General features: G+C 45.3%; 1 protein-coding gene across 2 annotated transcripts; it reads left to right on the top strand.

Annotated features, from left to right (window-relative positions):
- Positions 1 to 39,448: 39,448 nt before the first annotated feature.
- SHOX (short stature homeobox) lies at positions 39,449 to 66,170 on the top strand. 2 transcript variants are annotated; one of them, XM_048494619.1, is made up of 5 exons: positions 39,449 to 40,153; positions 43,850 to 44,058; positions 51,418 to 51,475; positions 51,569 to 51,657; positions 57,653 to 66,170. In XM_048494619.1, the coding sequence occupies exons 1-5, from the start codon at positions 39,844 to 39,846 to the stop codon at positions 57,896 to 57,898; spliced, it is 912 nt and encodes a 303-aa protein (XP_048350576.1). In that variant the 5' UTR covers positions 39,449 to 39,843; the 3' UTR covers positions 57,899 to 66,170. The 2 variants fall into 2 exon arrangements, with proteins under 2 accessions (XP_048350576.1, XP_048350575.1); XM_048494618.1 differs by having other exon boundaries at positions 51,569 to 51,660.
- Positions 66,171 to 71,925: the final 5,755 nt, after the last annotated feature.

Below are 71,925 nucleotides of genomic sequence, written 5' to 3'. Positions count from 1 at the left end.
TACTTACTTACTTACTTACTTACTTACTTACTTACTTACTTACTTACTTACTTACTTACTTACTTACTTACTTACTTACTTATTTATTTCCTGCACACTTATTTCCCACCCTTCACCAAAGTCCCTGGGCAGGGTACAGTCATAAAACACCTTAAAATACAATCATAAAAACAACTTTAAAGCTCCCTTATAAACCATTCCCATCCTCCCCCATAACCCATCCTCCTTAAAATGTATAATCATCCCCTCCATATAAAGCCTACCCAGAAAATTTCAAAGACTAGACTGGGGCTGAAACCAAAAGAGAGCCAGTACAGGTGAAAGCAGGTATCAAAACAGGGAGTATGGTGGGGAGGAGGGGAGGAGGCCCCACCCAGAAGGGATCACCCATATGCCTGGGTACAGAAGGTGGTTTGGGCCAGGCACCTAAGCTCCTACAGAGTTGGTAACTGGCATACCTCCCGGGGGAAGAATGTTCAAGAGTGCCACAGCCACCTCAGAGAAGGCCCTCCAGGTGCTGCCCCAAATCTTGCGATAATATCCTTCTCATTCAGGAAGGTCTATTTTTTGCATGAAACTAGAACATGTGGGCCAGTAATGTTAAACCCTACCCCATACCACATATTACTCTGATGCCTTCAGATTTTTCTCATCCTGGCTGAATTATGATACCAAAGACAAAATGGAAGGAAAAGTGCTGGAAACTCTTGAACACAGCAAGATGTTACTCTCCAGTCCTCACTAATACAATCATTTTTTGTTTAAAACCAAGCTCCCTCTTACTTGTGGGTCCTGGAAAAGGAGAGAAAAGCTCACTCAGTGTTAGTTTCTACCTGCTGATACCTGCTTTTCAGGGTGTATGTTTTTTTGTATCCATCTGAAATTGGTAAGGGAGTCTGTTGAAGTACAACTGTGTAGAACTTTAGCGAAGGAGGAGAAAATTACAGACAGAGGTGGATTCCGCATGGGCCAAAAACAGCGCCCCAGGTAAAAACGCCATCCCTAGGGCACTGTTCGCATGGCTGCTGCCTCCACAACAAGGCAGAGCCATGCTTCCCCCCACGCACACACACTGGGGTGAAAACACTGTTTTCCTTTTGGGAAACAACATTTTCCTGTCGGCACCATGCAAACGGCACTCGGTTGGAGGCGCTGTTTTTCAGCACCTCCATTTTTTCTCACAGTTACCTTCTCTCCCTGTGGAGCTCCGCAGGGATGGAGAGGCACTCCGACCCCGCCCTTAGACCTCTGGGGGCAGTGGTGGGATTCAAATAATTTAACAACTGGTTCCGGTGGTGGAATTCAAATAATTTAACAACTGGTTGTTTACAAGCACCATTTTAACAACCGGTTCTGTCAAAGTGGTGTGAACCTGCTGAATCCCACCACTGCCTGGGGGTTGGAAGCATGCCTCCCTGTCTCTGCAGAGTTCCGCAGGGAGAGAAGGTAAGTGTGGGGAAACAAAATGGAGGTGCCTCCGTGGGCTGCGGCCGCTCTTGAGCCGCTCGCACATCAGTGTTCAAACAGCCCTGGGACTCCACCGGCATCATATATGCCCACAGGAAGCCACTGTAATGGCCCATGCGGAATCCACCAGAGATGTACTTCCATTGAAACCTGTTGACTACCAGACTGATTTCCTAACAAATTAGCTTTCATTCTGACAGGAAATGATGCAACAGTATTTTTAAAAAATAACATATAGATTGCTTCCAAATCCAGCTATATTTCTACACACAAACAGGCTGTTTGATCCACCACTGCAGAGTGGAAGTACCACTGGAGTGCTTAGGTTTTGGTCTGAATAAGATATAACAATCCCCTTTTGATGTGTAAAATACTGGCTGTAAATGAGCCAGGTTCATCAAGGCCATCTGTAATTACAACAGGGCTATTTAAGGTTTAACTTGGTACACTAGATACCAAGGTAGGAAGAGCCTTATTACTTTTAAAAATGGTGTAAAAGCAAGTTAAACAGTACAGAAATGATGAATATGATGGGTCTCTGGTGAAAATGATGAAAAGTACGGGTCACAGGTGAAAATGGATAGATATCACAAAAGTAGCAGAAATAGGTCAAAACCATAGAAAAGGGCAAAGTCAGGCTTCTGGCAGATCCAGCAAAAAAAAAAACAACAACCACAATTGTGGATTTTTAGTGAACATAGAAAAACCAATAACAAAAAATACAGATGTTGGACAAAAATGGCAAAATCGATGAAAATTTCAATAAAAGTGAACAAAAACATGGTAAAATGGTAGAAACCACAGGGGACAAGCAAAAATGCAGGAAGGGATAACTGGTCTCTGGTGAAAATGGCAACCCCCTCCACTAAAAAACATTGACATGGATGAAAATGGTGACCGGAAGTGCTTATATAAACTCTGCCAGTTTGAAGGCAGGGTTTAGTCCTGCCTCTTCCCTCTGTTGGCACCAGCCACAGTGATCCAGTTCAAAGGAGAAACCCTGGTAGATCTACCAGTCATGATCAGAATTATGTTATGTGAGTCCTCTCTAAAACAATGGGAGCATCCCTCTATCCACATGGGGGAAATGTCCAAGTGGAGACAGCCCTTCTTTGCAAAGGCAGTGTAATGCTTTCAATCTGAAGTTTTAAGTTTGAGTGAACCAAGGCACTCTGAAATTCTGAAAGGTGAATTCATGTTAAGTTTAATTCTTATTATTATTGCAGCTGTCAATAGTCTTGTTTACTTTGCTGAATCCTAGTTAAGTATGTGCACATTCACGTTCACTTTTTAAAACATAACGGATGACTGGAACTACCAATATGAAAAATGCTTTAACTGAGTTCTGTTTTAGAAATTGATGAGTTCTACTAACAAGAGCTTTTCCATGCCATAAAACCATCAAATACAAGGTAGCCATCAGTGATCATTCATCCAGATCCATAAAAAATGTATGTTTCTTTGCCTGTGTATATCCTTTGTATGGAGATAATGAATATCTTGTGACACTGAGGCCAGAGGTCAAATCCCAGACCTTATTACAAATCTAGGGAAAATTACCTTTTCAGTGACCTGTGCTATGACCTAATGGTCTAGGAGGAGTTCAAGGCCAACTGTTCATTCAGCATTACCAAATTGTGTATATATGATACAACATTGATGCAATGAAATCTCACTTTAGTAAGAGGTAGATTTACAGCATGTCTGCTGGGATTTCTCCTGCAGATCTTGGAATTCTAGATGCTACAATACCTCTGTACAAGATGTTGGTAAATGTGTTTAAAGTAAAAGACGACAGACTGTGATGTGATGTTTTTCTCCATTGGTTAAGGACTGCCACAAAATGCTGTTTGCACAAATGCCAGATTACTAGTCAAACTACCACAGAAAGTCGTACTGTGATAGGATTTGGCAAATACTGAATAGTACTGTCATAGACTGCACAGTCAATGGAACAAGGTGATATTACAACAGAGTGGGGGAGAACTTCCTAGGAAAGAGGCCTGATTGGGTAAGCTGACCTGCACTCTGATTGGTGGAGCAACCAGCTGACTCAGAGAAAAAGGAGGTATCTCTCTGGCCCTTATTGAACATGCAGAATGATGTACTTTCAATCCACTTTCAATGTATTTTGCAGCTGGATTTTACTGTGGAGAATAGCAAAATCCACTTACCAACAATTGTGTAAGTGGATTGAAAGTATATTATTCTACATGTGTGGAAGGGGCCTATGAGAGGAAAAGTTTTGGGAGCTTTTGGATTTGGATTCCTGAGAGTTAACATCAAGTTCCTTCTTTGTCTGTGTTAAACATTTACTTTGAGGGGATTTTAGTCAGGAAGTGGATCTGACTTGAAATATATTGAGTGTCAGCATGTGCTGAAAGCAGAAAATACTCAGACAAGAAAACTGGGAGTTTTATTTAGTGGTCAAGGCTGAAGATGAAATAGTAGTGAGACTTTCTACTGGTATCCATAAATAGAAGAGAATATATCTTCTCGGTGTAGATTGATTCCTAAGCCAGTTAAAATGGGAAATATACACAGAGGTGGATTCTCATTCTGTCACATTAGTGTTCTGCTATAGTTACTTCAGGAGGGAGTTTTATGCAAAGTGGGTAGCCAATAAGGTCAAGCTGTATGTGTACTGTGTGAAAGGGTACCAACCTGTTAGAACCCAAAGTCATTGTAAATCCATTAGCCAGTACCATCTAACTGCCTGTGTTCTTGGTATGCATTTCAAACATGAAAAACATTTTGTTTTAAAAAAGAAAGAATGGTGCTTGGTATTTTTAACCTATGTTAATAGCATCACTATAATATTTATTTAAAAGTTAAAATTCTTACAATCATGTGGGTGGGTTTTTGCCATTTCACCAAGAGGAGGCATTTACTAAGTGGTAACTCTTATCTGTGAATACACACTAACTTATTTCATGTTGCCTTTATCCATCAACATGTGAAATCTGAAATGGTGCTCATCTTTTAATAGGGAATGATTCTGGAGCACCAAGGTAAACATTCTTCACTAATCTTTTAAACTTCATTTCCTTGCATGTAACATATTACACATTGTCAAGGAGTATAGGGGGGGAAACATTCTCTGTATGTTCATTCTAAAAACAAAGCTTTAAAACATAGGCCTAACTACATGCTACTCACAGTTGTGTGTAACTAAATCCCACTTGCTTTGAGCAGAGAAATAGCACTGGGTTTAAGAGAGAAAGTGGTATGTTGGATAGCCAGTTTTTTGATCCAGCAGGGGTGTTCTTGAAGTTCTCCACCCCTAACTGCCCCCCCCAGCAGAAGTGGAGCTTGGGGGCGGGTGTGTGTGTGTGTGTGTGTTGCAACGGGTGCACATCAGGGGGTGGTAGAAAATGCCCCCTGTGGTAACCCCCCACTTACCTTGGTGAAACAGTGCAGGCTGGAGAAGTGGCCTGTTCTGTTCCCTGAGGCTTCAAGAAACATAGCCTGAGTGGGAACTACACTTCCCCAGTGCAGACCTTAGAGCCCCAGTGTGCTCCTGAGGAACAGTGTTGTTCCCATCGAGCTGACCCCGACCCTTTCAGTCTGAAAGGAACAGGCTGCTTTTCCAGGTTGAAGTAAGGTAAGGGGGACCAGAGGGGCAGGGCGTCGCGGAAGGCGAAAAACACAGAGTGCACACCAGGCACACTCTGGCCCAGCTATGCCTCTGCCCCCAAGTCTCTATTCTCACCCACAGAGTTTCAAGTGAGCTCCTCCTCGCCAAAAAATGGCCTGGTGGGAACTAAACTTCCCAGGGGATCTTGTGAGCCCCAGAGTCTCATGGGAAGTGTAGCTCCCACCAGGCCGTTTTCAGCCTGAAGGGAACAGGCTGCTTTTCCAGGCTGAAGTAAGGTAAGGGGGGGCGGAGGGGCAGGGCACTATGGAGCGGGGGAGGGGCAGAAAACACAGAGTGCTTTTATCCCGCAAGGATCCATTTTAGTATTGGAGATCTATTTGACTGTGCAGATTTTTAAAAAATGTTGCTATGGTAGTAGCTGCCACCACAGCACAAGGATCTACTCTGTGTTACTGAAGTTAAGCTATGGCAATCATTTTGTGGTTGGCTTCACTTTTTGTGGCAGTCATTTTATTGTTGCACTCACCTTGCCATGTCAAAATTCCAAATGTGCATGCAGACTCAAAAAGGTTGGGAACCCCTAGTATCATCCTTTGACAAAATACAAGTGTGGTGCTTTTTAAAATATATGGCCAGGAACTTGGTTATAGCTGGATCTGTGGCCATGCTCATTTTCAACAAAACATATTACAAGGCGTTTCTTGTTTAAAAGTCTGAGGCCATAATGAGGATCTAAATAATCACATATGTTTTCTACATAATATGCTCCATTCTGTGAATTCTCAGACGCGTCCCCAACTTCTAGGTTATGTGAACATTTCTTTGTGAACATTTCTCCTGACTTTGTTCCAGACTGCTGCTCAATAACATCTCCCATGTGTCATTCAATGTCCACATACAGCCGGACGCTGGCCATTCAAGCCTGGCTTGATTTGTAGGTTTGCAGTCCTATAATGACGGACAAACAGGCCACAGATTACTTCCATTTTATGACTTGAGTTTAGGGAAATTGAGCATCCTAATTAGGTACAGATGTAAAGCTAAAGCATAATACACAAACTGGACCTGGTTTTCATTTAAACCTATTCTTGATTCATTTGGTTCCATACCAGTCACTATTAGAAAAAATATTTTGTAAATGTTGAAAGACATGTGATGTAGAGTTGATTGGATTAAATCTGAACCCATGTGAGTTTGGGTCGGTTCAATTACAGGAGGCCTTTGCAAGTATTCAGTGGAAACCCTCCAATGGTTTAGCAAAGTGCATGTGGATTTTCTAGTACATAACACTACATGTGTTGACAACATGCCATCCTGGAATAATGTGTAAGCATTACTAAAAAGTGCATTTTTGCTATGTATGATTCATAAAGTAAAATGGGAAATGCTGACTCTTTTGAAGATACCCAGACTGTGTACATTACCAGGTGAGAAATGTTAGGATGTGGTTCAAATAAGACAGAGCTTACTAAATGCTTCCAAATGCAGTGCATTCCACATAAGCTGTCCCTGCTTAATGTGAACAGTCACTTGCCCTGTCCAAACCCCAGAAACCATTTCAGCCTCATTAGTTTTAATTTAAAAGGTTCTAATTAAGACTTTTTAATGTTGCCAAATGTTTCTAAAATATAATTTAGCAAAACTAGTTGCCCGGTTAGGCAATCTGCTACACTAATATTTACTGATTTTACATTGGGTGAGAAGGGCAAGGTTTGGGGCTTCTAAGGCGTTGGGTTACATTGTTAAACCAGTCTGCATTTGAGGATGCATAAAAAGGAAAACAAGGAATATACCATGAAGTAACAACTAAGAATAACAAAATAACAGGGTTTTAAAAAAATCTACATTAGGTTTACACCAATTTGTTCACTTTAAATCTGTACAATATTACTAATTTTTTGTGCAGCCTATGGGTATGATATAGCAAAATAGAAATGTAGCATAGAGACAGAGTATTTGACTTGCATTTGGGAGCCAGCGTGGTTAAGAGCAGCAGATTCTAATCTGGAAAACAGGGTTTAATTCCCCACAGCTCCACATGAAGCCTGCTCGGTGATTTTGAGTCAGTCACATTTCTCTCATCCCATATAGAGGCAGGCAAAGCAAACCACCTCCGAATACCTCTTGCTTTGAAAACTCTGTGGGGTAGCCGTTAAGTCAGCTACGACTTGATGGCACACACACACTTAACTTGGATCATAAGCATCTGAGTTCATATCCTTGCTTAGCCATGAAACTTAGTCCCATTATGATTTGTAATGTTTGTAACATGTAGGACAAATAGCACCCCCTGGCTGACTTTGACTTGATAGAATAGTGCTGGAGGGGAAGGCCCCTTCTCGGCTTGAACCATGGCCCCAGCCTGAGTTGGCTTTTATTAAGGGTGAAAACTGGACCAGACCATGCATGCTACCCATCAGGATTCCCTACAGTTTTATGATGGATGGGATATTTGGAACTGGATTGAAAAGACCTGAGTTCAGATCATTACTGAGCTGTGATATTAATTGAGTGATCTGAGCGACTCATGGTCCCTCAGTCTAACTAACCTCAGAGAGTTGTCCCGAGGATAAAGTGGAAGGAGGACATAATAAGCACCACCTTGAAGGAAAATAGGACATGAAGAAATAAATCTTTCTGATGGTAGCTATTCAAACCTGATCTCAATTTATGTCACTATGAAGTGATATACAAAATTTGTCCAGGGTTCGAACCCTGTGTATTCCAAAAAGAGGTTAGGCATATACTTAAACCTCTCCGAGTTCAGTAAAAGGCCTAGATTTGGCTAATCATGCCCAATGACATGGATTAACAATACTGCTACATCAGCAGTTTGGAATATGCATGCAATTAGAACAGACATATACTATTTTGAAGGCAGTCATTTTGCAAATATTTTACTGTATACATATTTTTGGAAACTGCCTCAAAATCACTGAGGAGGTGCTATTCACATATTCAAAAAAACTTTTTTTGATACATTAATTATTCTCTTCCTTAACATTTTAACCAAGATGATATAACATTGTGAACTTAGAGACAATCCTGTGTCGTGCTTGTAGTCTTGTGGCAATCAGACTTGGAACGTACTGTCAAGTTATACTTTTCCAAAGACTGCAAAATTAAGTGGATTCAGAAGTACCAACATGCACATCTGTATTTATATTGTCATTTTAGCTGACAATGCCAAGCATGTTTCTAGGGAACAAGTTCTATAGATGCATCTGGGACTTGATTCTCAGTATACATATTTAGGGCTGGGCAATAAACGTTTTTGTTTTTTCATAATCTGCAGACCATTGAAAAAGTTTATGTGACCATTTCCTCATGGCAGGGAATGTGATTCAAGTTACAATGATGATCAAGGAAGGAAAATTGCTTTCTTATGCTTCAGTGCTAACACAGAGGTAGAATGCATTCACACACTTATATGTATTGTATGCACTGCTTGATTGCTTAGCACTTAATGACCTATTAATAACTTAATAACTGACTCCATTTCAAATCATTATGTGTGGGATAGCGTTATGTGGAAGTTGTAACTCTGCCACAGTGATCCATGCCCTGATCACATCCAGGTTTGATTGGTGTAATGTGCTGTACATGGGGCTACCTGATAAACTGCTTGAACACTTCAGTTTGCCATAATGTGGCAACCAAGTTATAATTGGAGACAGGGATTGTATCATCCCTGTGCAGAAAGAACTTACTCTTGTTGCCCTTCTATTTTCAGGGCTGGTTCTAATAATTAAGGGCCTTAAAACGCTGAAACCAGGTGCTGAAAGGACTGCCTTCTATTGTATTGTCCAATCTGCTACTTAAGGCCCTCCTCACAAGTCCTGCTCTCTGTGCCCACACCGTCAAAGGTGTGAAGTACAAGGAAATGTGAGTCAGGGTTTTTTTTCAGCAGTGGAATCTCATCTTTGGGAGGCAGGTTCTCTGTAGAGGTACCATATATATGGAGTACATGCATACATATATTGGTGATGGCTCATTCATGCATACAAGTTAGTGTTTGTCGCAGCAGTAATCAGACAATGAACATGAATGGATAAACTAAATGTTATATGCAAGTAAGTCTCAGTATTGTGTTTAAATGTTCTTAAGAGTTGGGATCAAGATTATAACCTAGCCCTTTCTCTTCTAAATTGTACTAGTATACAAAAAATTGTATTAGGATAAAACTCCTTTTGCTATTGCTGACTGGGAAAAGTCTAGAGAAGTCTGGCTGTATTCACTTTGACTAAGACATATATTTTGGAAACTGTAAAACTATTCACTGTCTTTCCATATGCATACTCATAAAGCACCATTGTTCTTTTTTCATGTTGCCATTTCATTCTGTAAATTAAGAGCAATAAATACTTCACTTGTCTTAATTTCTTTAATATGTAAACAAAACAGATGACAATCCCATGCAAACAATTATTCAGACCAAACAAAAGGCAGTCTGAGTTGCAGGAACCTTATGAGCAGTAAAAACCTCCAGTGACTTATTTTCTGAAGAAACAATGAGTCAAGTATCTGTAGATTTACAAATGTTCACAAACACACACCCTTCTCCAGTGCCTGCCCTAACATATGAAGCTTTCTTTCATCCAATATCCAGCCCCTTTACACTGCTTTGTCTAGCCCAATCTTATTACATTTCACTTTGCAAAAAATTCCCAATGGACAATTTGGTCAGGGAATTCTGCTATTTCCTCAGTGAACTGTCTACAGACTGTAATCATTAAAATTTTCCTTAAGAGACACAGCTGTCCTAACAGCGCTTTGCAAAACAGTTTTAACTTGTAATTGTTTTGAGGAAACGTTTGCAGTTGGGTTTTCTGTTGGAAATAAAATATTTTATTTGGATTCAGCCTCCAACTGCACAGAGGTATCAAAGCCATATCTTGCTAAAACTCAAGTGGCTTGCTTGCACATCTGCCCTTCACTGTTATGACAAAGTCCCTTCAAGGTTAATTGTCAAAGAAGCATCTGGCCAGTGCCAGTTTACAGCAAGACCAGCATGAGGATGTTGTTCGGAGACTACTGATATTTGAAGAACCATGAAATTGAGGTGCAAACTTGGGACAATGTATAATCCATCCTTCCTGCTGATTTCCTCCTCTTGTTTCACAAAGTGGCCAAGCAAATGCCCACAAAAGGCATACAAGCAGGACAAGGTATCTCCTTGTCCCATACTAAGTGGAGCTGACTCGAAAGGGTGTAAACTTGCTTAGGATGGCACTGTAAATCCTGTAGTCTTGCATCAGTAGAACAGGAATATGAATCTTTCTAGTTTAGCTAGCCAGAGAAAAGTTTTGGAAGTTCAGACATGAGAAAAAGGAAAGCCAGGTAGAAGTAATAAACACAAAGAAAAAGTCGGTTACTGGAAAGAAACAGAAAAAAAGGGAAACTATGTTAGTCCACAGAAAGGTTTTATGGATCTCCATCAGAGATGTGGAATGAAACAGAAATAATGCAATTTTTTTTCCAAGTACGTATTCTGGTGTGACTGATCTCTAACCAATGAAAGCAATACAATTCAGATAAGTTTTGGATACATGTTCTATTTTCCATAAGGTCAAATCTACAACGGGAAGCTTATTTAAAATATTTGTACATTGTCTTATCCCTTCATTTCAAGGCAGCTGAACAAAACAGCAAAAGCTGCAAGGACGTAAACATCATAAGTATTCAATAACAAGTCAAACTCAATACATCATTAAAGCACATGGTTAAAAACCAGTACACACAATTAAAAACACACTCTAATGAGTTTACTCTCCACCTAATACCCTCTGAACTAACAGTCTTACATGGTTCCAAAAAATGGAAAGTAAAAGTGTTCTCCCCATCCAGCTGGTAGGCCATGCCAAAGGAATTGACCTACCACTAAAAATTCCCAGAATCTAATTCTTGACAAATGTACACTTTTTGGTGAGGGTAACAGGAGAAGACTATTTGAGGAGCATATTTGGTGCTCCATTGTTGGAATATTATGGGAGATGTGATTCAAAATGGATGAGGGATGGCACCAGAAGATTATTGCATTGGTTCCCTGACTGCCTATATTCTGTATTGTTTATGACCTCTCCTGCTGTACACAGTTTGAGGCCTCAATTTTCACATAGGCCCCTTCCGCACACACAAAATAATGCGTTTTCAAACCACTTTCACAACTGTTTGCAAGTGGATTTTGCCATTCCGCACAGCTTCAAAGAGCACTGAAAGCAGTTTGAAAGTGCATTATTCTGCATGTGCGGAATGAGCCATAGAGAAAACACTATGGTCTATTCCACACAAAGTCTTGGAAAACATTTTGAAGAGATTCGTTTTGTGGTTTTGTTCCACACAGTATCTTTACAAATGTTCTCAGAATGTTTCAGCTGTTCAAAATAAAGCATTTTGGCTTATCTACACTTCCCTCTTCTTTTTTAAAAAAAATATGCATGTGTGGATGTGTGGAAAGACACATTGGCTAGTAATTTTGAAGCCATGCCAATTTTATGCTTCTCTGATTGGATCTTTCTATTGCTTACTCTGTGATTGAATATGAGTGTTGCCCCCCATCTCCTCTGATTCTATTAGTCAGCACACACACGGAGAGACAGCAGAGTAGAACTTTAAACGAATTCCCAGCCACTCAATAGTTCCCACACTCAGATCAGAGAAGAGATCTTATTGGTTGAGACTTTCAAAAATGGACCTGATTGGCCCACCCACCCCCTTCTTTTCTCCACCACAGAACAGTACTATACAAACAAATCATCAACCCATCCTGCATGTAAGTAATAGTATTTTAAATAAGAGTACAACAGTATAAGGATGTTATACTAATAACCCCAAGAATCTACCCCATCAAGGACGCATTGAATACTCATGTCTCCATGGCATCAAATCCTCCATAACAAAAATTTTTTTAAAGGAAAACAGGAATTTCCTGTCATGGGGAGTCCACAGTGAGTGTATTACTGTTTGTAGATGAGGAAAATCACAAAAAGCTCTGCTGCCAGAGAAGAAGACATGCTTGCGAAACATCACAAAATGGTGGCTGGCCAAAGAAATTGGCTGACAGCAGGAGAATCAACAGTCTCAGAGTAAAAGAGGCGAGGGGGAGACTGCAAAAATGGTTGGGAAAAATGAAATGTTTCATGCTTTCTGCACAGGCAAGCAGGGAACATTTGGAAAATGTTTCAGGGAAAAAGAAATGCTAGAATATGTTTTTGAAAAAGAACGTTGTGGGGCGGGGAAATTGTGTGGAATTCCAACAAAAGTCATTTTTTTATTTCAGCCTTAAATCATTTCAATTTGTGCTGTGTGGAACTGCTTGGCACATGGTGGTAAGCACATACATTAGGTAACAACTGCTATAAATAAAGTACTTCTAAGGCCAGTTCTCCAATGTCCTTCCAAGATGCTGGCTTCTTTTCATACTGTCGGTCCTTGCCAATAGTGGCTCTCTGCTGATGGCAATGTGAGCATGCACACTGCTCTGGTCAGCTGGTATGGGTATCCAGTTTTTCCCTCCCTTTTAGAAGTTTTAAAATAAGAAGTGCTAATAAACAAACAAGAATGCAAACAGCAATAGAATGTAATGCTACCAATACAACATTATACAACATTGTAATACAACAATCTGGTCTAAGAAAAATAAATCTGAAATGTATACTAAAAGGGGAGGCCAAAATTCTACTAATTTTTTTTAGTCTCTCTTTAGCCTTTATGCTGGCTTTCAGAACCTCAGTTTCAGAACCCCAAATTTAGTCTACGTTAATCAAAATGCATGTCCCCTCCCCTCCCTAAAACCAGAGGTAGGATGAAATTTAGCTAAATAGAGAAGAACACAACAAATGTTAACATTTACAAACCCTTCAATTTAATCCTCAGTAGTCTGCCTAAGTGACAGTCTTAATTATCAAGGTGAGTCTCCACAAGTATGTACTTCCATGAGTGCAATACGAGGCTATATAGAGACAATAACTTTCTAGAAAATTGTGATGGCCAGTAATGTGGAGCTGTTACAGCCTTCAGTACATTTGTTTGTGGCTTCTGTGTTGTCATGTTTTACGTGACTTTTAAACTTTCTGTAGCATTCATAAAATGCTTAAGGAAACTGCCAAAATTAAGTCCTGTAACATGATCAGCACCAATAAATGTGTTTACAAACTGTTTCAGAAACAGTGACCATATGACCTTTTGAGGAGTATTTTAAAAAACATTGTTAATTTTCTTCATTATTTATCTCAGACATTTGAATTCTATTTCTCAAAAAGTAAAACAAAACAAAACATCCATAAGGCCTTTCTTGCATACTAACAGTGCAATCTTTTACATAGTTACTCTACTCTGTGCCCATTGATTTCAGTGGACTGGGACTGTGGTAGATCAGTATAGAATTGCACTGTAAAGCATATATTAACAAGGGTAACATGGCCAATTACAAATTATGAAATGAATGTTGCAATATCTTTCTATCTAGAACAGGGGTAGGGAACCTGCGGCTCTCCAGATGTTCAGGAACTGCAATTCCCATCAGCCTCTGTCAGCATGGCCAATTGGCCATGCTGGTAGGGGCTGATGGGAATTGTAGTTCCTGAACATCTGGAGAGCCGCAGGTTCCCTACCCCTGATCTAGAATGTAAGAGGAGGACAGAGCAATGTTGCTAGAGGCTGAGGTGGATGGAAGCATCTACCCAATTTTTGCTTTAACTATACATAGGGGTAAAATAAATTTATTGGAAGAGCTGTCTCAGTTGGGGAGAGAGTTAAAGAAGAAAAATGTGAGATATCATTTTGATTAATTTCTCACTTGATTGCCCATCTTAATATAGCTCCATCCTGTGTGGTTTGTTGTACATGCAGGTCCCGCCAATAGAAAAGCTAGTACAATTCTTCACAGCTATTAGGAGAAGCATTGATAAGAGGAAGATTGGCCTTGAAGATGAGGTTCAAATAATCTGTGAATCTCACTGGGTGATGCTGTAGCTGTCATTGTCTTTCAGACTTCCATACTGCAGATGTTGTTGTGAAGATAAAATAGAATAGACAGGCCCATAGGTGTGACCCTGGGCTCCTTGGGAAAGAGGTAGGATACAATATGACAGATAGAGCAAGTAGTCTCAAACATTTTAGCCTTAAATATGTCAGCTTCTAGAAAAAATGAATGGATTTTGGTCTCTTGGACGACTCTTTCCCATGGTGCATTAAAAATTGGTCCAAATAAATCTGATATAGTTTGTGGCAAGAGGGTGCCTGATGATCCAACCAGAGAGAAAGGGATCATCAGGAAACTCACTCAGAAAGAAACTTACCAGTGGAAAAGGAGCATATGTTAGCAAAAGAACCTAAAGGGTTATTCCAGGCTCTGAATCAGAGGAAAGCTAATAAGCAATCAGGCTGCCAGACAGTCTTGGGTGTGAAGAGGAGCCTTCAGGGAATACTGGGGATGGTTATCAGAGGAGAGGGTAGTCTCAGTCCACGGGTGAAGATCGCTGACAAAAGAGGTCTACCTTGAGGCAGAAAAAGAGGAAGCCAGACAGTTACATTTGGGCAGAAAGAGTCTCTCTGTAACTAGATTAGTCTGTGAATCATGGACGTAGGTAAGGGGGGGGGGTTTCTCGGGTTTGAAACCCCCCCCATTCATGTCTGAAGCTCCGCCCCTCCGTTTGTGGGTTTTTCAAATATTTTAGTGCTTTTTCAGTTTTTGGCCTGCAGGGGGCTTATTGTTTGGGCTAGCAGCACCAAACTTTCAGGGATTGTTTGGGGGGCACTCCTGATGACACTACCCGGGTTTGGTGAGGTTTGGTTCACCCCCTTTGGACCCCCTGAACCAAACTTCACCAAACATAGCATGTATTATCGGGAGAGTATTTTATTGATACCACCCAGGTTTTGTGAAGTTTGGTCCAGGGGGTACATAGCTATGGACTCCCAAAGGGAGTGCCCCATCCTCCATTGTTTCCAATGGGAGCTAATAGAAGATGAAGGCTACATTTTTGGGGGTCCATAACTTTGGACATCCTGAACCAAACTTCACCAAACCTGGGAAGTACTATCAGGAGAGTCTCTTATTGATACCACCCAGGTTTTGTGAAGTTTGGTCCAGGCAGTCCAAAGCTATGGACTCCCAAAGGGGGTGCCCCCATTCCCCATTGTTTCCAATGGGAGTTAATAGGAGATGGGGCTACACATTTGAGGGTTCATAACTTTGGACCCCCTGATCCAAACTTCACCAAACCTGGGTGGTATCATTAGGAGAGACTCCGAAAGATACCCTGAAAGTTTGGTGCTTCTAGCTTAACAATTGCACCCCTGACAGCAGGCACCCCCCAAATTTCCCCAGATTCTCCTTTTAAATCCACCCCCTTCGGCATGGATTTAAAGGGAGAATCTGAGGTCCTCAGTTTAGAAGAAGAAGAGTTTGGATTTATATCCCCCCTTTCTCTCCTGTAGGAGACTCAAAGGGGCTTACAATCTCCTTGCCCTTGCTCCCTCACAACAAACACCCTGTGAGGTGGGTGGGGCTGAGAGAGCTCCGAAAAGCTGTGACTAGCCCAAGGTCACCCAGCTGGCGTGTGTAGGAGTGCACAGGCTAATCTGAATTCCCCAGATAAGCCTCCACAGCTCAAGTGGCAGAGCAGGGAATCAAACCCGGTTCTTCCAGATTAGAATGCACCTGCTCTTAACCACTACGCCACATTGAAAGTGATGCTGTTTCAGGGTGGGGGTTAATCCACCCCAAAACAGCATCACTTTCAATGTTATTTAACTAGGGACCCTAGATTCTTCCTTTAAGGTGGATTTAAAAGGAGAATTTGGGCTCTCTAGTTTAAACACCATTGAAAGTGATGCCGTTTGGGGGCGGATTCCCGCATCACAGCGGCTGCCTGCCCCCCCCCCCTGCAAAACTCAGATTTTGCACCAAGCTCCATTTTCCCTCTATGCCTCTGCCCAGAGGGGAGGGGCAGGGCAGGGCAGGGGAGTCTGCCATCCCGACCTCGGAGAGCTGCTTTTATAAGCTCTAGGCCAAGGGCAGGGCTTGGGGAGGCGTGGCCATACCCTAGGGGTGGTTGGGGTGTGGCTCCACCCCCGAACCCCCCCCCCCATAAAAAATCTATACCTACGTCCCTGCTGTGAATTAAAGACTGCTACTGCTGTACCTGGTGGCCTCTGATTATTGCAGCTAAGGAAAAGGTGAAAATGTGGACATGATCCATCCCTCAGCCTTTCATGGCCCTTGCCACTTCTGTGCTCACGTTACAATACTTGTTTAGGTACTACTGGCCTCTGTTTCTTCTCCTCCACCATGGACTAAAGTCCCCACTTTGAAATGTGTCCTCAATCTAATACCTTCTTTACCTTCATGGAAGGGAGTGATCCAGACAGTCTGCTAGAATCAGTGCCACATGGCCCACTTCAGGCACCATTTTCACATTCCACTGACCTGGTACCTATTTTATTTACCCAGCACTGAAACAAAACAAAACAAAAAAAGGGATGAGATTTCATTGAAATAATCATAAAACTATTTTTCCTATACTAACGACAGCTTTGGGGCATGTTTCTATGGAAACTGTTTTCCTTATGTGCTTCTCTATAGCTAAAGGTCTCAAATGGACCTTTTGTCTACTTATTGCCAGTATAAACTGCAGAGCCTGTACAGTGATCTCTAACACAGATCAGCTCAGTCTCCTGAAATGTGTCAGAAAACATTATCAGGAGGCAAACTCCAGTTATTGCAGATTCCCATAAATTTATAGCTAATCAGGTCCTTAGTGGCAAGTTGGCAACTGAAGTGCAAGCTCTGTATCAGGAGTTTTTTCTCTCTCTCTATTATTATTATTATTATTATTATTATTATTATTATTATTATTATTATTATTATTATCATCATCATCATTATCATCATTATCATTATCATTATCATTATTATTATCATTATTATTATCATTATTATTATTATTATTAGAGGTCATTTTCCTATCCTAAGTTGCAAAGGAAGAAGCAGGTATGAATTCACCTATTATGCTAGATTTAAATGTATTTGTGCTGAATAATTTAAATAGCACTTGTGGTCACCTTGGGCTGTTTAGCTGAACATTAACTCAATCTTTGTTGACATAAACTGAATATAAATAATCTCTACTTTTACCACTTTTTATATGCCATTAAAGGTATTGTATTTGTATTTGTATTTGTAATCTCTACTTCTAGTCATCAATTAAATCACAGTCAACTTCTGTTAATTTTTTTAAAAAAATATTGCAAAACAGGTCATTGATAGAAGAGATACATTAGATCGGGAGATGTAATAAACCATATAAACAGATGTTGAAGTATATTTGCATTAATAAACATGACCAAATTCAAATGTCCCTTATGATGGGAATTAAAAATCTTATACGCAACAGACTGCAGCCAAAGTTCCTCCTCCATTGTTATAAGTCACTTCTGCCAGTGGATGAAAGGGACACTTTTTAATAGATCTTATCTGTGCAGCCCACTGAGCTTCCCAAAGGGTTACTCTTGGGGGTGAGGGAAACCCTCAGAGAGAAAAAGTGGGCATATGCAGTGGGAAGGGGAAAGACGCAATAACTGACTCCCTTCCATTGGTATAAGTCACTCACTGAGCAACGTGACCCAGTGCCTTATTGAAAAGACACAAATGGGATTATGTGCAGACCTGCTTTGGCTTGCTGTCTGATTGAGCATGTCTAATGTGTCTCCTCAGAATCTTGCTCAGGCCCATTCAGTGGGACTGACTCCCTGGAAAGAATGGTTAGAATAGCACTGGTAGACCTACAGAAAATGCCTTTTGGAATAAACCCAGTATTTTCAGCCTGTTCAGATTATACTTCTTTCATTTTAACATGATAGGTGGTGTGGGCTTCTTAATAGTTTGGGCTCATTTTAGAAATGTTGACGACTCCGCTGCATGTATGTAGATAACTCTTACTCTTTAGCAAAGGTCACATTTAGTAATATATCTACTTGGCCTGTCAATACACTAATTGCTCTTTCATCAATCAGTTCAAGAAATGTATAACAATTTGCACTTTACTAAATCCTCAGTAACAGTGTCCTTTTGAGATATTGATGGATATGCAACTTAATGACTAATGAAATGCCATTTTAAATATTTCCCAATTGATGCTAACATATCAGAATCACAATAGCCCCAAAGTATAAACAAACATACTTGATCTACAGTGCCATGAATTACCGTAGAAATTAACCTGCTGCTTAAATGTATTGGAACAAACCGCCATGGTGTATTTTATATACTATTTAGCAGTTGCTGTGGCTCAAAGTGTGCACATTAACTACTTTTTAAATATCAAAAAGTTATATGAATTTTTAAATTATTCTGTACAAATAAATATCTCTTTTGCAATATAAAACAGGTAAAATGTAAAACATTTATTGACAGATAAAAATTATATATTAGTACTATATATACTGTGCCTAATTACCTATATTATAAGATAAAAGTATCTGGTTCTTAAGGCTTGTAAAAGCTGTTTAACTAATCACTGAAAGTATTTATACACCTGAAATGTAATTATATATAATCACACCATTGGTTCATTATTACGATTGTCCACTCAGACTGACAAAGGGTCTCTGGCAGGTATCTTTTACATTACCTACTAACTGGTCCTTTTAACTGGAGATACTGGGAATTAAACCTTGTACCTTCTGCATGCTAAACAGAGACTGTTCCACTTTAGGAGCAGCAGTGGCGTAGGAGGTTAAGAGCTCGTGTATCTAATCTGGAGGAACTGGGTTTAATTCCCAGCTCTGCCACCTGAGCTGTGGAGGGCCTATCTGGGGAATTCAGATTAGCCTGTACACTCCCACACACGCCAGCTGGGTCACCTTGGGCTAGGCACAGCTTCTCTGAGCTCTCTCAGACCCACCTACCTCACAGGGTGTTTGTTGTGAGGGGGGAAGGGCAAGGAGATTGTAAGCCCCTTTGAGTCTCCTGCAGGAGAGAAAGGGGGGATATAAATCCAAACTCCTCCTCTTCTTCTTTAGGGGAGTTACAGCCCCTTCCCTAAAGTTGCCTCCAAGATGTTCTTTTGTCTTTTAGGGTTATAAAAGAAGAGACTGTGGCTCAGTAGAGCTTTTGTTGAAAAGGAATCTCAGGTAGCAGGTTTGGAGCATAATATTTCTTTGCCTGAGACTCTGGAAAGCCACTTCCAATCAGAATGGACATTACTGAATTAGGTAGACCTCATGAGCCCAAATTCTGTGCTACTATGGAGAGGAATAATATACAAATAATGTAGAAATCACACCTCTTTAAAAAATACCTCCCGTTCCAGGATTCTCTAAGCTCTCAAGTTCTAGAGCACACTGATCCCAACCCCTTTCCTCTCTAACTGAAACACCTGCTCACCATAATGTCTTTCCTGGATCATGTTAGGTTTTCAGGCCCTTTTTGAATCCTCCTCTTATTTTTTTCTGCTTACTTTTCCGCTTACTTTCCTTAGTATATAGACATTTCCTACCTTGTTTTTGCACGCATGTTAAATAAGAGCAATTTAGATTACTCTCAGCTCTGAGAAGACTAGACAAAAGTTAGTGAGTTCCTGTTCTTTTCTGTGTGCTTAGCACTGCCTGCTCACTAGTGCATTTGAAAATTAACAGATTATAAATGAGGAACCATCAATTTCTAGTACTCTCTCTCTCTCCCTTCTAAAGGAAACTCACATTGTAAAGGCTGCCCTGAATAGTGAAAAAGAGAGAGAGAGTATGAAACAGTACGAAGTAACAGAGAAAGGGATATCCCCACAGGGAGCCCAGTAACTATAAATACTTTTAAAGAGAAAAGGTGACCAGAGGCAATGTATTTAACCACCCCTGCTCACCTTGCAGTCTTTTCACACCCAGCTTTTCAGCTTTTGCAAGCTGCCAGAAGATTTAAGCAGGGTTTTTCCCCCTCCTAAAGACTCTCACCAGCTCTTTTGCACATTTGCGGGAGACCTTTAGCCTCCATCCCTGGGGCTTCCCTCTCCACCAGCACTAACAGCAGCTGTCTTAGTCCAAGCACAGCTGCAACAAGCTTTTAGTTGGGTTTCCTCTTGAGCCTGAAAAGGCACTCAGGATCTCAGAATCCCTTTCATATTCCTTCGTTGGGCATTAATGGAGAAAGCAGACCCAGTACCCCTGGAGCGGAACCGGTTGACACCCTCCTTAACCATGCTTTGGGTTCATGGGAAATTCTTCCTCTTTGGCAGGCAAGTTCACCACTGACAGCTGCTAATCTTCTAATTAAGAACAGGGAGGGAGTGAATTACTCATTCTCCACAAGGAAGTCAGCACATGGAGGACTCCAGCCAGATCCCAGGGTTGCCAAGGCAAGGAGAAGGGAAGCTAATTGACATCTGTGGGTCTTTTGGCAAATCTTGCTGGTTTCCACAGCTGCTTACAACAGCCCTGGGAGTCAGGACCTTCAGCTAGCCAATTGTTAAAGAGGAGTCAGAATCACCAATGCACAGGGATCCTTTGCTTCACTAGCACTTTTCAGTTGGAGCTAGCTCTGTACCACTCTGTGCTACTCCAAAGCCAAACTAATTTGAAAGGGGATTCAGATAATTCATTGTTGTCCTATTCTCTGCAGTGTCTTTTGCATCCACTCAGTGGTAGAATCTAAAAAGGTTGTCTGGAGGGGAAACCATCATGATCTGTATGGTAGTGTGCATACTGTAATGTCTGTACAAGATGTCCCTATGGTGTATTTCAATTTCATGTTCTCCTGGATTCTCAGCACACCATACAGGAGGCTGCAGTTTCATCTTTGCTGTTACCAACTGAACAAAGCATGCTTCGCTAAGGACCAAGGGGCCCTGTGCCCCTTTGATTGCAGCAGAAAACACTGCTTGCAGACTTCTCCAAACAACATAAGCCCTTTGTTTCCTGTATGTTTGCTACTGTGCACTTTTAATGCCCATTTTCACATTTCCATCTTACTCTTCACTTTCTCCTTACCCTGTGTGCAGACTGGGCTTTCATTCCCCTCCCTCTTTCCTCAAGGTATAAAATCAGGCTCTTGGGGGAAAGCAAAGTTTATCAGATGAAGGGAGCAAGGCTAGAATCATAGAGTTGGAAGCAACTCCAAGGCCATCAAGTCCAATCCCCTGCAATGCAGGAAAACATAATTAATGCACTCCTGACAGATGGCCATCCAGCCTCTCTTTAAAAACCTCCAAAGAAGGAGACTCCATCAGACTCCGAGGTAGTGCACTCCACTGTCCAACAGCCCTTATTGTCAGGAAGTTTTTCCTGACATTTAGGTGGAATCTCTTTTCCTTCATCTTGAACACATTACTCCTGGTCCTAGTGCCTGGAGCAGCAGAAACAAACTTGCTCCCTCACCAACATGACATCCCTTCAAATATCTAAACATGGCTATCATGTCACCTCTTCACCAAACTAAGCATACCCAGCTTGCTAAGTCTCTCCTCATAGGGCATGGATTCCAGACCTTTTACCACTTTGGTTGCCCTCCTCTGGACTTGTTCCAGCTTGTCATTATCCTTCTTGAATTGCGGTGCCCAGAACTGTCCACAATATTCCAGGTGAAGTCTAACCAATGCAGAATATAGAGGTACAATTACATCCCTCGATCTAAACACTATACTCCTATGATGCAGCCCAGAATCATATTGACTTTCTTGGTTGCTGCATCACACTGCTAACTCATGTTTAGTTTGTGGTCTACTAAGACTACCAGATCCCTTTCTCATGTAGAGTTGTAAAGCCAGGTGTCATCCATTCTATATCTATGCATTTCGTTTTTTCTGCCTAAGTATAATATCTTACATTTATCTCTGTTGAAATTCATTTCGTTTGTTTTGGCCCAGCTCTCTGATCTGTCCAGGTCATTTTGAATTCTGACTCTGTCCTCTGGTGTATTAGCTACCCCTCCTAATTTGGTGTCATCTGCAAATTTGATTAGCATGCTCTCTATTCCATCATCCTAGTTGTTGATAATAATATTGAATAGCTCTGGGCCCAGGACCAGAGGTGGAGCTACCAGGGGGAAGGGGGGGCACCATTGCGCCTGCCCCTGGGAAATCACCCTTGCAGTGCCCCCTCCTGCCCCCCCAAGGTGCCCTCCCAAACTTACCTTTGTGAAACATTGCAGGCTGGAGAAGTGGCCTGTTCCCTTCAGGCTGAAAACATCCTGGTGGGAACTGCACTTCCCAGGAGCCCAGGGAAGTGTAGTTCACCACCAGGCTGTTTTCAGCCTGAAGGGAACAAGCCACTTCTCCAGCCTGCGCTAAGGTAAGGGGGATGGGGGGCAGGGTGCCACAGAGGGCGCAGGGGTGGAAAACACAGAGAGTGCACCGCGTGCACTCTGGCCCAGCTACGCCTCTGCCCAGGACAGAACCCTGTGACACACCACTAGTCACTTCTCTCCACGATAAAAATGAGCCATTGAGCACCCTTTGAGTTCGGTCAGTCAACCAATTACAAATCCATCTAATAGCAGCATTGTCTAGTCCACATCTCACTAACTTACTTGAAAGAATATTAAGGGGCACCTTGTCAATAGCTTTATTAAAGTCATGGTATGCTACATCCACAGCATTCCCTTCATCTACCAAGCTTGTCACTCTATCAGAAAAAGAGATAAGATTAGTCTGGCATGACTTGTTTTTCAGAAACCCATGCTGACTTTTTGTGTTCACAGTATTCCCTTCTAAGTGCTGGCAGACCATCTGTTTAATGATCTGCTCCAGAATATTCCCAGGTATTGATGTCAGGCTGACTGGACGGTGATTATTAGGGTCCTCCCCCTCCCCTTTTTGAATATGGGAATAACATTAGCCCTCCTCCAGTCCACTGGGACTTCTCCTGTTCTCTGTGAGTTCTCAAAGATTATAGCAAGTGGTTCTGAAATTACTTCTGCCAGTTCTTTTAATACCCTGGTCTACTTGTGACCTTTGGCAAAGCCAAGAATAACACAGCTATTAGTTTTAAAGGGGGAAATAAGAGAAGAGCCTGTCCTCTTCTCCTCAGCCCCATCCAACTCCAGACAGCTCCAGGGCATGTAGCACCTCAGAAGAGCAGAAGACATGATGGCAAGAAAGAGGGATGGGCCAGGCATTCTAAATCTTTAACATTCAGCAGCCCTACCCCAACCTTCTATGAGTGTTTTGAACACAGCCTAAGCCCCAGAAGTCTCACATGCCCAAAGCCTACTACAGTCAATGCATGGCACTCGAGATGCATTGACTCAGGAAAGGAGGGAGATTAGTGAGGCCAAGGAAGGTTACCTGGGGTTCCATCTCTTCCACTGCATATAACTTGACAACTTTGAATTTTTCCTCAGGAATCTGTAGGTTCTCGTTCTTCTCACTCCTATAGTTTTTGCTCAGCTAAGTTACCACTTCTGCCTTAACAATGACTCTTCTCTGAGGCCTGGTATTTCCCCCTCTCTCCCCTCCCCTCCTAATTGGGGGGGCACGCATGCTGTAGATGTAGAATGAGCCGTCTCAGCTGAGCAATTGAACCTTCCTCACATTCTAGCTAGCAGCAGCCTAATCCGGGGAGATGGGGTGCATGCTGCAGAACAAGCCATCTCTGCTGGGTAGCTGAGTCTGCCCTACCTCCTAGCAGCAACCTAAATGGAGGAAATGTGCTGCAGCCATCTCTTCCATTCAGTTGAGCCTCCCCCACTTCCTAGCAGCAACCTAGTAGGGGGAAGGGGTGCATATGCTGCACAACATGCCCATTGAGCCTTCCCTACCTCTTACAGCTGCAGCCCCCACTGCCTTTTGCCTAGGCACCTGTCCCAACCCACCCACCATCATCACCACCATCAGATTGGGCCCTTCAAGCTACCTCTGTAACAAGAGGTGGGGTCAAGGCAAGGATGTGCTGGCACAGGGTTTCAACAAGTTTCAACATTGCTATTGTGTAAACGCTGGTGTGTCTGGAAACATACAAATTAGCTGATAGCATTTTATATTATTTATTTATTTATTTATTTATTTATTTATTTATTTATTTATTTATGAGGATGTTCCATTGAGCAGGTGGGTTTGAGGTGAGTCTTGCGAGGAAACCAACCCCTAGCAAAGAAAGTTGACCAGGTGTCACAGTCATAGTGTGGGAGGAGTCAGGTGCAAGTTGTGTCTGGGGGGAGAGGGGCAGGCAGGTTCCTGGGTTTTTGCTTTGTTGGAAGAGAAGGACTTTACGCTGTTTCCTGCCTCAACCCACAGAGGGGGTTTTACTAGATAGCCAGTGGCTAGATAGGGACCTAGGGATTGACACTTTTACTCTATCATACTGGCTCTATCCCTTTGATCTTAGACTGATGCTCTCAGGGACTTCCTTTTGCCTTCTTCTCGACTCCTTCTTTCACCATGCCTAGAGGGAGGATGGGTGCTTGTGCATTCTTCTCCATCCAGCTAGATTAGGATAGCATAGTGAACTTATCTACCTACCTTTATATCCAGAATGGAGTTCACTAATAAATACTCTTTTTATTAGTGTAGAAACTACAAATGACTCCGAGTTTCTTTTGTGCAAGCTCATACACACATGGGATCCTCACATGCGAGCACAGGAGGTAAGGCTTCTGCTGTGCTCTCAGCCACCCATGCACTCTCCATGGATGGGACCTCTAATTTGTGTTGATAATTTTGTTGGGGTTGGGGAAAGGGTTCTGAAGCTAAAATAAAAAGCTAAGAGAATTCGAGAATGAAATTATGTTATAAAGGCTCTCTTTTTTCCAGTGTAATGAATTCTTTCTTTCTTTCTTTCTTTCTTTCTTTCTTTCTTTCTTTCTTTCTTTCTTTCTTTCTTTCTTTCTTTCTTTCTTTCTTTCTTTCTTTCTTTCTTTCTTTCTTTCTTCTCTCCCCCCCCCACACATTCCACATCTCCAATCCTCAGGTTCAATTGCGCCTCTTCAATCCAACCTCAATTTACTTAAAAGGAAGTCTGATTTATTTCAATGGAATTGAGGTTTAGGGGCTAAATTCCATGAGACTAAATTCTATCACTTCCCTTTCCATTTTTTTTAAGCTTAGTTAGGGCTGAAGCCCTCCAGAGCAGGCCAAACTCTGTTTCATGAAAAGCCTTTTTAAATGCCAAATTTTCCAAGTGATGTGTTTGGGGGCTACTAAGGAATCACAAACAGTGGAGTGAAAGGGACTAATGCACGGGAGGTGGGTCGTGTCGCTGAATCTACTCCGGGCCCGCGGGATTTGCAGAGGCTTGAAGGAATGCATTTTGCTCTGGGATCCTTTTCGACTCCCCTTTTCCCTCCACATGATCCAAACAGGAGGAAAGTGGAAACCGGCGGGTCTGCTGCGATTGTGACTTCTGTCTTTCATTCCAGCATAATGGGCGCCCAGTGGTTTGCCTGGCTGGCTTCCTGGCTGGCTGCCTTCCCAGGAGGAGGCCCCCTGTGGAGTTCTGCAGCACCTACTGATGTAAAGAATCTGGAGGAGGCCAGGCGCTCTCTTTCATCCTAACAGGGTTGTTGTCAGACTTCCATGGGGAGGAGGAGAGAAGGACGTACACCGCTCTGAGCTCGTTGGGGGAAGGGTGGGTTTAAAATTGCACAGGTGTCAAACTCGCGGCCCTCCAGATATTATGGACTACAGTTCTCATCATCCCCTGCCAGCATCATGCTGGCAGGGGATGATGGGAACTGTAGTCCATAACATCTGGAGGGCCGCGAGTTTGACACTTATGTGCTCAAGCTTCCTCTTGTCAGAGCTTTGCCTCCACAGTCCACAAGGCGAGGGTGATAACAATGACCCGCATGAAGGGTGAAGGTTCCCGAGACTATGTTGCTCAGTCTGACCGTGCAAAGATCACGGCAGGGATTCATCCGTCGGGATCAGTTGTTCTCCTAGCGGCCTTCAACATGCTTTGCGAATGTATGTGCGCGCGCACCCTTATCTTGTGAGAGTGTCTTTGCGTGTGCGCGCGAGCGCGTGCACGCCATGCCGCTTCTCACTCTTCTGGTCAAGTGCTGTGGAAAGAAGAGGCAGCTTTGGGGATTATTCCTGAGAATGACTTTTCTAGCTGCCTCCGATTTAACAAGTATTCAACGGGATAGCAGGTCCCTAGAAATCAACAGGATTGCTTCCTGCTTGCCCCACTCTGTGCTTAGGCTGTGGTCTGCATTGGTTTCTGGGAGCCCCTTCTGGTCGCCCTGTCGTCAGTCCGGCCCCTTAGTGCTTAATTATCCTGCCCCCCCATACGTCCAACTCTCCGGTCCTCACCCCCCATAATTCCCTGCATAATCACCTCTGCCCGCACTCTAATAATGGAAATTCTGGGTTGTCGAAGGCTTTCATGAGCCGATTCAACTGGTTGTTGTGAGTTAGTTTTAAAGGTTTTTTTCCGGCTGTGTGGCCTCGGTCTGGTAGATCTTGTTCCTAACATTTCGCCTGCATCTGTGGCTGGCATCTTCAGAGGTGTATCACATACATACTCAGAGGTGTATACATACATACTGTTACATACTCAGTACCACACAGTGTGGTACAGACTTCTCTCTGTGATACACCTCTGAAGATGCCAGCCACAGATGCAGGCAAAACTTTAGGAACAAGATCTACCAGACCAAGGCCACACAGCCGGAAAAACGCCCAACAACCAGGAAATCCTGGGGTTTTTTTAAAAATGCCAACCTGACTCCCCCTTCCCGCCCCGTTAGATTACGAGCTCTCTCTTCCAGACCTGGTCTGGATGGCCTCACCCCAAATGAAAAACGAGCTTCCCTCCTGGCTGAACTCGATCCCAAGTCAAGAAGAGCCCGACTTAATTGAGGTTTAATTTCAGGGTCTTTACAACTTGCCCTTTTCAAACAGGTACATAAGCCCAGGCAATCCCGGCCTTGGCCAGGTCTGGAAACCCCCGCCCCCCCTTCCTGTCTCCTTGCCAGAGAGGGGCTCTTGACGGGAGAGTGGAGGCATCAGTTCTACAAGGAGATCACGGAGGTCTTTTTCACCTTCCCTATCCCTACCAGAATAAAATGGAGGAGGAGGAGGAAGAGGAGTTTGGATTTATATCCCCACTTTCTCTCCTGTAAGGAGACTCAAGGTGGCTTTCAAGCTCCTTGCCCTTCCTCTCCCCACAACAGACACCTGTTGTGACTAGCCCAAGGTCACCCAGCAGGAATGTAGGAGTGTGGAAACACATCTGGTTCACCAGATAAGCCTCTGCCACTCAGGTGGAGGAGTGTGGAATCAAACCCAATTCTCCAGATTAGAATCCACTTGCTCTTAACCAGGCTGACTCTCTGGCTGGGGAGTCATTCATCCCAGGCTCTGGCTGGAGAGTCATTCATCCCAGGCTCTGAACTGTCTATGGAAAAGCACTGGGACAGGAAAGTCCACCAGTGCTGGAGTTGCGGCCTCCGGGTGTGTTGCTCCTTGCCAGGGCCAGCCTTGTCCGAATTTACCTCCATCGATCTCAATGACCTTAGAAGTGGTTGACTCTGTCCGGCTGATGCTGGTAAGGGAGCAGCCCTCCCAAACCACGCGAGAAGCAACTTTCAGTTAGCCCCCCCCCCCCCAATTACTAGACCAGTAACCAACGAGAGTCACGTTTCTCTCTTTAGTGTTCCCAAGAGTTGTGGCTCGCCTTTCCACGACGTGTTTGAGGCGTCCACCAAACAATGAAACTCCGACTACAGAAAAAACGACTGTTTTTGAGGGCGCAACGGAGAGCCAGGCTGGGAATCCTCAGCCAATGCTGGACCAAAGATACAGCCCCATCAAGGAGTCCCATCAAGGTGGGGGCTGCGAAAGTCCCGTGCTTTACAGGCTGTGGGACCGACGGCAGAAAAGGCTGGTCCCTTGTGACCCCCTCCCCGATTCCATTCAGTCCAGATCCGGGGAGAACGAAGGGGCGTGCGCCCCCCTCCCCGTCCCTGAACAAAACTGACCCGGAAACAAACTAGGAACCAAGATTTCTCTTTGTGTGGGGTGCTGACGAGGACTTAACCCGGCCAGTTCCTAGCAGCCTGTTCTGCTGAAGCACTTCAGAGGCAGTCCCAGGGGGAGCGACCCCACAGCTCTGTACGCTGGAAGCGATCAAGGCACGCCTTGTGGTGGCTGGATCGATCCCGCTGCCAGAGCAAGGGCAAACCTGTTGTGGCAATACAAAAGCCTGTTTTAAATCCATGGTCCGAGGCAACATACTTCTAAATACTCAATACTGCGGCCAAAGTAAGGAGAAGGCCCACATACCAGGAGGGATACCAGTTTCTAGGTCAGGGATTGCCAAGCTATGGCGCTCCAGATGTTCATGGACTACAATTCCCATCAGCCCCTGCCAGAATGACCAATTGGCATTGTACCCCTGTCCTCCCCAGACTCCATCTGCAAATCTCTTGGAGTAACCTAGGAGAGCCAGCGTGGTGTAGTGGTTAAGAGCAGGTGCACCTAATCTGGAGAACCAGGTTTGATTCCCCACTCTGCCACTTGAGCTGTGGGTGTTTATCTGGTTCACCAGATTAGCTTGTGCATTCCAACACATGCCAGCTTGGTGACCTTGGGCTAGTCACAGTTCTTTGGAGCTCTCTCAGCCCCACCTACCTCACAGGGTGTTTTTTGTGAGGCAGGACGGGAAAGTGTTGGATTATTTAACTTGATAATAGCAGAGTGCGGAATAAGAGACCATGAGACAGTTGCTGTAATTATATAAAAGAGTTTACTTACTAGTAAGGGAAAGGGTTTATATGGAAGAAAAACAAAGAACAACTTTCTATTCTAGCACGAACTTGGTTACATTGCTTAAGACTATGTGCATATCATGGACCATATCTTTGTCCATTAGGATCATATCTAGCAAGGCAAATCCCAACAGAAATAAGTTTGTAAGCCCCTTTGAGTCTCCTTACAGAAGAGAAAAACGGGATATAAATCCAACGCTTCTTCTCTTCTTCGTTATAACCTGGATCTGGCAACCCTACTTGAGCCCCTCATTCCCTGCCGAACAGTGTGTGTATGTGGGGGTGGGGGTGGGGGTGGTTGGCAACCCTAGCCCAGTAGCATCAAATTGAGCAGTGCTAAACTTGGTGTCAGTGGGTTAGGAGTAGCAGAGGGAAGATTCGAACCCACGACTCGCGACTGGAATCTGCCGGAGCAGAAAAGTGCTGTCGGACACACCTTTTCCTGAGCGCCCCACCCGGGTCTCTGGGGAAGACCACCAGAGCCCCGTCTTCAGAGAACGAGGCTTTCCGGGTCCTGGCGGGCGTCTGGCTGGTGTCCAGCAGCAGGGGCGAGCTGCGCTTTTCGCCTCGGGCCAGAAGCCCCTGCGGGGCGGGAGTTGAAGGGGAGTGGAGTGGCCTGCCCCCCCCCCCCAGCTGCAGCTGGCTCCCCAATTAGAGCGGCTTCCCGGGCCCTCCCCCCTGCATTGTCTGCCGTAGCCAGGCGAGATGGGGAGCAGATGGGGCCAGGGACAGACCGCCCCACCGGCCGGCCGACAACCACAGCCCACCCTCCCAGCCCTTAAGTTCCAATTCCTTGGCCAGGAGGGTCAGTTTTCTCCCCAGGAATTTGGGCCAGGACCTTCCGTGTCCCATCAGCAGGACTCCTCGTTGCTTCATGCGCCCTCGCCAGGACCGACACAGCCCAGAGGTGACCCTCATGTGTGCAAGGGCAAACACATGCGTTTCTTAAGCGACAGAGGAAAGTGGCCGGGAAGTACTTATCACGTGTCGAGAAATTGCAAGCTTGCCTCTGTCAAATTCGGGGGCGGATGGCAGAATCCGACGTGACAAAGTTCCCAACTTTTCTCGAGGTTAAAAAAAAAAGTCCTGTCTCTGTAACAGAAATGTAATAAGAGGTTATTTCCCAGGGTGCGTTATTTATCCCCAATCTCTTGAGAAACTTCAGCTACTCACTTCCACTCATAACAGCTTATTCTGCACATGCAGAATAATGCACTTTCAAACTGCTTTCAGTGCTCTTTGAAGCTGTGCGGAATAGCAAAATCCACTTGCAAACAGTTGTGAAAGTGGTTTGAAAATGCATTATTTTGCGTGTGCAGAAGGGGCCTTGGAGAGAGACTTGTTTGGGCAGACTTCTTCCAAGATTTACAGATTTCCGGGGAGTAAATCACACAGAGGGACCGATTTCTAAACGAATGCCTGCAGGACCGACTGGGGACCCTTCCCACCTAGCGCCCTGATGATCTCTGGGGACCCCTCAGTTTAGGTGTGAAATGTTCAAGAAGTCCTGCCCAGTTGACTTGAGTAGAAATTTCCGGCTGGATTGGCATACGGAAGAAGTAGGGTGCGGGTGAAGAAACAAGGCTTGAAATATCCCCAGCGCCTTTACTGGAAAGTTACACCCGCACCTTCAGAGATTTCATTTCCTCTTCCTTCCAGCTGGCTTTCCTCTTACGACTGGCCTCGGAGCACACTTCTATGGACCGGTGGGGGATTTGAGAGAATATTTCCAGTGGAGCTGGGACTTACTCCCAAATAAATATTGCTAGGATCGGGCTGCACGTGTTTAGATGTTATCCCGGATCCTAAAGACATTTCCTTCGAAGCAAATCGCATTCAAAACAAAAAATAATTCAGCCACAATTAAGTTAGGAAACTGGTGGGGAAATTCTTGCTGATTTAAATGGAAGCTACTAAAATGTGGAAAGTATTCAGTGTTGGCCGAGCTGGGGATGGATTGAGACTGGGGGCTCTTTTGCGAAGTTGATCTTGCCTCTTTTCCTGGGCCATTTTCTAGGAGCCTGAACAGACTGAGTTGAAAACAACTTTCCCTGGGTTCTTTCAAGTTAAGTATTTCGAATCAAATTCGAGCCAGGCTTTAGGTGCACTTATCAGTGGAACTGAACCCCAAATAACTGCACCATTTGCATCGGGGAGGGAAGGAAATAGGTAAGGCCAAGAGCCAGCCAAAGGAATGTGTTTATTCAAGGGTGCGAGCCACGCTGCTGTGTGAGCCTGGCCGGCGGTAGGGGTCCGTAAGACCCCTTCCTGGCCGCACAGGGCGCATCGAGCAGCAGGCATGACAGGCACCTCTGTCTAAAGCCGTGGTGCCACCTTGGCACCGCCGCCCCCTTTCCGCCTGCGTGCATCCTGTGTGCACCCAGAAGGTCCTTCATCCAGTTGGGGAGGCCACCAGCTTCTCAATGAATGAATGTAAAAAACCCCAAAACAAAACAACTCCCCCCCCCCCGCCTCCATATGAGCGTTTCCTCAACGGCACCAAATTAATCAAATGTAACAACGTGTCTCCTAATACACCGACTCTTGTGCTCGTGCGCAAGATATTAACATCTGGAAATTGCTATCAAATGGTGTACAATCCCAGAGAGACGCCAGGCTTCCAGAGGATAATATTTCCACTTGCCGCCTTCGTAATCCTGTAAATCTTTCCTGAGAACTGAGAGGAAAGGAATAGTTCCTTTTAAAACGACATTTTTAAACAGCAACAAAAAACCCCTAAGAGTTTTCCTTTCTTTCTTTCTTTCTTTCTTTCTTTCTTTCTTTCTTTCTTTCTTTCTTTCTTTCTTTCTTTCTTTCTTTCCCTTTGTAACAACCTTAGAAGATCATGCTGTTGGTCACCGAAAATTTCTCCAAAGGGAAATGTTCCCCTTTTACTTCACTCCCGTTGTGAATGGCACTGGGGAACTGGCCAAGAAAGGAAAGGCAAGAATCGCCCTGCACATACACGGAAGCCTCCCCGAGGCCCTCTGCTTTGGGTGTCCTCCGATTCGGGCGCCACAGAAGTCTCCCCCCAACCCCGCCCCCCGGCCTTTCCTTCTGTTTCTGCGCCTTCTCGATTTGTCGGAGGCGGATGACAACTCTGCGGCTGCTCATCTACCCTTTGCTCGAGGGGAAGGGAGGAAAAATACCGGGAGAATCTGTCTCGGAGGCTTTTAAAGGATGGCAGATTGGGGAGAAAATCCTCCTTGCTGGGAAGCTCTCCAGCTCCCCACTGAACTTCTTCACTCGAAGTAAATCGAAGCTTCATGAGCCCTCTTCTTTTGCAGGACTCCGCACAGATGTCGTTTCTATTTTTGTGGTGGTGGTGGGGGACCCATATCAGAGGTCCAATTGTAGCACTAGTGTCTGTTGAAAACGTCACAGGCCCCCTTCTCTGTCCTGGAAAACCTGACGTCTGGCCCCAAAGAACTCCCCGGTCGCCCCTTTTATTTTTAGCTGGCGCTGGACATCCGTGGAGGGATGTGCTCTTCCTCAAAGGAGCCCCCACCCTCTCTGAGAATAAGCTTCTTCCCCTGATGGTTGGAAAGGCAATCCTATTATAAAACCCAAAGTTTTAAGAACATGGCGAATTATTGTTCTATTATTTCAAAATATCCATTCAGTGTCGTTTGGGGGCTTCTAGTCGAGACTAGAATGACCTGGCTGCTTAAATTTTCCTAAAGCGGGGCTTGAACTGAGATATGCTCAGGTTAACTAGAAGGACCACATAAACCGCTTTTACAATTTCAGATGGATTGTTCATACCTTTGGATCAATTAAGGGTCTCACAGGTGAAAACAATACAATTTGAATTCTTTCTTTCTTTCTTTCTTTCTTTCTTTCTTTCTTTCTTTCTTTCTTTCTTTCTTTCTTTCTTTCTTTCTTTCTTTCTTTCTTTCTTTCTTTCTTTCTTTCAGTAAACTTCAAAACCAAATTAAGCCCAAATCCAGCGCAGTGCTAAGATCTGGCTGGATTGTGTCCTCTCACTGGTGCATTTAAGCATCTCAGCAAATCCACCCCTTCTGCTTTGTTTTGGGAAGGGCACACTCTTTCTTAACAGGACCCCCCCGCCCCCCAAAAGCACCGTCTGTTTCTTCCTTAGGGAAAAAGGAAGAGAGAAGCGGATGTGATAGTTGCGAGGAGGAAGCGTTTCAAGGAGCTCCATGGGGAGAGCGGGCCAGACGGTTTTGCCGGAGAGGAGCAAGCGATGGAACCAGCTCAGCTCGGGACTGTCGCCCTGCCTGAACCCAGTGGGGCCCCGTGGTTTCCACGGCCTTTGCGCAAGAGACCTTCCCTCCCGCTTGCGCCCCCCTGGGAGCGTGTATGCCATATAAAAGCTGATTCATCCAGATGCCTTTGCCTCCTGCGGATGATCCCAAAATAAATCTTTACACGGGGGTGTGGGAGGGGGGAGGGGAAGGAGGCGGGAGGACAGTCACGTGACTGCGGCCCCACGTTCCCTCGCCATAATCACGCCTTTTATTACATTTTTTGGGATGGAGCAGTGTGGCTGGGGTGGATCAATCCAATCCATTCATAATCAGGATGGAGGGCCCCTATTTGAATTAAAATCTATTAGCTCCTCCATGGGAGACGCGGGCTCTCGCTTCGATCAATAAAGGGCATAAAAGAAACGGCGGCACGTACTTTCTTTTCTTTTTCTTTTTGTAACAAAAAAAAGAAGAGATCTCTCCGATGAAATGTGTGAAGGGAAAACACACCCACACGAATACATCTTCTGAAATCCCTGGATCGATTCTGATAAATATTTAATAGTTTGGGAGAAGAAGGGCTGGGGATAAGGAGGGAGGGGCAGCCAAAAGATGGGGCCAATCCCACATCTTCGGCGGAAACCTGCGCAGCCCTGGCCCGGCACTCCGCCTCATTCATCAGGCAAATTGGCCTCGGCCTGATGCTCAGTCAAGGTGGGTGGCGGGGGGAGAAAGAGTGATGTTTTAATATAAAAAAACCACACCAAACCAATAAAAAAATCCCCAAATTCTAGAACTCATGCCGGAGATTTGATACGTTAGGCCCAGGGTGACTGTTGCTAAATGGAGAGATTGAGTGGGGAGCCGAAACCGGCCACTGAAACCGGGGGTTCAGCTGCCAAAGGCCTGGATCTCTCTCATGCCCGGATCTACACCTGGCCTGACCGGAGTGACAGAAAAAGGTCTCTCCCGTCCTCAGTCGCCCTGAGCTTGCCAAGCCTGGGGCACTTTGCGCGCAGGTCCAGCGCTGGCCCCACTGTGAGTGTGGATAGATTACCCAACAAGGGGGCAGAAAGAGGTCCACCATCTATACCAACCTGGCGCACCTCGTGGAAGTCCCGCCGGCCTGGCCGCCTTCCTTGTCATCTCTTCCTCTCCTTCCGTGCCGTGCTGGCAGCCGAGGAGTGCAAGGCCGGCTGGGTGCTGTCGTGCAAAGTGCCGTCGTGCAAAGCCCCTGCTCCGCTGCGCCCTTACAGCTGCCCTGCTTGTCCCGCTACTTGACTGCCGCTCCAGGGAAGCGTCCCTCCGACCCGGGGGCCTTGACCCGGAATATTCTCCGCCCAGGCTCCTGCTTTTAGCTGCGGGACGAGAGACTTTGAGCCAGGCGAGTTAGCTGTCGCCCAGGAAGCCGGCGGGCCAGATCCCGCAGGCCGGAGGGGTTTCCTGGGTTCTCAGCGAGGTTTGGATCGACCCACAGATCCGGGCCTGGATTATTGGCTCTGGGCCCTCTTCAAGGTTGAAGGCCTACGCAGGGTTTCCTCGGTCCTGCTTTGGGCCCAGGGAGCTTCAGAGTTCAAGGAGCTGGGGTGGGAGACCCTGCAGCCCTGCAGAGAAGCGAAGCAATACGAGGGGGAAGGGACCGGTCAGAGGTGGAAAGAGTGGGCCCATCACAAGCCGACAGGCTCTGATCCAAACCACCATAAGACAATTTTAGAAGCCCCCCCCCCTTTCGCTTTCACCTTTGTAAAGAAGGGGGTGCCTGGACTTTCTTGGAGCCTTTCTGAGAAGTGGCGAAGGAAGGACCCCTGGAGGGACTGCTTGGCGAGCCCCCCTCCTGGCCTCTCATCTCCAGTTCTCCCGGGGCCAGGAGCAATGGGGCCCCGTGTCTCAGGGGAGCATCTCGTGAAAGTGAACGTGTCCAGCGTGGCTTTCCAAAAAATGTGGAGTCAGGGCTGAGGTGGGGGCCTTATTTTGTTTCGGTTGGAGAAGCAGAGTTCGCGGATTCGCTGGGACAGCTGCTGACACACGCTGCCTTTCCAGTTTCTCTGGGCCACCAGCTCGCCCCTCCGCCGCGCTGGCATAGGGTTGGCCTGTAGGCGCCGCTTCGCCAGTCAGGCATCGACCTGGGTGGGCCATGTTGGGACGGGCTTCTGGCTAAGCCCAGCACTGCCCAGAGCAGAGACAGAAGACCAGGAGCGCGAGCCACCGGGAACGTTTCCTGCAGGGCTGCTATGAATGGGAGCCGGACGATGGGCCAGAGCCATTCAGCGCCCCACAACTGGCCCCACCAAACTTCCCTGCGCCTGTGCAAAACGCGGCTCTTCCCAAGAAGGGCAGGCAATAGAGGCTTCTGACCCGTTTCTGGGAAGAAGACGGCTCGCGAGTCCCACCCAGAGGATCCCCCATCCATTTTTGCTCAGTCGCTCCTTCCTGAAACTCCAGGGTTTTGGCATTTCTACCTCCCCCCCCTTTCCCCCTTCCATGGCCCAATTCATCAACTCGTAGAGGAGAACGCACCCTAATTTGTGTTGCAAATAGGTGAACCAATGTTTGCCACGGGACGCTCGTAAAAACGTCAAGGGAAAAATATCGACCTGGCTTTGCTCCCCCGGCTTGAGTTCAGTAGGGCCCTCATACGGATGCAGCCTCCCCCCCTCCCCCCCCCCACACCTCCCGACTTCCTCCTGAAGGCCTGAGAGTGGCGCAGCCTCCGTCTGCTCCCAAGGTCCTAGAAGAAGTGATTCTCCAGGCCAAGAGACCAACGTTTATTCCTGGACTGGGCAAAGACCGCAGAAGAAGCGGAGTCAAAGGAGAACCACCCCCAAGCCCGATTCTGGGGGCCTACAGACAACTGGTACAGCCACGCCATTTCCCGACCCTTTGGCTTCAAATGCATGAAAAGTTCCTCCATGCATGAGAATGCAGCTATCTGAGCTACCCCGAGGCAAGAAATCCGGCCAGGCACAGTCTGTAGTATCGTCTGTATTGGGCTAACTGTTCCTGGAAAAAGGGTGAACATCCCGGATTTCCTTTTACCAAACTTGAGAGAGAGAGAGAGAGAGAGAGAGAGAGAGAGAGAGAGAGAGCTTCCTTTGCCCCAATGGCCAGTCATTAAACGATTGTCCTTTGTGTTTGCCCAAAGTTTAATCACTGAAAAAAGGTGACCCCAACTTTTACATTTAATGGCAGAGTTCATCAAACGCTCTAACTCTAAAGCACAACGTCTGATCCAGCGCACTTGTAATGTGAGGGTGTTAAAGGTTGCAGATTTTCCAACTGCTTTTTGACCCTTGTTCACATTTGACCTTTTCTGTACAAAGATATTAAATGAGGAGGGGGAGAGAGAGAGAAAGAGATTCGAGACTGCTATATATCATTGGCTAACGTTTGCCCTTATGTGGATGAATACACGAATGACCTTCCACTTGACCGTGCAGAGAAAACGCGTGAAGCGCTTTCACCTGCAGGATTCAAAAGGTTTACTGTGGGAGTCAGTTCCGTTGAATCTACAGTGTTTGGGGTCACAGCGGGTTTTCGGGGTTGTGCTGCTTCTTTCGTCCAAACTGACTGGGAGGTTTACGGTCCTTGTATATTCCAGATCACTTAATTCGGATTGGCTACTTCTCAGCATTTTTATATAACTCACGGTTATAACTCCGAGCAGTGGTCAGTGTAATTAAAGAATCCGCCGAAGTGCTTCACACTTTCGCATCCCGGGCTTTTATTTGAGAGGAAATTCTATTTTACTCTGTATTATTTACTCCCTGGTAAATACCTGTAGACTTTCAGCAGAACCCTAGGCAACTTTCTTCGGAAATGAATCCCACTGCTTTCTGAGGGAATTGTCCCCTAAGTAAGTGGTACAAGTAAGTTGCACCTCTGTTGTTTCTGTAGATCATCAGAAGGGAACTGTACTTTCCACATGGAGGAAGGGAGAAAATGAAACCGATCCTTTCTAGGCCTACCACCTCACAGGGCTGTTGTGAAGATAATCCCAAGTACCTCTAGCGTCTTGACTGACAGGGAGAACTGACGTGGCGGTGTTGGCGATCTGGATCTGGTTAGGAGGCCGTTTAGAAATTTCGCACTGTGAATCCTTTCTCCTGGGAATCCTTTCGTGACCCCACGGAGAAGCAGCGAGATCGCAGCGCGCGCCCCTTGACGGTTTTAATGCGGTCCGTCGATCTCCGCGGATTACTTAGGGGCTTCTGATTGGCGTGTGCCGGGAGACCAGGTCCGCCGGTTCCGATAGCGGCGCCCCCCGGTCCCCCCCACCCCCAGAGAGGAGGTGGGGAAAGCCGCAGGCTGCGCCGGGATCAAACGATCAGCCCCTCCAGATAATGATTTTAAAATTCACGCCGGAATTGATGTCCTCTTAAAAAGCGCGTTTTTTAATTAATTGTTTCCTCTCTCCCCCTCCCCTCGCCTCTGCTCTCCCTCGGTGAAGGTGCCAAAGCGGCTGTTTGTGGGTAGCCCGGCATTAATGAGGAACAGCCTCCCCAGGAGGGGCGGGAAGGGGGCCCAGCGGAGGCCTGGAGGCCTGGAGGCCTGGGGACCATTTCGAGTCCCCCCCCCCCCCCCGTTTCTTGCAACCACCCCTGAAGAAGCACGCCAGCTAAAAAAGTTCCCTTGCTAGGCATGGCGTTTCTTTCCACACTACCAGCAAGGACATCGCGATCGAACGCATGTTTACGCGGAAGCAAGTCCCATAATGTTTAATAGAACTTTCTCCTTGGTAAACGTGCGTGGAATAGCAGTCAGCTTTGGGAGAGGGGAGACACACACACACACACACACAGAAAAGGAGGACAGTTGGAAGCAATGATCCAGGGCTACAAACAAGCAGGACAAAGTACAGGCAGCTCTACTACTCGCTCTCCCCCATTGAGGATCTTAGAGCTGAATGAAATGTTTTTGGGATCTGAGTGACTGGAGCAGCACTAGGACCGCATACACGTCTCTACAATGGCTCGTTCCGTAGCGATTTGGGATGGGATCATCCACTTTCCTCCCCGTGGGGGTGTGGGGGGGGGAAGAGCACAATCCGCTTTATTTGCTAATTGGGAGAAAGAATTGTCACGACAGGGCCTGAGTTCGAATCGAGACGCCGGAAATGGAATGCGGAAAAAATTACATTCACTCGGTACCAAAAACCCGCTCGTTTCAGTGGCCGTTCACCACAATGTCACGGGTAGCAAGGCTGATTTTAATTACTTACTTCCGGGTAAGTGGGTGGTAGACGGCCCTGTAAGGCGCAAATTCCAAGCGCGTTGACTTTTAAACAAGCCCCTTTAAACTCCACGCGGCTGAATTCTGAGAGACCATGACTAGGTTCAGGATACGGCCCTAAGAACCTGCCCTCGGGACGTCCTTCTTTCCGAGAAACCCTTCTTAGACCCCAGCTGCACGTGTCGTTGGCATACACAGCTTTAGCGTTAAGGAGGTAAGGCCAACCAACCGGATCGGTTCTCTAGAGAAGCGACAGGGCTGTCTGTGCTCAGCACGTGCTTGGATTCCCCCCACCCCCCTTCAAAACAATACAGGCAGTTTCATACTTGACTGTTGCTTATGGACAGCAGCGGTCGTGGTTGCAGACTGTTCTCCTGCGCAAGAGTCCCCTACGGGAGGTTTCTAACGATAGGTCGACAGCCAAACAGCTCGACATATATGGGACGCTTCTGGCCTTCTGCAGGCGCCAAAACAGTACAAGGAAGATCGAAATAGAGCCCCGTGTCACCTGGAAAGTCTGGTAACCCCTGCCTGGGGCGTAAGGGAGACCCACTCGGCCAGAAGCACCTGGCCCGGGAAGTTCCCCCAAGCGGGAGCCACCAGACTTTGGGGTTGTCTTGGCTGTGACGGACTAACAGGCCTCCCCGAACCTTCCCAGATGTCCTCTGTAGAAACAAAGCCCATGTTGCTACGTCTCCAAACCTTACAAGTCCCTTTACAAACCAGACAAACGCCTTTAGCTTCCTCGCCGCCCCCACCTCCCTGGTCCCTTCCCAGAATCAAGAAAGCAACATTGCAAAGGATTTGGGAAGGCAACCGCATTCGGTTCAAATAAATAAACCAGCGACAAGCGCCCGATTCCAAGAAACACACGCCTCCAAGCTGGCACGGACGTTTACCTTTTTTTTTAATTGAACAATCAGATTTTCATTTGCTCCCCCTTCCCGGGTGTCTCGCACCAGCGACCGGACGAAGCTTCCCTTCCAGTGCGGTCCTTAAGCCAAACGGCCTCCTTCGAGCCAATCAAGTCTTCCTGGACTTTTTGGGGGGCTGTGTTTCGTTTCTGCAGGCCACGGGGGTGGGGTGGGGTGGGGTGGGGTGGGGGATAACGCAGAGAGATACCTGTTTGGGTGGAGGCTGGGGGAGGGGAAGGAGAGGAGGGGGAGAGTTTCATTGGATCTCTCTCTCTCTCTCTCTCTCTGGTTCAGCTCTTTGGCTCTCCCCTAAATCAAGGGGCCAGGGATGCCAAAGCGTGATGAAATGCAAAGAAAGCCAATTGCTGGCCTGAGGTGGGGAAGCGCGCTCCTCCGAGTCCGCCCGCGACTATGGAACAGGCAGTAATTGCTGGAGACAGCCAGGGCTGGGGGGGCCGGGCCGAGGTAGCCCGGTATAAATAGTGGGATCTCAAATTGAAAGGCATAAATAACAGCAGGAGGGATCTCGCCCCATACCCAGCGCCCCGTCTTGCGCGCTGTCTTGCCGCCGCCGGTGCCGGAGAGCCAGGATGATTTAAAGCACCCCGGCGCGCACCCGCCCGCGCCCCGGCACCCTTGGGCAGAGGACGCGGCCGGCTCTCGGGAGTGGGCGCCACCCCCACCCCGCCGGGTCTCGGCGTGGCTAAGGTTCGCTCGGCCCTCGCCATGGAGGAGCTCACCGCCTTCGTCTCCAAGTCTTTCGACCAGAAGAGCAAGGAGAGCAGCGGCGGCGGCGGCGGCGGCGGCGGGGTAGGCGGCGGCGGCGGCCCCGGCGCCAAGAAGGACACCATCACCTACCGGGAAGTGCTGGAGAGCGGGCTGGCGCGGTCGCGGGACCTGGCCGCCTCGGACGCCGCCAGCCTGCAGGAGCTGGCCGAGAGCGGCGCCCACTGCCCCGTGCACCTCTTCAAGGAGCACCCGGAGAGCGACAAGGACAAACTGAAGGACTTCAACCACGCCGGCAGGACCGCCGAAGGTAAGCGCCCCCCCCCCCCCCGAATCCCACCCACTGAATCCCAGGCTGGGGTCCCTCGGCTGTAGAGGGCCAAACTTCCCGGCGCTGGGAAAGAAGGCATCCTAGGAGCGAGTTGCAAACTTCGGGGCCGCTCTGAACAATAGGCGAGGCCGAAAGGAGAGCTCCCAGCCTGGGAACCGTGTCGTTTTGCCCTTCGCTTCGTGCCCGAGATTCCGCTACCAGGGAGCAAGGGCATCTGTTGGACTGCGCCTCTATGGAGTCCCTTCCATTAGTTTAAGTGCATGAAATTGGGGGGTCACGGAGGCCTGGGAGGGGGGCTGAAGACAGAGGGAAAGAAGGGGGGCAACACGCCCCCTCTTGTAAACACCACCCGGTGTTCTCTCTCTCCTTCTCTCCCTCTCTCAGTTCCTTCCTCTCGAGTCCCTGACGTTAGATCGAGTTTTCCCTCTTCCCCCCATCGCTCTTTTTCATTCACAGTTTCCCGAAGAAAGAGCTGTTTGAAAATGGGCCAGGGCTGGGGAGGGGAGGGGAGGGGAAAGTTGAGAAAGTGTTTGTCCACCGTCCATTCGGGCAGGTTTTGTGTCTCCTGGGCTCGTCTGGTGGAATCCAACAGTGCCCGGCCATCGGGCTTTTACCAAGCGAGGTTTTTTAAATTAGGAGGGACAATTGAACCCCCAATCGTCGGGGAGGCCTCTTACCCCCGGTTGTCTCATTCCTCTCTTTAAATTCCTGAAATCATAACAGGCCTCTGGAATTGCCGCCTCGCTGTATCAAAGTATTTCAGATATTCTGCAGGGCTCCCGTTCTTCTTTTTTAAAATCACCATTTCCCAGGAAGGCCTTGTCAACAGAAACCGCAGGTTCCATGAAATATCTGTCTTTGTATACCTTTCATCATTCCGTATTTTTGTATCTTTTAAATCCTTTCTCATAGAGGGGAAACGTTAAAGTCCTTGTGATGGTTTGAATTCTGCTTAATATGCACACCCAGACATGCTTAACAGTCTAGTGTGTGATAGTGAAAGATGAGCAAATAGATGCACACTGTACAGTCACATACAATATTTGGAATATATTATTATTATTGAATGTATTATTGAATTTATTATTGAATATATTATTCTTGAATATATATTTTATATATATTCTAGAATATTATGTATAATAATTCGATTTTAGTCAGCATTTGAAATATTAAAGATCAAATAGCACAGAGGATGTCTATCTCGATTGTCTTGGTAAACATTGCAGAAACAAAATCATTACCATATTTGTGAATGACTGGAAGGTTGAGACTTGTATTCATCAAAAAGAATTGCAAGGAGAGAAGCCATTCAATCATCCATGAAAGGGGGAAATGATGCGATGAAACACACCGGTCTGGAAGTCAGTTCTATTGAAATAAGTGTAACTGACTTCCGGATAATTTGTTGAGAGGTCTGACTGTTCGCGACCATACTGTGTTAAAATGGTGTGCCTTTTGCCTCACCAATTTCACAGCCAGTCAGTAGAAAGGAAAAAGCAACACAGAACCATCTCGGGGAATCCTGCCCTTTTATGTCAGAACCCTGATCTTCTTGCAAGGAAAATATCAATAACGTGGCCACTAAACAAAATGGAAAGATGGCTCTGATAGTGTCCACGCCGTAGATGTTCGCCTTGATGATGTTCGCTTTGAGAGCTGTTTGAGACCTGCACGGGAATATGAAACGGCTTTTATTTTTCAGCGTGTTCCGCTTCAAGCAAAGGCTTTTACCCGCTAAGGAAGTGGTTGCTGAGGTCCAGTATTACCACCCTAACCTCGTGTTCTTGGAAATAATTCACGTTGATTTAAATTCGTGCTGATTTCAATTCTACATTCCTATGCAAGTGAATCTGGGTGCTGATTGTGATGCCTTATCGGAGGGGGGGGGGGGACACAGAAAAGGAAAACATATTCTTCAGGAAACAGAGCTAGACAGTAAAAGTAGCCACCGTGTTTGGCCCCGATCCTTACGTAGTTTGCTCTTGATTCTCAGTTCTGCTGAAATCTGCCCTTCCGTGGATCGCTTGGTGAGCTGCTGTGTTTGTGGTGGCCAAAAGATGGAAGTTACCATCTCAAATGTCCTGAACTAGCATATGACTCCCAAGGACCTTCCTAGGACTGAGTTCCCAGGAAATAAAGGGGTATGGTCGGATGCTCCTGTCACTTTGGGGCGTTTTCCCGGGGCCTGAGAAACGAGAGGCAGAAATGCCAAGATAAGAGCTACGTTGAAAGCCCCCTCCTCCCTCCCGCTTCCTAGTTCCAGGCGCCTTCAAAGCGGGCAGGGACCCTTTCAAAGTCATCTCTACCCCCCTCCCCCCAGTCACCGTCACTTTGACATGGGACCTTTTGCCAAAGCGGGACGCGGGACAGGAAAAAGAAGGGATCCGCAGAAGACCAGCAGGTCATCCCGTCTTCAGGGCTGCGGGAGAGAAGGGCCAGGAAGCTGCTGCAAAGACAGAGATCTCCTTGGGAGTCTTGGGGAAGGGGTGTGTGTCTCCACAGGGCCCTCTGATCCGGGCTTCTTGGCAAAGGATTCCTTCCTTCCTTCCTTCCTTCCTTCCTTCCTTCCTTCCTTCCTTCCTTCCTTCCTTCCTTCCTTCCTTCCTTCCTTCCTTCCTTCCTTCCTTCCTTCCTTCCTTCCTTCCTTCCTTCCTTCCGAGCTGGGCCTGTTGCTTCAAATAGGGATGCGACCCTTGAGGGCAGAGGGGACCCTGCTGGGGACTGTTGTTGGCCTGATCTCTTGGAGGGCTCCGGTTCCAAATTGCCAGTCTCCGAGTTCTGTGTCGCCTTGTAGCCACCGGGAAGCTTCCTTCAGCCCGGCCATCGGAGCCCGGCATAGTTCAGGCTTTCACGTAGGGCTCCCCTTTTACCTGACTAACGTCTCTCTTGCAGAGGTTTAAATGTCCTTGCAGAGGTTTCAAAAAAAATCCTTCCCCTTTCTCTGTCTGGCTCTGGCATCTCAATCCCTTCCTTTGAAAGCAACATACCCCTCCCTCCCACATCTCTCCGGGGCTGGCAGAGGCCCCGATCCACCCCCGGGCATCCTTTACCCAGCTAGGAGGACATACCCCTCCCCCCAGCAGGGCCTTGACGTTAGCTGAGGGGTGTCATTTCCTCTTTTAATAGCTCGCTGGGACTTAAATCGCCTCCAAGCTGAAGGTGGGGGGGGGGGGGACATCCGGCGCTATAACTCTTCTCTGTTGTGTACAGGCTTGGCAATCAGGAAAATAGGCCAGCCATCATATAGCTGTGATGGTCAAAGGCTAGCCTGTTGGCCAGCCGGGGTCTTCAGGCACTGGAAGTGACCAGCTGTGTGCGCTCAGCTAGGATGGGGGATCACCTTAGCTAGAGGTTGGAGACTTGTTTCTAAGGAGGGGGGCGGGGGAAAGAAAATGTACACTAGCCCTAGGCTTCTTTTAGACTTAAAAAAAAATCTGGTCTGACAAACATGGGATGAGACTCTGAGAACTCACTGTCAAACAAAAATCCATTGCATGAGAAGAACACCAGACCTGATTTCGGTCCGAAGAAGCGTTCTGTGTAGTCCGGAGACTTACTAACTAACAAGTCATGTAGGAAAACTTCTGTTCGGGGGCTCCCCAGAGTTTCAGAGGCCGGGTCCAGGGCCTTTGGTGTCCAACCGTGTGGTGTCCGTTTGCTCCTCCTTTGCAGGGATCTACGAGTGCAAAGACAAGCGGGAGGACGTGAAATCCGAAGACGAGGACGGCCAGACTAAACTGAAGCAGAGGAGAAGCCGAACCAATTTCACACTGGAGCAGCTGAACGAGCTGGAGCGGCTCTTCGACGAGACGCACTACCCGGACGCCTTCATGCGGGAGGAGCTGAGCCAGCGGCTGGGGCTGTCCGAAGCCCGGGTCCAGGTAAGCCGAGAGGGACGGGCGGGAAAAGACCCCTCCTGGCCTCGCTCCGGATCTGGGGCCGTCGGGGCAGGCGACGTCCGCGTGCTCTCAGAGGAGGCGACTCCGGAGAACAATTGGTCCGGATCAAGCTAGGCCGGTGGGGTGCTTTGGGACTGGATTATCCCGAGCGGCGTGGGGGGGGGGGGAAGCGGCCCTCCAGCTGACAAGGGCATCAATTCATGGGCCTCTATCTGGAGCGGGTGTGTGCGTTCCCCCTCCCTTAAAATACAACGTCTCCAAATCCCCTACAGAATTGGCTCTTCGCTGAGCTGCTGGCGCAGGGATCTGTGCTATTTATTCTTTTAAAACGTCCCCCATTTAGCGATCGTTTATTAGAGGGCGGACTAGGAAACAGACACGCACAAATTAGGTGGTCAACTGGAGCAATCAGGGTCGCATCGATTTCTCCCAGCAGACGCTACAGAGAAAAGGGGACCGACGAGGACCAGAACTGGCTCGCCGGGGGTGGGGGTGTGGTGGGGGTAGTGAAAGACAAGCACGGTTGGGGCTCCTGTTCTTGTCAGGAAGGGTTCTTCGATTTCCCTATTAAGGAGTTGGGTCAGAGAGCGAATCTAATGGCAATTCTTCTTCAATACGTTGCTTGCATCGTCGCATTGATTTCAGGGGGGCTGTAGTCCACCTGGCGCATTTTAAACGCCTGCGTGTAAAGATCAATGGTGGGAACCAGGTTTTGGACACCGAAAACTTCCGGTGCCCAAATCTCTCCCTTCAACTGGGATCTCTTAACTTTTACAAGGCTTGGAGTTCGACAGGTTTCCCCTTAATACATTAAGTGTGTGTGTGTGTTAAATTTCCCTGGGCCAGTTTTCTTCTTTAAAAAACAAACGAACAAACAAAAAACCCTAAAACCCCAGTGAAGAGAATTAGGGTGGGGGTTGATTTGGTGCCCTTAAAAAGAGGATAGTGGGAGGGGGGATACTCTGAAGGTGAAGGAGCCGGTGGGGTCCTCCCCACCTTACGCCGCCGAAGATTGATCGAACCGTCCAAGATAAATGAATGAAAAGATTACACTTTGGCTGAAGGGGACATCAACTTTTATGTCATCCTTCCAGCTCCTGCTAGCCCAGGCGCTATAATATCTTGCCAGAGCCTTGATGCAGTGTTTCTATAAAAAATAAATTACTGATAGCGTTTCTATAAAAATAAATTACTTGTAATTGAATTCTGCGCTCTTCCTTTCAAGTAGTTTATTACCGGAGTAGCGAGGCACCTTAACAGGATATTCATAGTTACAGGAAAATTGGTGTCTCGAGTGTTTGCGGGGCTTGAAATATTCCACCCCTTTTCTCCCCTCCCCTGTCAGTCTTTTTCATTCTTTCACATGATTATCTTGATTCAGGTGGGAATTGTAAACGAGGAAACGATTCTTCCTCGCCCCAGCCCCCGCCCGCCAGAAACGACTGGAAGAGAATAAGCCATCCAGCAAAGAGCCCCTTTGCAGAGAATCCTTAAATCAAAACATAAACACGGCTTGATCCGCCAAATCGGCTTCTTCTTGGGGATAAAAGAGAAGGAAGAAAAAGGAAAGGGGTGTGTGTGTGTGTGTGTGTGTGTGTCGCGGAGAACCCTAAAGATATTTTAATACCGGCAGAACAGCTTCCTAATCCCAGACTGCAGCGGGCTGTCCCTTGTTGTTAAAAGGATCCCGTTTCAATTTAGTGCGGAAAAGTGCTGTAAATAAATTGGAAGCTCCTGCGGTAGCGACTCCTTATTAACCTTTTATTTTTAGTGTTGTACCCGCAACTCATATCGCCCAGCTGTCAGGGTTATAATTGAAAGTTATGAGACCGTCGTGAGGAGCAGGCAGTAATTCAATTACGAGCAAATATCTCCGGGTTTTATGGCGCAGGGCTAAATTAAATGTCATTATTCACTGTCTCTAATGGAAATCAAAAGGAAATCAGATTAGAGCATTTGTGAAAGAAATCACTGAGTGATCCTTAATGAAGAAATAACTGTCTAAAACACTGTCCGGCGCTTTACTTAGCATATTCATGACTCGTTGGAATTGATCGGGAATCACACCCGGCTTGATTTATTAGGGCGGCGCGCGCAGGCTAATCCATCACGTTTATCCGCCTCTTCCCTTTCCCCCCATCCGGAGCTGCAAGGGAAGGGGCGCGCTCCCGACGGCGCCCTGGGAAGGCCACCCCGCGGCCCCTGAGCCCCCCCTTTAATGAGGTTTCCCAGCCACCCCTGTGCCGCGGTTCCCAATCCAGCAAGCCAAGACCAGGCATCTGGAGGACGGCAACCCCCCCCCGCCCCCCGCCATTTGTCAGTGTGTTTTAGACGACCAGGCGGATTTTCCTGGCTAGTTTGCTACACCGCTCCTGTTCAAGGGGGCTGCCCTTCGTTGACCCGCGTTTGTTTCGAGGCAGCAGTGGCGGAATCGTTCCTGTCACCCCGGGACCTCATCCTAACTGCCCGATGAGTTTTTTTCTTTGATATATTTGACCAGGTTTCGGTGGTCCGCACCATCGGGGAAGCGGAAGTTCTGGCAAGTCCCCTTCGAATTACTAACGAACTAGGGAATGCTAAAAGATTTGGCTTAATTAACCCGGACTAACCGATCTGGATTTAAAAGAAACGAGCAACAGAATATCCAGGGCTTGCCTCTTGGCACTGAGGGTGCTATTAATACTGCTGAAAATTCACGCTAACAATGAAAGGTCGCAGCAGGTATTTAAGGCGCCTTCTAAAAGATCCCAGTGGCAAAATAACCTCCCTCTTTCCGATAGTTCCTTTTGATAAAAAAGCAGGGGGGGGGGCGGAATTCATGGGAAGTGGAACTTGGGTGATGGCAAAGGAGCTAGGAGCCAACCCCGAGTTCAAGTCGGGGGTGCCTGGGCTGAGGGCGGCGAACCCCTACCCTTGTGAAACGGAGTTCCATAAAAATCAATAGGCTTTGCCCGCAGGGAGGGGGAAGGAAAGCGATTCAGGGTTGACGCGCGAGTCAGCCCGAACTCCACAGGCTTCAAGGGAGGCCAGGGAGGCGGGTCGGCCTCGCTTGTCAAAAGCTGCCTGCGTGTTCCCCTGCTGGGGGAAGCCAAGGCAGTGCTGGTGAAGGGAAGGGACCCGGGGAAAGCGCCTGTCCTTGGCCCAGGGATACCCTGGGTGGTGTGTGCGATCCCGGGCGCCGTCGGGGGTCGAGCCATCTCCACTCTGCGCCTCTTAACTCGAAGCATCCTCCGTTAGGGACCCTGAAGGGAGGGAGGGTGTGTGTGTGTGTGTGAAGCGATCTGCCTCCAGCGCCAAGCAGGCCAAGTCCCGCTGAAGTCCCCCTCGGATAATGAGTGCGTCTGGAAGCCTTTCTTTGCACTAATTACTCCGTTGTAAATGGCCATCATTAAGGGCGCGCAAGAAAAGCTGTGAGGCGAGAACGGGCACGGCGGGGAGGGGGGGAGGCGCAGTTAGTGTTAATTAACCCGGACGCGCGACTGGGCGAGGGGCGACACGCGCGAAGAGGAGGGACAGAGCGGCGGCGGCGGCGGCGGCGGCGGCGGGGTCGCTGAACGACTCACGTGGGGAGGGGGCGCTGCGCGGAGCCTGAGACCAGAGGCTGCATCCTGGAAAAACAGCCGTCCATAAAAATGCGCTGCTCTCTGCTGATGCGCGCTCCCGGAGCTGTTGGGCGCACAAGGGAAACGCTGGGGCACCCCTCAAGTTCTGCATTTGCTGAGGAAAGGGAGAGTTTCCGGAATTGGGGGAGGATTAGTGGACTGTAGTTTCCGGGATGGCAGGATTAGAAGTAATTCCTTAAACCCGAATTTGGAAAGAAGTCGATTTAAAATACACACAACAACAACAACAACAACAACAACAACAACTCGGCAGGGGCGCAGAAAAGAGAAATCAGGGTCTAAATGGATTTATAGTGGGATTTGTAGTAGGAGCACCCAGATCTGATTGAAAATATATATATTTACAACTGGGGATCAAATGGAGACCTGTTGAATGAACCCCGCGGAGGTCCTTCAGTTTGAATTGGAATTAATTCACAGAGATTGAGTGGACTTCCATGCAAGTGATTAAGGAGGCCACCATAGAGCCAAAGACCTCAGAGTAAGGCCCAATTAACACAGTAGGATTTCTGAACAAACATGTAGATGTTTCAAAACACTGCACCTTGTACGTATTTGTAAGACCCACTTTAATCCATGCAATTTACTCCCTGGTAGAGAGGCCCTTGTCGTGCCATAGGCGTGCGCTGCCGCCAGTTTGCTTTGGATTTGACTGGGGATTATTTTAATTATTATTGTAAGGCGCCTTGAGCCAAGAGGAAAGGCGGAATAAAAATATTTTACAAATAAATAGATTCAGTTCAATTGCGTCGATTCCCTCGGGTCTGGTGGGTCACGGCTGGATAAATGTGGGAATCGTTAGGAGTCCCTGCTGGTTTCGGATTGTACCCTTAACCGGTTTAAATCGCGCATTCCGGATATGTTTTCACGGAAGTAATTCCCACTATTCTACAGCTATAACTTCCGAGTAAACGCCTACACGCGCTTGGCTGTAATCCCTCACTGATCTGAGAGGGACTTCTTTCCACGAAACATATTACAGACGAATACTCCACATTTTTGGATTTAGTTCAGTTGTGGATCAACAGTTCTTAACTAGCAGTTAAAAGAAATCTGTTCCAAACCGTAATAGGGAACGCCACAGAAGCACTTTTCCTGTATTGGGGGGTAAGGCTGAACATGCGAGACAAAGTGGGGCTTCTTTTCTTCCGGATTCCGCCCCCCCCCCCCCCCCCCAGTAGTAGGAGGAGAGACGCCCTGTGGGCCGCTCTGTAGGAATGGAGCCCCGGTCAGTGGTCGGCGAAGTTCTTCTGGCCCCTGAGTGTGGTCCTGAAAGGAGATTCAGTTGGCCTCCCGCTCCTATGACGCTTTTGTGGGATCTGTGGCCCCTTCCGCACATGCAGAATAATGTACATTCAGTCCACTTTCACAATTGTTTGGAAGTGGATTTTGCTATTCCGCTCAGTAAAATCCAGCTTCAAAGTGCTTTGAAAGTGGATTGAAAGTGCGTTATTCTGCATGTGCGGAATGGGCCTTACTGGCTTACTCCAGCGGCTCCCGAGAACTACAACTTTTATAGAGTGTTTGAAGTCCGATTCTGAAAGACGCTTAAAAGTACTGCGAAAATAAAATCCAAATAAACTAAGGCGCTTAAACACATACGCTGAACTTCCATCCTTCTCTTTGGTAAAAGTCCTTACAGAAGGTTTCTCTGCTGCCCAACTGGCGCAGGGAGTCCTTCCTGAAGGTAAAGGTCTCAGAAACCTGTCAGCTCCGAAATATTGTACTGCAGGGCTGTGGGCAGACGGAGCCCACAGTATGTCCTTCCATCCGTCTGATTTTGTGTTGCGGAAAAGTATTTCCAAACGAGATTCTTGATGCGCAACAACCAGGTGTTCATGAGTCCCTCAGATCCTACTACAACGGGTGTGCATGTGGAGTGTGTGTGCTTGCTCTCCTTCCGACATAACACAGCCTGAACTGCTTATTCTCCGCCTGGCTTGTTGGCAGATCACTTTTTCTGGCCTCGCCATGAGGTACTCACTTCCGGGGGGAGGACTCCGTGGCCGGTGGTATTAGGAACGCCAGTAAGTCTGGGAACAGTGCCGGCGCCGGCGCGGAGAAGCCTCTGCCTGGTTGCAGTTCAGGGGGGTTCTTTCCCCAGGCCAGGAGCATCTAGACCTGGCGCAAACTCCCGGCTTCTGCTCCCAAAGTGACTTGTATTCTTCGCGGTAAAAATAGCCAGATGCCCAGCGCACCAATGATCCCTTTCATATGGTTATGATTGCTCTGCCTCGTTTATGAGAAGGTTAGTTAGGAGGTGGTAAAAAGGAAGGTCAAGGACTGTCATTCAGAGGAGACTGCGGAGTCTTTAAGGCAAAAACTGGATTTGCGGACCCTTCACATCCAATCCCAAATAGTCCTGGCTGGCCCTCTTGGCTGACCTTATAGGGACGCTTCTAGGGCCACTTGATAGGGTTTTGGGAGGTCTATGTATTTTCTAAGGCTTTCAGGGACGGAATCAACTGGGTGTGGTGGGTTTTCACACAGGCTCAAGTCTATCGGAGGGAGAACACCTCTGCCATGGCTTGTGCCACGATTTCGTTCATTTATGGCCTATTTTTCTCTTCATCGTAAACCCGAAGTGACTTCCAGGTTTCTCCTTTCCTTCTGTGTACCCAGTGAAATGCCTCAGTCTCAGGAACCCTGCTAGGAAGGTCACTATGGTCGCCATTCTTAGACACCCTTCCGTTTCCATTTAAGTCAATGGGCTTGAAAAGGCTGTCGCTTTGCGTAGGATGGGGACTGTTAAATACACTTGCTGGTAAGGAATTACCACGGAAATAATCACTCACTTTTAGAATAAATATGCTTAAAACCGTGACTAACTCCTTTTATCGCTGGTGACCCGAAGGTTGACGCTCAGGTGACTTTCTTCAAGGCCACACCAGCAGCTCTTGACAAAGTTTGCTTTTCAGATTAGTGGCATCGTAACAATATGTAGAAGAATAGGGATCACGCAAGCGATTAAAATGTGTGTGTGTGTGTGTCTGGGGATTTTTTAAAAATAGAAACGGTGTCCCTGACAGATGCTTGCCCAGTTCTCTTTGATAGCGCCAGCTACAGTTTGCTTTCGATGGGGCCCTCCCAACTCGATCCATCGAAACTAGTTGAGCCAGCAACTCTCACACAACTGCCTGCTGAGGAATTCTGTGTCGGCTGGAACCTTGCGCATTGCAACCCATTTATCTTGCTGATCATCCAATGGGCTGCTTGGTGGCATTTCTCTCTCTTGCATCCTAATGGCAACAGGAAGCCACGATCCTTGGGGAAGGCAGGCCATATGCGTGCTCAGAAAAATGCGTGCTCGTGTGGCCCTGATGTCGTGGTGTGTGTTCTGGCGACGCCCAGTGGGAGGCTATGCTGTAGATCTGGCACTGCGCCCACACATCGGGGGGGGGGGCAGCTATCATATGTGTGCCCCCATCTGCTGTGCTTGGATAGAGAGAAAGTGAATGGAGGAAAAAACCCACCATTCGTCTTTAATTAATTGAACCACTTGTCATCAGTTTACCCATCCCGTCCAATTTTGTTTTAAGCGTGTCAGCCTTGCCCCATGTCCTGGAGAAGGCTCAGAGCCTCTTGCGAGGTAAGAAGCTTTTGGAAGGGCCCAGGATCAAACTTGGTCTTGGCTGCCAGCTTGCAGACTGGTCCCCCTTGATGGTCCAGCCATCACAACCCCTTTCTCTCTCTCTCTCTCTCTCTCTCTCTTTGCAAGGTTTGGTTCCAGAACCGAAGAGCCAAATGCCGAAAGCAAGAAAACCAGATGCATAAAGGTGGGTACAGCTCAGCGAGGAGGGACTACGAGGAGGGCGCCTGTCGGGCTCTGCCGGGCTCCTTCCTCACCCGAGGCGTCTCTCTGCTTGCAGGGGTGATCCTAGGGACGGCCAGCCACTTGGACGCCTGCCGAGTGGCGCCCTACGTCAACATGGGCGCTCTGAGGATGCCTTTCCAGCAGGTAGCTCGTTTTTCTTCCTATTAATCCCTTCACCTGCCTGCCTTCCTTGACGTTTCCTGACAATACAGGTTGCAAAGGGGCGGGGCTTTTGATAGGCACGCCCTCCAAGCGGGCTGTAAGGACGAGGGGGTGGAGCCAGGAAGCCACGCCCTCCGTATTTGGAAGCCTTTTCGCACGGCTCCGGATAGGGCTGGGAAGTTGACTCTCCTTACTCAGGAGTCTCGAAGTATCTTAATTTATATATATATATATATATATCCTTCCTTCCTTCCTTCCTTCCTTCCTTCCTTCCTTCCTTCCTTCCTTCCTTCCTTCCTTCCTTCCTTCCCTCCCTCCCCCCCCTCTCTCTGATGGCAATTAGCTTCCCCTCAACCATTCTGTCTTCATAAGAACCTTGTGAGGTAGGCTAGGATGAGATTGTGTATTGGTCAAAGGTCACCCAGCAAGATTCCATGGGGGGGGGATTGCCTCGTCCAGCATTTTAATCATCACACAGCCCAGCATATGCTGTCTGTCCAGTGAGGATTAGGATGATGAAGTAACACCGGTTGAGAGGTACCTTCTGCTATAGCCCAAATGCAGAACTTCTTTCGGGTTCCTGGATATTCTAGCATTTGCAATCTGCCTCTTGTCAGGATCCTACCAATACAATCCTTTGCCCACCCAACAAATTAGGTAGAAAGATTCAAAGTCACCCGTGTAGCTATTGACAAACAGAGGCTTGGTTCTCATTCAAGGTGTGAAATGGGCTCTGGCCTGTAGTTCTTCAAACTAGTGATGGAAGGGCTAGTACAGCTGTATGCTTCTCCCTTAAAAAAAAACCCAACAAAACCATTTGGAGAAAGCTAGCATGTCAGGAAAACAGCCTCCAATCTGCAACAAAGGAATGTAAGACTTAGTTTTATTTTTAAAATGAAAGAAGAAAAAGAGTTTGGATTTATAGCCTGCATTTTTCACCTGTAAGAAGAATTAAGGTGGCTTACAAATTCCTTCCCTTCCTCTCCCCACAACAGAAACCATGTGAGGTGGGTGGGGCTGAGGGCGTTCCGAAGAACTGTGACTAGCCCCAGACCACCCAGCAGGCTTCATGTGTAGGAACAGGGAAACAAACCTAATTCACCAGATTAGAGTTGGCTGCTCATGTGGAGAAGTGTGGAATCAAAACCGATCCCCCAGATTACAGGCTGTCACTCTCAACCACTACATCATACTGATGCCTTCTGCACATGCAGAATAATGCCCTTTCAATCTACTTTCACCATTGTTTGCAAGTAGATTTTGCTATTCTGTACAGTAAAATCCAGCAGCAAAGTGCATTGAAAGTGGATTGAAAGTGCATTATTCTGCATGTGTGGAAGGTGCCTTAGTGTAGTTTTACCTTTAAAACTTGTCATTAGTCTGACAAGAGACAGCAGAAAACATGAATAAATGAGAGAAATAGGGCAGGGAGGAATGGGTTAGCAGTAGGGAGGCAGGGCCAAAGACTTGGGGCCCTTCATGAGGGAGAGCCTGTTGGGAGTCACTTGGATGGTACTGATTACTTCCAAAGTGGCTTCTGGGAGGCTAAGGCCCCTTCGGCACATGTGGAATAATGCACTTTCAATCTACTTTCACTGTTGTTTGCAAGTGGATTTTGCTATTCCACACAGCAAAATCCAGCTGCAAAGTGCATTGAAAGTGGATTGAAAATGCATCATTCTGCATGTGCCGAAGGGGTTTATAGCAGGACACCCCATGCAACTTACAAACTGACTTCCAGCCTTGGCTTTTGGTGAGTTAGAGCTGACATCATCAGATCTATGAGATGGCCATCCACTAGGCCAGGGGTAGGGAACCTGGGGCTCTCCAGATGTTCAGGAACTACAATTCCCATCAGCCTCTGTCAGCATGGCCAATTGGCCATGCTGGTAGGGGCTGATGGGAATTGTAGTTCCTGAACATCTGGAGAGCCTCAGGTTCCCTACCCCTGCACTAGGCAGACATATTTGTACTGAAAGCTACAGATAAGAGAAAGGTGTTTGGGAGGTGGGGGTGCAGAGACGAGAGGAGGATAGGATTAGAAGTTCCATCAGCTGCAGCCGTCTCTGCCTCCTTCCCAAGATCTGCGGTGGCATCTCGGGCAATGCGCCGCATCACACTCCGCATTGCTGATGACGGAGGACAAGACTCAGGAGGGCTGCCAGCTTTCTAAACCGAGCCAGCTGCGGCGCTTGGAACGGCAAGCCTTTCCCCACTTACCTTAAGCCCCACGCAAGTAGCGCGGGACCCCCCCCCCCGCACTCCCCACGAGAGGGGCGGTGACAGTGCAGCTGCCCCGAAGCTGCTGCTGTCGCGCCCCCTCAGCGCGCGGCATCCCTCACCCCTCAGCGTGCGGCAGATGAATGTAACTCTTGCAAAGGGCGCCTTTTGATGACCCTGTGCAGAGCGCGGGGTCGTGGGGACGTCCGGGCGTGCACCAGGGATCCCGTGCGCTGAGAGAAGCGCGTGGCATAGGGGGGAGGCATAGGGGGGATCATGCTGAGTGGGGAAATGCCCGCTGTCTTATCTCCCTCCTTCCAGGAGATAGCCTTGATCTCCATCCATTGGGGAAAGCAGCATCACCTGACATCCACAGAGTCAGACGTACCTGAGACTCCACAGGCGCTCTGTGGTCACATGGGTGCTTGCAGAGAGCCTGGTGTGACTTTAAAAAAGCCCCCCTCTCCAACTTGCTGAGAAATGCCGCATATAAGATACAGGTCAGCAAAGGCCACAAGATGAAAGCCAGAAAAAACTTGACTCCAGGCAGGAAGTCCTGTATGGGAGGGCAGGCAGATCCTGCCGTCCCTGGAGATCCTGGCACTCGATGACATCCCTCGATGGAGACATGGCAGAGACTTCTTCTCAAGGTCTGGGAAGGAAGAAGGAAGTCCCACCACGAAAACCAAGCAATAAAATTGGCAGATTTCTGCAGAAGCACCAGTGTTGCCCCAGGCGCCAGGAAAGCAGTTTGTTTCCCCAGGGTTTCTTAAAGAACAACTGGAAGATGGAAAGACCACAAAATCCTGGGAAAGGAAGGGAAAGGAGCTTGTAAAACACCTTGAGTCTCCTTACAAGGAGAGAAAGGTGGGGTATAAATCCAAACTCCTCCTCCTCCTTCCCACCCCCCTTACACAGAATAGCCTGGACTGCCAGTTTTCAGTTTTCTCTCTATTGTCTCTTATGGGTGAGAGCAAAATTGACCAAGGAAGTGTCCCTATTTTCCAGGGATAGAATGGATTTCTCCTGCAACAGGCAAGGAAGGAGATGGAGAGAAGAAATGAACCCCCAGACAAGACAGGGGACAGGACACATGTGTGTCTGGTCAAGGCCCCCCCCCCATTAACAGTGTTTATGGTTTTCAAAAATTATCCAGCCCTTTTCATGTCTATAGATGTAGAGCGAAATGCACAGGCAGTCTTTCATCTTGGGGAAAAGGAAATGTGCTTGCAATGAATGCAAAGGCTAACTGACCTGCACTTAGCGATTAAAAAACAGAAACAAATTTAAAGTATTGAATAGCCGTAGCCTCACACACCAGGCCTGGCACTTTGAGTTGGGTGGGCTTGGTAGTCTCTAGTGAGTCTAGTAGTGGCACCTTAAAGATGAACAAAATGCAATCCAGCATGAACTCTCCTGAGTCAGAGCACAGTTCATCAGGTGGGGAATAGATAATTTGAATCACAAGCATGTACAGGCATTTGTATTTCCACTTCACAACCCTTGGAGACATCTTCTCCAATGCAGGGTGAGCTAAGCCTCTTAAGCTATTTCTAATCCCTTATTAGCGTGTTTATAGGTGGCTATAAATAGCCATTTAACCCAGAAAATGTTCAAATAGGAAAAAGGAGAAGAGACCAGATGGAGAATGCAGCAGGATGTATCCAGCAGAGAACAGTATGGAACTTTACACAGATTCACTCCCTTGTCTTAGCTGAAGCATGCCCTGAAGTGCACAGGGTTTGCAGAGGTTCGGGCTGCAAGTGTTTCTGTTAAGGTTTGGGAGTGCTGACATCAGCTGCAACATAGTTATTTACAGTGGAGTCCTAAGAAGAGTTAAACCTTTCTAGAATACTGGCTTCAATGGACTTAGATGAATGTAACTCTGTTTAGGATTGCACTGTTAATCTATTAAAACTGCAGCCTCTCCTTTATTCGTTTATTTATACCCAAGCTTTCTGCCTAACAGGGACACGTGGCGACTTACATAGCTCTCTTCTTCATTTTATCCTCACAAGGCCCCAGGTTGTTGGCTGAGAGTGTGTGACTGGCTCAAGGTGAACCACTAATCTTCTATAGCAGTGTGGGGAGTTGAATCTCAGTCTTCCAGATCCTTGTCCAACACTAGTCTCACCTTAATTCTGCCTCCACCTCCCCGGAATTAAACTGGAGATTATAGACATACACACAAATGAACTTTCCTGTCTTCCCTGGAAGTAGTAACTTTGTCTGAGCTATTGATAGAAGGCGCCTCTTTGACGGGACCTTGAACTAGACTCCAGGAGGGGAAGAGTTCATGTCTGTTATGAGCTAACTGTCAGAAAAGTCAAGCAAGGGCAATTTGTGCTTGTAGTTATTAGTTGTATGAACACCGAGGGAGAAACCAAGAGGAGGCTTCTGGCACTTTGAGGACTAACACAAATATTCTGGCATCAGCTTTGTCCAACAGTGCATTTTCTTATTTATGCCATATTTAGTATTTTTTTAAGAAAAAGATTTCTCAAGACTCTTTTTTGGTTTGGTACAGCAAATCAACATAACCATCCCTTTGGAACTGAGCATTGTCTCTGGGCTACGTAACAAGGAAAGGATTACTGGAAGGTAGATTTCTGATGGTTGCCGTGCCCAAATCCTGTGAACAGTATTAGAATGAAGACAGTTTTTAAATACACTGTAAATGCATCCTAACAGCATTTGTTTCCTCTTTGTTTTGACTCCATGTGAGAATGTCTTCCTTTCATTGTATCTTCCCTGTGCAAGGAAACATATTTCTTATGCATGAACTTATGGCTAATTAATATCTACTACTCCTTGGAAGGATGGCTGGAAGTCATGACCCCAAAGGAAAGCTCTCCCTAAAGGAAATCCACGCCCACTCATTGCCACACCAAGCCACCCAGTTCATTGAAATGACATACAAAGCAGTGCTGCAATGTCCAATTATTTAATGACCACAATAAGTGATTATTTGTGTCACTGGGAAGACTAACATTGCTTTATCCCAGCATGAGTTTTGTGGACTTCAAAAATAAAATTGTACTTGTCTAGAAGGAGCCATGTTGGTAGTCACAGTCTAATTTGGCTACCCTTTGAACTTCCAACCACAGAAAATGCCCAAGAATTCAAGGGGTCTATGAGCTATGTTTCTCTGTCGTCTCCTTTGGAAAGCCACACCTGAACAGGATTACACCTGCCCTTTTGTCCACCATATAAGGTCTAGTCTAGACAATATAGTAATCACAGGGGAATATCTGTTTCCACTTGATATATTTGTTCATTTATAAGAGTTATCATCTGCATTTGGCATCTTGGCTTGATGGCTTGTCATTGCAAGCATCAGCTTAAAGAATTTCATGATGATTTTGTGGGCCTTTTTAAGCATGTGGAAAATAGAGAAGTTTGCATTATGCTTCCAGAACGACACTTTTATTAGTATATGCCCACAGAGTTCTACTTCCAGACCATCTGAATGAGCAGAGACATCTCTCTGTCTGTGTGTCTATGATTCTCCTTCACAGTGATGGATTCCACAACTTCTTTTGGCTAGTTAGCACAGAGTCATAGGATATGGAAATTCCAGAGCTATGAGAGGCATACACACATTGCAATTGACATTTTTTTTAAAAAAAACCTTTTACACCAGCAATGCATATTATCTTTTACATAGTATTTGCCAGATATCTCATCACTATCCAGGAACGTGGTCAGCTGCATTGTGCAGACTGGGTCTAATTCTCTTGTGTGGTTCTTTTCCCAGGTCCAAGCTCAGCTGCAGCTGGAAGGAGTCACCCACGCACACCCTCACCTCCACCCTCACCTGGCTGCGCATGCCCCTTACCTGATGTTCCCTCCTCCCCCTTTTGGACTCCCAATTGCTTCATTGGCAGATTCAGCCTCTGCAGCTGCCGTGGTGGCTGCAGCTGCAAAGAGCAACAGCAAAAACTCAAGTATTGCAGATTTGAGGCTGAAGGCCAGGAAACACGCAGAGGCCCTGGGGCTTTGACATTTCCTTCCCAGATGCCTGTTCGTTGCCAAGGATGGACAATAATTCTCCCTCCTCATCTCCTTTAGCCCATCTCCAAGCTTGGCTGGGATCTGGACAGTTGTTACTTTTCAAAAGGCCTGTCAGTACTTCTAGAGATGATCCGCACTGGCCAGTCCTGTTCCCTTCTTCCTTTCAGCAACTTATTCAGTTGATCTGAGAACTGAAGGACTCGTCCACCTTACCATCACATTTATAAAAGAGCACTTAGTGCTAATTATTAAACTGTTCTGTTGCTGCCAGATGAATAGGGAGAGAACACCCTGAATCCCGACATAATGCATCGGTTTAGAACAAAAATCCAGACAACCTTCGGAGGAAAGTCAGTGAGGGGGAAAACCCATCAACCCAAGTGAAATCTGTGCCACTTGGAACACTTGGAGTTTGACCCTGGCCAAAGTGATCATCCTGTCAGCCCAATGCCGCCTGCTGCCGCCAGTTTTGCTATCTTGTGCATGTGCCTAACTTTAAACACCATTTGAAAAATCACCAATTACATTGAAACAAGAAAGCTTAAAAAGTATCCTTGGGGCTGGTCTCCATTAAGATGATGTTTCTTCTTTGTTGCCAACAGTATTATTTCAATCCCATGAATTTCTTCCATCACCGTGGACTGCTGCTGCTACCGCTGCTGCAGAACTGCTTTGAATTTAAATGTGGAATTTCAGATCTGAGACAAGGCAGTTTTCTTTAAACAAAGCAGCAATAACACAAACATGTGTCCAAAAGGCTACATCTTTTGCATGGAACAAACAGCAGTGGAAGAGTGTGTGAAAAGAGAAAGAGAGAGAAACCCAAATGTGTGGTAACGGGGACAATTATGTACACATCTGTTTTATTAAGTACCATCTGAACCAGCCACATTGCTCATGCCATATGAACAGGTTTATTTCATCACTTTTATTTCCAAATGTCTGGATCTCTCAATAGAAAACCATGCTGGTTTACAGGATCTAGAATGGTCGATTCATCTGTTAAAGATGGACACACACTTTAAAAGGCATAATACTGATGCAGCATTAATTTTAGTGAAATGCAATTAAGTGCAGTAAAGTGCAATACTGTATATATTATAGATTAAAAGGAAAAAAAAACAGCTGCACATTCTTATTCTGTTCATAGCCAACTTTGTAGGAACTGTAATCTGGTCCTATGTGCTCAGACCTGAGAGTTGCCGTTTTGTTGCCAAAATAATTTAGTTCTGAGCCTTCTATAGATTGGTAAATAAATATGAATTGCATATATAAAAGAGAAAATGCCATGATTTTGAATCCAGTTCACGTGCCATATTTCTGGGCACTAAGCTCAAAAGTCTGTATTAATTATTATAATAATTATTATTTTGTTTGATATCACAGCTGCCAGTTCTTTAGCTGGTTGTTGGCCTTTCATTACAATTTGAGCCTCACCCAGAGGCCTAGGAAGCTGTAATGTATCGGCCTAGTATTCTTGCAGACCCCAGCAGGGCAGCCTTCTGAATCTGACAGATGTTAATTTTGTTGATTTGAAGATGTTTCAAGTGCTGCCCTAGTGTTTTTGGAATGGCGCCTTATTATTGTTATTATTATTATTATTTGGCAATTGTTTTGAAATAAGGAAATAACAACCAAGTCAGTGGCATATAGAGGTGGACAAGTTCAGTGGCTGAGTTTTTTTAAAAAAGGACAAAATTTGTACATATCACATATCAGTTGCTTTTAAGTACATCAGATAGTATAATTTACCATTACTCATAAAAATGGGAGAAATCCTTTGAACTGAAATTACCAAAGTGTCTGGGTTAATTATACCCATCTCCCTCACTTTTATGTAAATCCCTTTAAACCAATGCATTAACTGGTGCTTCTTTTGGAAAAAATACTGGTCTTGTCAACTTCTACCACCCTGTTTATGCCTTTAGTAACAAGGCCTAATGGTTGGAATCTTTGCCTCTCAATATCAATGTCATAAAGTCATTCAGCTTTTGCATTTCCCTCCAGGGTATTTATAATTTGTTTTTAAAGAAATATGTTTGCAGTTTGAGATAATGGCTAATTTTGATCAGTGTCCACAGGACAGAAAACAAAAATCATTGCATTTTCCCCCCAAAGTAGAGATCTGCAATTCCTGCTTCTTCCTTCCAGTGTTGGTATTTTCCAACTAACGTGTAACCTCATTGTTGGGATTTTATCCCCTCTTCCTCCACATATTTATTTTGTGTAAAGTGATTTTATTTTGGACATGTTTAAGCATTGATACATGATTCCTGACTTTCCTACCTCTTTGTGAAAGCCCCAGTACCTCGTAAAGCCAAGACTATAGTGCAAACCTAAAATTAAATTAAATAGAGCTGCAATCCTGCCTGCAATTGTATGCTTGTAGATACAACAAAATAAGCTATACAGCACACTGTAATATTAAAATCAGCTTTGCACAGGTTGACAGCCATGGTGTCCTTCAGAGAAGCCTGGGAATTTGGTTTTCTGAGACCATTAAATCTTCTGGCAGATGTCCTGAGTATTGACATGTAACTACAGTTCCCAGTATTCTTTAGAGAAAAGCCATGACAGTTAAACTGGTTTTGAGTTTGTAGCATGAATGTGCTGCACAATCTGGGTAAGTGTGCAAGGTTGCAGCTGTTAAAGAACACAGTCTATAAGGAATGTCTTGTGCAAAAGTCCCACTGAATTCAACTAATGGGAGTAGCACAAGAAGCTGAATTTTGGACTGTACTTTATGCTAGAGAATGATAGAAAAACTGGAGTCAAGCAGTAAATACCTTATGAACCTGTATATACAATGAGAAAATTAAAACATATTTATAATAAGAAGTAATCATATACTACCACAGAAAATAGTGAATATTTCTTCTCTTTCTCATACAGCTTCAACATGTAGGTGGGAGAAGGGGACCTTTTGGATCCAGTTAATTTCAATGCAGTCAATATTGTCCCATTTAATTCAGCATGAAGAAGCAGAAGTCTATGGCAATACATATTTGGTGGGGTAGATTTACAAGTATTTAGGGCATGATATGACAAAGTAACATGACAGATACATTCCACTAGAACTGAACCCCTATCTACTGTGTGAGGGCTAATAAAAGATTCATATTATACAATACCCAATTAATACATGCTGACTGCTACAGAATTTCATGCTTTAAAATGAAGAACTCCTTTCTTCCAGGTCTTGGACTATTTCTATCAAAAGAAATTGTTGACTTTTAATATGACTAATATGTCAATCAGCTAAGCCCATTAAATGGACCCATTTTGGCCCTTTAAAACCAGGATCAGATTTTTCAAAGCACAAAAGGCCATCTTTAGTGAAAATAATGGAAGTTAAGCTAATCTGCTGTTTTATACCTTCGTATTCTCTTTGGGAGCTATCTGCCACCTTTAGTAAAAGAGGTTCTTCAGCCCCTAACCCAACAGCCACATTTCTTTGTGTGACATTGTCCATATGATAGATTTCTGTTATATTAGGTAACCTTTATACCAACTTGAGATTTTCTCTGACACTGATAATCCCATATAGTACGAGCTTCGTATGCCAATAATACTTTTATTTTCATAAACAATGTACCAATGTCATGCAATCATTTTCATGCATCTGCAAAATTCTGTACACTTGCTTTGTAACATGGAGTACTGGCCACTGTTGGAGGCAGCATCTTGGATTACATGGACCACTGGTGCGATGTTTTCTTGGTTAGTACAATACAATTGGTCCAAAACTAATTTTTCTTCCAGAAGATAACTGTTGGTTTTATATTCTGATGCTGAAGAATGGAATTTGCATCTCATAGTGCTATCTATTGTGCAGTTATGCACAGCTAAGTCCCAGTTAAATCCACGCACCTTGTGCACATAACATACAACTTAGCTCCTACTGGATTGTGACAGTTGTGTTCAGGACTGAGTTGGGGAATTGCTGTTTTTGCCAGTTAGCAGGGGCCACTTCGGATGTCATTTATTCCTGATCAATAGTATATCACTTATAAAATGTGGCAGGTACATTTATTTTTCCCAGAAATGCATTTGCCACTTACCCAGTCCATGTTTTGCTACACAATAAATTCATTTGCTTCACTTTACATCATAAGGTGTAATGTATTTCTTCCCTGCACAGAAGTTAGCTTGGTGTAGGAAAACTGTCAGCTATTAGCCATTTCATCACATAGTTTGCAGAGACATACGCTGCAATCCTGTGCAAAATTGTTGAAGTCGAAAACTATTGACTTTCGCGGGCTTAGACTGGCATACTGCTACATAGGACTGCAATGTTAATCTCTCTCTTGGAAAAGAGGAAAAGGGTTTGGGATGAGTGTCAACTGCAGGAGACTGAAGAAGTAACCACCGCTGAAGAATCTACAGAACAGAGCAGCAGATAGCATCAGAAATATTTCCCTGGTTTTCATTTAATATGTAACAATAACAGCAGATATTGTTCTTCCAAAAGCTTGGGAGGCAGTTTTTTCTAGACAGCTAGAGGTGACACATTTCCCATGCGATGCCCATTCATTCTGGTATTATTGCTGATCAGCCTCTTGCCAAAAAACCCTGTTTTTTTCAGTGCTTCTAAATCTGCTAATCTGATTAATCAGAAACAAAAAAAATGGAACAAAAGAAATGAGTTGTTCCCCTTGGAATCAATGATTTATCATATCACTCTTCCCTAGAATAACTTGTCTATCTCCAGTGACAAAAATGAAGGTGCTAGTTTTTTCCTGTAGTTTTTTTTACTCAGCAAATGAATAATCAACGTGACAATCATTTTCAAAAGGAACTTTACATCTAGCTCTGAATACATACACAACTCCTCTTTTTTTTCCAGTGGCTAATCCTATATAAGCAGAAACAAAAGAATGCTCATGATTTTGCACATTCACTGGGAAATGTATCTGCCTTCTGTTGGTGGCAGCTGTACCAACTATCCAGGCTATAGGTGGCTTGATTCATACTTTACTTTGCTGCACTGTTGCCTCTCTGTCTCATATATTGTTTTCTGCTGTAGTTGAAGGAATGAATTGAACATTCAATCATTTGCAAGGTTCAAATGATTTTCTTTACCGTCTCAGAGAATTTAAAAGCTATAAACTCCAGAAATACAAATTGAATGATCCATTACGTGCTGCCAGGCCCAGCAGTCAATGAGCGCATCCAGACATACCAAGAGAGACCTGTTCTTATGGACCTGTACCATCCCAAGATAGAGGGGGGGGGGTCACTTGTTTGAAAGTAACCCTATCCTAAAAGCTCCCTGCTTGTGGAAAGCTATCACATCCTACATGAAGTTTCAGAACAAAATGTATATCATATGCTAACTTTTCATATATGGGGAACTCTTAAAACAGGATTGTTTCAATGAAGTGATAGCTTGCATGCATTGCAAAGAGGGGACTAAATTGTGTTTCATTGCGTTTTAAAAATATCTCAGTGATTAAAACAATGAAAAATAATGCTGCAACCTAACCTTGGTGGATTTTATGAAATAGGCTCTGGAATTGCATGCTATTATGGCTTGTATTTATGAAGGGCCAACTACACAGTGTGCCAAGGTCTCTGTGCTCTGTGTATGTGTGTGATATTTCTCTCTAAAGCAATTTCACTGACGTGAATATGCTCTGGTTGCCCCACCATGTTTCTAGGTCAGCTGGAAGCAACATGGTCTGCTGAAAAGTAGTTAGTTTTGGCTGACCTGAAAGGAATTCAGGTCAGCCAGAACCCACACACTACAAAGAGTGCAACAAGCTGGAGAACACAGCGCATATGCAGAGTTCTCCAGACCTGCCACCTATCTCATGATCTAGGCCAACTAGATTAGGAGTGCAGAAGGAATCAACAGGAGTGCAGAAGGAAAAGCCAGTGGTTTCTGAATTTCCTTTCTTAAGAGGGCAGGGGTACATATATAATTGGATAGAAAGAATGCAGGTCTACATTCCTTCCATATGCTTTTGTCAGTTTTCCTGATTCAGAATAGTCTATAGGGCAAATCCTTCTCTGCAGTCAAGGACGCAATATGTTGTGTAGTTTGGAATCCAAAAGTTTCCCCAAGTAACTGGTTGCATTTTCTTGCAGATGTAGAAAGTGCATGTGGATATTGTTCCCCAGGTGCAACAGGGTTAAAGATGTGAAGTGGTTGTATTGCATGCTTAATGCTCTCTTTCTGTAGTGTGGATGGATCACTAGATCAAGGTAGCAGAGACTAAAATTTGAGTGAGTTCAGACTGCAATGATGGTTAAACCGTTAACATTCGCTGCAGCTGGAATTCATTTAAGTGATATGATGCAGACCCCTGATATTTGAACTGTTTGCCATGAAATTCTATTGTTTCTAAGAGATGTTATTCAGAAATACTAAAGTGGTATTACTTATCATTATCTTAATCTGAAAGAATCAATTTAATCGTTTTAATGCATACAGTATTAAAATTATAGAAATGGCAGGTTCTGATGAAAGCTGGATACAGAATCTTGGGCCTATGTATGTTTACTTTGAAGTAAGCCTTGCTATGCTAAAGGCTTATTCCTAGATAAGTAGAAAAAGGATTACAGCCTGAAAATATCCCCATACTTGATGGTGGTCGAAGCAGAAAGTAGTTTAATTTCTGCAAAATATCTGTCCTGTATTCTTCTCTCAATATGCAGTGTTTACAGTTTATCATCATGAATTCGAATGTCAGTAAGAACATTAATATGGTACAATCAATATCTTGAAATACAAACCGATAAATCAGAAAGGACTGGAAATAAACAAGAAATCTAAACACTGGCCTGGTGATGTTAAAGGGAATTATGTCAAAGTATTTTGAGAAAGATATGACTTTGAAGCGTGCTTCACCCAAAGTTAAGCGCTCACAAGTTCCATCGATTTCAGTTAGAGTTTTTAGGCACATGATGAACTGTTTCAGAGAAAGCAGTAGGATTTTATCAATATGATCCACAGTCACACCCTCGTTATCTCATCACACCTGGGAAACTATGTGGGGGTCAGTCCTGATTAGTAGTTGAATGGAGATCACCAAAGAAATCAAGGGTTGCTGTGCAGATGCAGGCAATGAAAAGCCCAAACTCTTGCCTTGAAAACCCTCTAAGGTCACCCTAAGGTGGCTATGACTTGATGGCAAAAAACTCCACCCAAACCAAACCAAAACAATGACACTCTGCTTAGGATAGCACTTCATGATGCTTAATTTTGGGTCGGATTATGACCAAACATTTTGACTTTTTAAAAAATGATAGTTTTGTATCAACCTGTTATGTCTGGAATTTCTCACTCTCAAAATTTTGCCTCAAATATAAGCCAGTAGCTCATGATTAATCAATTGCTTCATCGTAATGTACTTCTCAAGCAAACTACAAGCAGAAGGATCAGTTTTTGAGGGGTGGGCACTCTGTTCTGTCTATTCAGTGGTATTGTTGCTGAAATGAGCAGAGGTGGAGCAAGGGGAAACTGCGCCTTGGGAGCACGCGTGCCCTGCACCCCTGTCGTGGCAATGCCTGCCCAACCCCGGAATGCCCCCAGAACTCCCCCGCCATGCCCCCTCGATGGCCCGGCCACACCTTCGCTGCTGCTCCGCCCGGGGCATCGCACCCCCCCGCCCTGTGGGTGCCAAGCCACTTGAAATGAGTAGAGTGCCTTCAGTGACAGTATGGGGTAGATGACAAATATCATCCAAGTAACACAGAATATATCAAATTTGCATTGGGAAAAGTTTATTGAAAGGCATTCCGTTAATAAATCTTGGCCAATGGTATATGTAAATTGCATCCCAGAGGCAAATTCCTTTCTTTCTTTGTATTGGCATATGTGGATGTTTTATTTATTGTTTTGTTTTAATGTATACTATTTTAATTATGTTGAGTGTAAATTTGATGTTGTTTTGAATTAAAAATATTTTTAAGCAGTTGCTTAAGCTGGATTTTGGGAAGTCACTATAATTGACTATATCACTGAAGGTTATAAATTCTGTATGCATAGTTTGAATTTACAGGAATTTAAGGGAATTTTATTATAGGGAAAAACACCCTGTCTAAAACCAACTGTTTTAAATTATATAGCCCTGTGCTATTGTGGAAATTTAAAGAAAAATAGGCATCTTTTATAATTTTAGTTATGTTTTCATACTTCTTCCTTTATGAATCCATCAATCACCTTAAGTTCTGCTTCCCGGTTGAATTATGTTAAATCTCCTGTTTGAATGTACATCTTGTAAAACTGATATGAATAAACTTATGAATAGTTGTAACCCTGTGCTTAAAAAGTACTCAGAAGAAGTGATGCCAAAGGAAATATTTCATAACAAGACTCGGAGTTAAATGTACAGAAAGATTGCTTATTATTTTTCATTTCTGTTTGTAAAAGGAAATTAATACAGTGCATATTCATAACTTGCTCTGTCTTTATGAGCAGGACTTCCAATGGAGTAAATTAAAATTTCTAATATGGCAGAATAGGAATATCGACTGCCAACAAAAATCAACATTTTAAGGCTGAAATATTGTTAGCTAGTTTCTGTTCTCCCCAGTATGCAAAATCTTCAAACATATGTTTGGAGGGAGGGATGCTGAGCAAGTTCCATGGCGAAGCCACTCAAGTGACTGGTTGGAACAGCACAATGAAGAGAGAACTGGGGTAGCACAGGGGCTCAGAGTGATGGGAGGACATAACAGGGAAGACTTTGCTTTGGAGACTTTCCAGGTGCCATTTCTCACTGTAAATGAAGACTCTGTCACATACTAGGATAGGGGCTAGAGAGCAACTTCCTTGTGGTGCTATCATGTCTTACTGCTATACATTTGTGAATTTTGGAAACATTGGGGTCAACGTTGTCGGTCTTTCCCACCACTAGATAACTGGCAGATAGAAAAAAACATATCCAGTTAGTCCTGCCCATGTAGGGCCGGTCCAGCTTTCTATGACCTTTCCTCTGGTTCTGTATCCACAGAGCTAGATTATTATTTCAATCTGTTCAGTACCTTAAAGCATAAGTGATAAAACTTATTACCCTCAGGGAACTGTTTCCGCTTGAATGTCTGAGGTGTGATCTAGGATGCACTCTTGATTTACATGGGATACAAGTCACAAAAGATCTAACAATTAAACAGGTGAAAGTGATCCACTTTAGGAGGCAAATATTGGACTGCCATTAAAGGAAAGCAAATTGTTGTTAATTTAGTTAACTGCTATATTTTTACTATGGGGTTCCATCTGTATTTTCTGCCTCAGGTTGACCAGTATGACCTGAGTGTGAATAATTTAGTTTGGTCAACAACTTACCTGAGGCTGCTGAGGGGAAGTCAGCCATGGGAGACAAACTACCCTTTTTGACAAGCATACCTGCTTTTACTGATCTTGGCATCAAGGAATCCCTGAAGAGTTATCAATAAGTCCCAGGGTTCTTGCATACTTGTAGCATGTCTAAGAACATAGCTCAAAAATCATTGCCAGAACATGATCTTTATGTTTCATTTTAACTTCCCAACATTTTCAGGGAGCAAAGACAGAGGGACAGTTGTTTATTTCTCATTGCATGACCCCCTAGCCCTCCACATTTTGCCAGTATGACTTTTTCTAGGAACCATATTTATTTAAGTAATGTGTGTAAATTGAAAACATCAGAGGAAGTCTGTTGTCTTGGCGAACAGAGTAAAAGCTGGTTGAATGAAGCTTGTACTTTGTCTCTCTGTTATCAGTTTGGAAGGTCGTGACTTGAATATTAAGATTTTTCAACTGCCTGGATGTTTTTAATCTATTAATATAGGTGCTTCTGACCAGTTAATTGGCTTGATTAATGTTTACAGTATCTGAAGGCAAATGATTTTCTTGTGGAAATGTAATGAAGGTAATGATCTCAATAACGTATACAAATAAGAGCTTGCGACAATCATGTTAAACATACCTACTGAACTAAAGAATGCCTTCAGCAACCTGCAATTTTTAACTTGAGAGAGATCTGATTAGAAAGCTACACTTTAAACCTTCAGTTACTACATCACTGCTGCTTAATTGATTATGATAAACAGCTGTTTAAAATGGACACTTCTTTCTGTGCTTTGAAAGCAAGTGCATTCAATGAAATGTCATTTGTACTCTGAAAATAAAGTTTTGAGACTTTCATCCCTTCAATCTTCTCCATGCATGCCTTTGGCTTTGAGAATATAGTTTCCATTCCAAAAGCATGTTTTGACCCACTGCCATAAGCAATTTGGGCTGTTATCTCTATTTTTCTTTGTACATTTTAGAATTAAATTTAATACAAAAAACAGAATGGAGTTTTACATATTGTTAGTAAAATGCATTTCTGGATGAATTTCTTTGACTGGCTGGACATTTCTACAGTAGGTCTAGAACAATAAAGACCACAGTAGGTCTAGCACAGAGGTCTGCAACCCATGGCAGGGGCTGATGGGAATTGTAGTTCATGAACATCTAGAGAGCTGCAGGTTGCAGACCCCTGGTCTAGCACAATAAAAACCACTTCCTACTTCTCATACATGTATCCTCATCAACAACATTTACAAAGCCAGCAAAAAGAAACTGTAGCAAACAAAAGTTTTCAACTGATTTCTCACACTATATAGGCCAGGTATTAAGTGAAAGGTGTTTCAGAGTGGAAGGTTTTTTTGCCATTAAGTCATAACTGACTAATGATCACCTCATAGGGTTTTCAAAGCCAAAGAAGTTCAGAGGTGGTTTGACATTGCCTGTCTTTGCACAGTGATGCTGGTATTCCCATCCAAATACTAACCAAGGGCCACCCTTGCTTAGCTTCTGAGATCTAATGAAATCAGGTCTCATCCATGTCTTAAGATCAATATGAAAAATAGTGCCTTCATTTTGTCAATATATACACGGTTGAAGAGATGAGTGCAGTTTCAGCTATTTGGATATAAACAAATAGATGACAAAGGAGCAAAGTTTATTTCAGAAACTCACTGTAACTATGGCAACCCACAGACACTGTATTTTAAATAAGAAACATGAGCTGCTGCCCAGTTGGAAAAGGGCAGATTCTTTCAATTATTGATTTATGCACACTACAAATTTTGGAAAGCCATTTTCAAAGCAGATTTGCATTTCGGCCAATGAGATTGGTTCCTTCCCTGGGCAGAATGTCAGATGAAGATCTGATCTCTCTTAGGTTATCACTAATGCCCAAAGAATGCAGCTTTCCCATGAAACAGCAGATGAGAAGTCTGTTCTGCGAGATTGCCTCAGAAATCATTTTTCTAAAAGCAGGTTAATGAAAACAAAGCCTGAAGTCTCTCAGGAGAAAATGTGATGCTAACTTTTTATGCCTGTCACTTTTTGGGGGAAGTCAGAAATCCATTCTGGCCATCGCAAAAAATAAAGTCTCTACCGCATATGCATACAGAACAGGACTTGTCGAATGGGTAGGTGGTTAATTTGAATAAATGTTTGCAAAATCTGAAAAATAATTTTTCCTGGAAGATACTAGGCATGTGGCTTTATTTAGGTCTGTTTGATTTAATAATTTAAAGTATCAATTTCTTGACAGAATATGGTACTTAAGCATTCAGCCTTTCTCTGCCTGAAGCTGCGAATTTCTTGATGAAGTGACAAACTATGGTGAAGTTCATACTTGACTGTGATTTTTCTCACTATTCTGCATGCGAAACAACTGTTTCCAGAACTGAAATATGAAATGCTTTCCTTGCTTGGTTTTGATTATGAAGAACCTAATCTGTGTACTAATGACTCAACACTGATGAATGAATATGGAAGCTGTCATGCACTAAAGTGACGAAACATACCTAATGGCATGGACGAGAAGACAGACAGACAGCCTTTGAACAGTAATTGAAACTGCAAAGCATGAAGAGGTGACGTCATTGCCACTCTCAGCTTTTAGGAGGAAATGAATACCATTCTGAAGGGTCTGCGTAAGGGTACGGATCACTTAAGCAGGTTTGGGAGGGGGGGCAGTTTAACAAGATCTAAAATGTTCCAAATGGCTTATGCAGGAGTCTGAATATCGCCTGTTATGCAGCGTAACAAATTATGCAGTGATGTAGGTACAGACTGATGCAAATGGCTGATGCAGCGTTCAGTCAAGCATTGGACTACTTGTTTTCTTCCAAAGCCAGCATTCTTTCACACTAAAGCCCAGATCAATTGTGGGGGTTCAGTGCCTATCATCAGCGCCTTTTGCTTGAGTTCCCCCCCAAAGTTCCTCATTATTTCCTGGCAAGAGTTGTTAATCTGAGTCCTTAAACCCCAACAATAATAGTGTCACGGCTTCTAATCCTGAGAAAGAGAAAAGGTAACAGGATATTCTGTGTTGCCATGTGCTCTTCATTGCTCCTTCTAATCAGGAACTTGACGGCCCTGCACCTTTTCATAGGGCAGTTAAACAGACCTATTCCTAAACAGGGCCAGGCTTTTTACAAACTCGGGAGGGGGTATTCTTAGGTATATGGTAAAAGTATTAGTTTTAATATTAAAAACAAAGAAAAAATTCTTTCCCCTCAACCTAATGAGTACAGTGCATTGCTCTTTGCCCTCTAGAAGGCATGGAAGGTTGAGTGGCAGTTGAGCACCAATCAGAAAAAAGGATAACAGTGGGCTAGATCAATTTATAGCATACTTGGGTGATGGAAGAATTAGGGTTGTGGGTGCATTGTAACTAGATGCGTATCTTCAAGCCCTAATCTCTTCCCTAGTCTAGGAATATTTGCCACTCTGGAAATAAAAGAGCCCTGCAGGCAGTTAAACAAAATCTGTACCCTCCCAATCCTAATTAATCATACCTATGGAGTGCCTAGGGACAGGGTCCCCATGTGGAGATGCCATCTCCATCCTACAATGCCAAGTCAAATCAGCACACCAGGAATATAACAGAGGCACTTTAATTACTTCACTCCTTCATAATTCCAGCTCCCATGGTTGACCAGCATCCTATAACCCAGATGTTCAGCAGTCAGGATAGCTCTGCCCTAATAGCAGACTGATGTGGTTCAGGAGAGAAGGGTAGGAAACGACTTGTCTAGCTCCTGAACCTGGCAGGGTTACACTTGCTTGGGCTGTGGGGCGGGGAGAGCTTCTCCTTGTGAATAGTCCTGCCAAATAATTTGCATTTGATTTGTACTGCAACTGTTTGTACTGTAACAGTTCATGCTACAACTGCAGAGCAAAGCTAAACCCTACAAAGGGAAGTAAGTTGAGAACAAAACTAATGAAGAGAAATGCTGAGCCCGAATGCTTGGGAGATCTAGGTTTGTATCTCTACTCTGTTATGGAAGTTCTCACCCAGCCAAACCTATTTCACAGGGTGGTTGTAAGGATAAAATGGAGAAGGGAAGAATGTTGTGACCTGTCCTGGGTCGTTACTGAGGAGACCTGTCCTGGGTTGTTACAAGTTCTGCGCGTTACTGCTGAGAGGAGGGGTGTAACTAAGGCAAAAATCACGTGGCAAAAACACCAATTAGTAACCCCCTCTTGGCACACACAAATAATTAGTAACCTACTCTCGGGAACCTGTGAGAACCTGCTGGATCCCACCTCTGTCGAGTGCTGTATGAAAGCAATCATACACAGAAACCATATACTGGTGGGGTTAGGTTTATTAGAGATCCAAGTTGAAGGCCATATAAATCAGGATAAGAACTGCTTCTAAAGACAGGAGAGTTCTGGTGTACAAGTGGGTCTGGGATTTGCTTTGAATTTACCTCAGTAAAGAGTTTGTTTTACTTTTGAGGTTTTTACCTAACTGTGAGGGCTGTGTGAGGGTATAGTGAAAAAGCATCAAGACAGTGTTAGGACCCTGTACATGGATAGCAATAAGCCAGAATATCTAAGCAAAGGAACTGTACAAACTGTGGACCATCTATAAAACTAACATTTAAACTAAACTGAACTTGGTTGGCATCATGTTTAAATATCTCATCACTGCATCTCATTTCATGAGTGATGAGATATTGCAGTGTGCAATCATCTCTGTATCAACAATGCAACAGGTTGTAAAAGGTGAATAAATGTAT

Source organism: Sphaerodactylus townsendi, linkage group LG04 (assembly GCF_021028975.2).
Source record: "Sphaerodactylus townsendi isolate TG3544 linkage group LG04, MPM_Stown_v2.3, whole genome shotgun sequence".
Lineage (NCBI taxonomy): Eukaryota > Metazoa > Chordata > Lepidosauria > Squamata > Sphaerodactylidae > Sphaerodactylus > Sphaerodactylus townsendi.
Note: the sequence above shows the minus strand (reverse complement) of the source record. Positions and strands in the feature narration are given on the sequence as shown.

Coding starts and splice junctions, on each gene's coding strand:
- SHOX (XM_048494618.1), top strand. CDS start 39,844: ATGGAGGAGCTCACCGCCTTCGTCTCCAAGTCTTTCGACCAGAAGAGC. Junction 44,059..51,417: donor TGTCCGAAGCCCGGGTCCAG/GTAAGCCGAGAG, acceptor TCTCTTTGCAAG/GTTTGGTTCCAGAACCGAAG. Junction 51,661..57,652: donor GGATGCCTTTCCAGCAGGTA/GCTCGTTTTTCT, acceptor TTCTTTTCCCAG/GTCCAAGCTCAGCTGCAGCT.